This window comes from Camponotus vicinus, unplaced genomic scaffold (genome assembly GCF_025532165.1).
Source record: "Camponotus vicinus isolate PSW18456_S1 unplaced genomic scaffold, iyCamVici1.0 SCAF_14, whole genome shotgun sequence".
In the NCBI taxonomy this organism is placed as follows: domain Eukaryota; kingdom Metazoa; phylum Arthropoda; class Insecta; order Hymenoptera; family Formicidae; genus Camponotus; species Camponotus vicinus.
The window spans coordinates 10,893,266-10,965,354 of record NW_028141950.1 but is presented as its reverse complement, the minus strand read 5'-3'; the positions used below and the strand labels follow the sequence as shown (position 1 = coordinate 10,965,354).

The window sequence follows — 72,089 nt, the reverse complement described above, 5'->3', positions numbered from 1 at the left end:
GGAATTTATTCCCATGATAGAGGTTGTTTCTCAACCTAGAGCTGGTGAGGCAATAGAAAAAATAAGCGGCCTCCTGTCAATCGACGTCCGAGTAGGCGAAAATACAGTTTTCGATTAATAGGCAATTATCTTGAGGGATTTATCCCAATGATAGAAGTTGACCTTTTGATCTTGGATTGAATTTAGCCTTAACTTCAAAATACGAGATACATCCCAGGATTTAGAGACAATACACTGGCTTAGTTTTGAATCATTATCACTACTTGCAATTATAACCTAACCTTACGAGGTTAATACTAAGCCAGCCGTATGATAGGTGGATACCTTGTCAGCGTATCCAAACTCCTGATTTTTCCTCGAATCCTCTTTCGATTTTCAGAGAATCAAAATAAAATAAGAATCTTTTTGAAACCAAGATAACACATTAACATTTCAAACAAATAAATTCTCGATAATCCTAATTTACCATCAGTTGGTAATTTTTCCAATAGTCGTCAATCAAAACTTACCATCGGTCGATAACTTACCATCAGTCGATAACTTACCATCGGTCGATAACTTACCATCAGTCGATAACTTACCATCGGTCGGTAAAACAGAAAGTGACGCTAACCATCGGTCGGTAAAACAGAAATCTAACTTACCATCGGCCGGTAAAACAGAAAGTGCCGCTAACCATCGGTCGGTAAAACAGAAACCTAACTTACCATCGGTCGGTAAAACAGAAATCTACATTACCGACGGTCGGTAATTTTCGGGAGTCAACGTTACCAACAATAAAATTTTTTATACTAATCTTTCTATTTCTGCCGGTCTATACTTCTATCAACTTTGGGGACATCTATCTGACTATACTCGGGATAACAATTATAAATTGAACATTCATATGGAATTCCCTTTTTCTTTTTTTTTATTAACAGGTATCGGGTATTCTTAAATTCAACTTTACGCAAAAGTAAGTGACTTCAAAATCACCAAAGTCTTAAATACTAAATAGACAGGTTTATAATTGGTTAATTAAACGACAGATGGTCCGAGTGAGACAAGGTAACTTCAATACCCGTCGAAATATTCTACGCCGTGTGAGACGAAATAGGCAAACGCGACGTACCTTCTTCCCTATCATCACTCTTGAGAATGAAATCATTGCACCAGTTCCCGAGATCATCGACTTAGAACTTCAGTCACCTATCCCCATAATCACTATTGAGGAAGAAAGCCACGAAATTATCCCAGTCCCACATAATCAATATTCTCCCTCCAATCTAGTAGAAAGAATTACCGAAGATAGAAGCAACTGTTCAACCATCTCGCTAAACTCCGACCAGGCATCCATCCCCGGACCTTCAGTGGATTGGAGTCAGAGTCCAGCGACTGCTTCCATCTCGGGGACATTCCAACATCTTGACACCGTACCCCTATACAACTACTATCCCGAGGAAAACAGCCTATATAGTCCTCCTAGCTATTCCCCCGTGGCATATGAAGATCCAGACCCCTTTGAGCCCTTAGAGATTTCCCTAGCTTCCCCAGAAAGACCCATCTCAACCATAAACATCGAATATTCTTACTTTCTACCAGAATTGTACGGTTACCCGAGGGAGGAATAAAAGGATATTCAAATTTGTAAAATAAAAATATATATATATACTTTGAACAAAATAAAATAAACTTATAAAATTTAGTATGAATGTTTATTCACTCTCCACCTAGAATCCTCTCTAAGCACAATAGACCTTCAATCTCTCGGCGTCCCAGGGTATAGCCGGCCTAGCAGGTTGCCCTAAAACAAATTGAGAGATTAATTGCGTCCAACTGGGAAAGTAAGACTTCCAGACCAGTCCTGAGGAACTGGGGACGTAACACCTGTATTACTGCCCTATATGTAAAATACACGTGGATCATGAATTAGTCCACATAAATTATCACAGCATATCAGAAAATTTTCCTCATATTAGTCCTTCTAAATGCTGTTTATGTAATCGTAAAGTGTCTCTCATAACTCCCATAATTGATTGCAGGCCGTGCTTCCTAAATTACCTGGAAGAAGAACGAAAAAGAGAATTTGCTAGAGCAAGGCAACATGAATAACGCAAGCAATCCCTGTTGCAATCACCCAATCCATGAATTATTGTCCCACTTCCCCAACATGCATGAGGCAAAATGCAGAAAAGTAATTTTTTACAAAAGATATACCGGAAAAACTCGCACTCCTAGCCGCATGTGTTGCGCATGTTATAAACTTCGACAATTAAGAGTGAAGCCTGATTTAATTGTTTGCCACTGGGTAACTTCGGGAGATATAAATCTTGCTAAGTGTAATTACTGTCAATCCACCCTGGAAACTGTTCGTCCCATCCTTCAATGCCAGGAATGCGTATATTCCTATTTTGAAAGAGCAATATTTGAAAAAAATCAGGGAAGGGACATAAGTAATCTAACTGCTTTTGCTTTTTGCAGGACTCACAGACAAGGCATATACGCATAAAATGTGCCCGCTTTCCAAATTTAAGCGACCTGCTCACCCACTACTAGACTACTCCCTCTTCAACAGCCTTAACGTAAAATGCGTGGTTATAATGACACATGATGTCCTAACCGCTAACAGTCCTCATCTTATATGTACGGATTGCTATAATCCTGCAACTTATAACAGGGTCTTGACGCAATATTCACACACATTCCAATATGGCAATGTGCCAACGAATCAGTGTGCTAATTGCGGTAGTAATTGTCATGAAATACGACCCCTTCTTGAATGCACTAAATGTTTTAAAGCCTATAGTCAATTTGTAGACATGATCGTTAAAAAGGGAGAAGAAAGAACTTACAGGCAAACTATAGGCCTGTCTGTAAATTCAATCACACTGAAGATAGATTATGGAGTGGCTGAAATAACGGTTGATCCTAATGATCCAGAAATTTTAGAGGAAAGATTATTAAATTAAACAATAAAAGAAAATGGATCATCTCAATCCTTGTTTCACCAATAAACTTAAATACTTTATCTATTAGGAACTATACATATATATATATCCATAATAAATATGTTAACAAACTGCATTTATAAGAAAAAAAAAACAAAAACAAAAACTTTAAATAAAATATATATATATATATAAAAAAAAAAATATATATAAAAAAATATATATATATTTTTATGTATACGTATAACATATAAACTTTCTTGTATATTCTAAAATATATATATATATATATATATAATTATATATTTATATATAATTATCCTTTAATCGATTTACTATTAATAACCAGTAATAATAATCACTCATATTTACCATATAAATATATATATACATACATATAATAATAACAATAAAAAAAACAAACAAAAAAAAAAAGGGGAAAAGAAAATGCTTCAAAAATATTTCATAGGAAATAATAATCATAAAGAAAAAAAAAACACATAGTATAATGATAATAATATACATACAAATTTAGTCAGATTACCTCTCTATATGTATATATATATATATAGATACATATACCCATGTTATAATCACATTGAGCGACGCTATAAAGATACCTCTTGTGTATTCGAATACTTTCATAAGTAATTATAATTTAAATACACCTAAGATTCAATATATAATTATGAATCAATTCTGCGACAATTATTCGTAATCAAACTTTCACGAACATTGTACCATCAATCATGTAACCACAAAATGTAATATAAACATCTACACGTACATCAAAATTGTAATCATTTCAGACCATCATGACGCCCCTAATCCTAGTAATCTTCTTAAGTAAAACTGCCGCCTTAATCGGATTTGATTGCGAAGGACAACACCTCAACGTAACAGCCGTCTCTCTCCTTGATGTTGGCGAATGCGATCTGAACATACGACAACCCAACACCACAGATGTTCATATTCAGCTACTACAACTATCCGACTACAGTTATACAGAAGTCATACAGTGCAAGGTTGAAATATCCCGAAATATATATCATTGTGGCATGCATTCACATATATCTGCTGTTCACAATGGAAGAGCCGATTATGTGCATGAGACTGGATACACTCAGTGCCTAAGGATGTTCCAAGACGGAACTATTTCTTTGGGAGACAACACCCTTGTCGCTGGCATAAAAGCAAATCAGACGACCTATCGAAGTATCACCTTGGTGGGCCGCGTACAAGTTGACGGATACTGCAAGGGATCCCAGTACAACGATCCATACGGAACATGGGACGACGTAGTCGTCCAAGCTGCTGTGAAAATATCACTAAAATCTTCCTACGTTCCCGTACAATTGAATACTGGAAGAATTAAATTAAAATCTGGAACTGTGTGTAAACTCGTTGACAGCTACTGTTTAGACGCTGACGACGGATACACCTACTGGAAACCTATGCCTACGGATACTTGTAATTTTCAACAATATGATGTCCTCTACGAAGGACCTGCAAACAAAATTTCTGAAGACATCTCCAAGACAGATACCCCAATCATCTATAGTCTTGTGACTCAGGAAATCACTTTCGCCCTTATGAAAACCAAGGAAATACCTCTATGTGGTTATACTCTCCTGTGCACGGAACACCCGAAATTATTCATTCTTGAAGCTAAACCTGGCAATACTTTCGCTAGTCGGAAAACTATTCCTGTCAATAATCTTGACATCTTTACATACATGAACTCCAAGTTCGTGTATATAGAAAAACATGTCAAACAACAGATGACGTCTCTCTATAACAACGTCATTTCGCAAAAATGCGAGTTAGAAAGACAAGTAATTACTAATGCCTTATCTTTTGCTACACTCCAACCAGACGAATTTGCCTATCAGCTCATGAAAGGGCCAGGATACATGGCCGTTACAACAGGAGAAGCAGTACAAATAATTAAATGTATCCCTGTTGAAGTGATGGTAAGAAAAACTGGAGAGTGTTATACCGAACTTCCCATTTCTGTACGAAATCATTCCTTCTTCCTTACACCAAAGTCAAGAATTATCACCAAAATTGGCAACGAACGAGAATGCAGTTTAGAACTTCCTACTTTGTATCGAATCGAAGATACATGGGTGCAACTTACACCTAACATTCAAGTCAGACAACTGCCACCTCAACAGCTAAAACCCATGACTGCTTTAACCTGGAGATATCTCACACCGGGACCTTTGGCCGTAAGCGGAATATATTCTGATACAGATCTGGAGAAACTACGAAATCACATTATGTTCCCAGCCGAAAAGCCAGCTTTACTCAATGCCGTTGCTAGAGGACTAACTGGCCATTCCATGAACACTGAAGGAATCTCAGTGTACAACTTGCTGGATGAAAATTCTTTAAATAAAATTGTCGAAAGTACAGCCTCGCGAATCTGGAAGGGATTCGTGAATTTTGGATCAGCAACCGCAGGACTCGTCGGAATCTTCATGATTATTCGCCTAGTAAAATTAATCATTGACACAGTCATTCATGGATACGCTCTTCACACTGTGTATGGTTGCAGCCTTCATCTACTCGGAGCTTTATGGAGCTCCCTCGCGAATTTACTGCTCCATTTGGCACGGGAATCTTCTAGAAAATCTGGAGACGATAACCGAGACAATCAATCACCTGGCGGAGGAACAACCATGCAAACCTCCAACATCGATCCCACTGTACCTGCGGAAGTAATTACTCAACAACCTCCACCAGCCAAACCTCCAAGGACAATGAAACCTTGCCACGAAGAAATCACCAAAAACGTAAATATACCTATATCATATACAAACCTAAGAGACCGCTTAAACACCCTAGATGAAAATATTTAATCTCCCTAGTACAAAATCCTCCGAAAACAATCGGATTTTGTTCTTATTAGGGGGGAGGTGTTACGTCCCGCAACGAAAAATTTAAGATCTTACTTATAAAAGTATAATCCCTACTTATTCTCTCATCCTATATAATCTTTGCGCGTGTTACGTCCCGCAACAAAAAATTTAAAATCTTACTTATAAAAGTATAATCCCTACTTATTCTCTCATCCTATATAATCTTTGCGCGATACTATATATAATTACTATATATTTGCGTCATAATATTATATATAATCAATATATATATACATCAATTTAATAATAATCAGTTCTCATGTAGTCAAAATACTAGTAACCACCAGTACTAACCGAAAGCTGGACTTATACACATCTATCAATCAAGAAAAAGTAATAGGCTCTTTGAAACAGTCATTTATAATAATCGTAAAAGAATTTCAATATATATATAATTATTATTTATGCAATTTTAATAAGACTGCAAAAGCCCACACAACCACCTTAAAATTGCTTATGAAACTTCATAAATCTAGCAAAAATACTGAGTCTATATATATATATATACATATATATATATATTCATATCGCCATAATTACATATTAACATAATACATTGATTGATGTGGTATATAGCCAGAAAAATATTACAATGAATTAGCAATACTGATCGTATATAATGATATTTATCTTAATAATTAACTTTACTAAGAAAAGAAATTTATTCGAAATTTTATTATCAAGGAAAACTCTCAGCAAATCACTCTAAATAATGTAACCGTCAAAAACATTTGCAACAAGACTTCGTATAAATTGGTATACGAACAAATCCGTCGGTAACTGGTCTTATAGCCTCTTGTGCGTTCCTTTACATTCTTCTGGTAAATTTGGCATGGGAAAATTTCCATAGCCATAAATCCCGAAACCTGAAAATAATATAATTAATTAGTATTTAGACAAATAAAGACATAAATCAATAAACAATGAAAAACACATATATATATATATAAAAGTTTAATTATTATCAAATAATAAATATATTTACTTTGATTATTTAATTATAAAATTAAAACGTAAAAACAGATGACCAGTAACGACTAAATAATAATCCTTTGTAAAATAACAAGCTTCTTTTAAAAGGGAAAATGATTTAAATAATTCTTAACGAATAAAATATAATTTGTTTCGAAGAATAGTATAAAGAATTTCGTATCTTATATAATCTTTACTTGTAATTATATATATAATCACTATAAATCCACTTTATACTATATGTAACCAATATATATAGATATTCACTCAATATTCATATTATTCAGTTATCACATATAACAAAAAAAGATATCCCTATGCGTGTATATGCGCTTACTACAAAGGAAAAGGCATAAATCAAAATATTTTATCAAACGATACTCACCTAAATTCTATTAATAAATGATTTTGAGCCCATGCGTATCTTTTTAATAAACAGTATGTTCGGTTGTCATAAAAGAGATGCAGCGATTATAAATTTTGAAACCTGAAAATCAAATAATTAATTAATATTTTGTAATAAATATCTACAGTAAAAATGCTAACAAATGCTCCGAAAGTGAGCCACATAAAATATTAATACGAAAATTTATAAAGAATCATCAATAACAAAAGGAAAGTTATAAAGTTAACATTCTACGTACATATAAGAATATGAAACAATAAATAAATGTACCAAGTCAAACAAAAAATTAATGCCCATGAATAATAATTGTTACTAAAACAATACGCTCTAAAAATCAGTAATAATAATTAGTAATAAAATAATTAACAATATATATATATTTTTTATATTCATGAGAAACAAAATTAATAAATTTTCCTTGAATAAATATTTTTCTAAACGTTATAATAAATCTTTACTGTACATTAATACCATTGGCCAAATATGTCTGTATAAAACTCTAATTATTATTGAATAACATTTAACTTTGACTATTTAATTACAAAATGTAAATGGCCAATAATCATCAAATAATAATCTTTTATAAAGTAACGAGCTTCTTTCAGAAATTAATGATTTAAACATTTCTTAATAAAATATAATTAATAAAATATAATTAATAAAATATAATATAATTAATAAATAAAATATAATTAATCAAGCAAGAATTTCCTTTAAAAATCCTAGATTATTTTAATTTTTGGTCCTAGTTGAGTTCCCGTAAATATATGTATATGTTCACTATCAGGAAGTGATTTTCCTCAGAGTCTTGATACCTGAAAAATATAATAAATGTATAAGAAAATCTACTATAGAAATTATTAAATAAACCATTCAAAATATAATACATACTTACACACTTTTTATGATCCTATATATATATATTATTTAGCCTCTTCCTAATAACGTAAGACAGCTTGTTATAAATAAGTAGCAAGAATTCCAAGTCCCAGCAACTGAAAATAATAATCAAATAATATTTGGCCGTATGAAAAATTAACTTAACTAAAATGTACTAAAAAATCAATCTATACAAAAATCTATTATCATTATAAAAGTTTGATTGATCAAAATTACTATATTAAACAGGTTTAATATTTTATAAATGTATATAATTATATAAGAGTAAAAGAAATCAAATAGTAAAAGAAGTATAATAAATCAAATATTAATATATTAAATTTCAACAATGAATATATTAAATTAAATAATAATTACTAAACAATAACTAAATAATAAAGAAATGTCAAGAAATTATTATGAATAAAATTTTATACGTAACTCTTTGCTGCATACAGAATAATAAGTCACCCTATAAACATAGCCTCCACTTGGTTGTCCACCGGGTGTCCCAATATTTTCATCACCTAACGAAAACGCTATACGGAAAAATAAAAATATATTTATTAATAAAATTCCTTAGAAATATATTTCAATAACAAACCACAAATATGCCTCCTCAAATATATATTTAACCGACTGCATCTATCGAAATTTATACACGAGACCTCAATAGGTAGTAGTACGTGAAAGTGAGAGAGACCGCACTATCGGGTGACTCGCGCGAGTGAGAGAGACAGCGCTATACGTAATACCATATGTAAAAATTAATAAGAATTAAACCGCGAAACAAGCTCGGACAGACTTGTCACCCTCATTATTAGTATAAATACATATGTAGTTATTAATAAAAATTTAAAAGATAATGCATTAAAATACTAAAGGTACATAATATATATTTTATAAATATATGATATAATTAAAATAAAACCTTTAATTCATTAATTAACTTATCAAAATAATAAACTTACCAAATAAACTTCCGAAATAATTCGCACAGATTCCTCAAAATCCTTTCAATGCTGCATATTCTTATATGGTTTAAGCCTGTCTGTTGTCCGTGAATAATCCATTGGTCCATATCCCTTCCAACATATATATATACTATATATGCAACCTAGACAAATAAGAAAAATTCAAATAATAACACGTTTAAACTCTAAGCATAAGAACATAATAATTAATACATTATAAAAATCTCTTTTCATATACGTATATTCTATATAGTTATTCAAATAAAACTTCACTACATAATAATAAATTATATAAAATCTAATCCACCCATTATTGCCAAATAATACATATATTTTTCATTTTGATTATTTAATTGCAAAATTTTATATACAATTAAAATATAATAAGTAAGCAATGATAACCAAATAATAAACCATTTTCATTATGTAAAAGATCAACATTAATTAATGTATGTATATATTTAATAAATGACCGAAAGTTGTCAAGTCAAGCACATTCAAAATAATATTAAAATATTTCAAAATATCCAAAACTTATCCGCAATTAGAGGTGCATAGAGTTAATAAGTTATGGCCAGATGATCATATGTGAGTATTTTAATCCGCTCCGACAATAGTCTAATAAACGTTCTATATTGTCGATTAAAATACAGCCAAGCTATAAATGATATGCACCCTCGAATATCTTCTGTATAGAATGTCGTTTTACAAAATATCTGAAAAATATAATAACTATATAAGACAAATATATTAAATTATTTAAATTATTAATAATTATAAATAATAAAGATTCTGATTTAATAAAACCAATAATGCAAAATAAAGCTCATAACTCTTCACTGTGTGCAGAATTATAAATCTATATAACTACTAAATAAATTTTGTTATAACAAAAATTTACACATATATAACACACATGAAATATAAAGTTTAAATAATAATAATACAAGGTAATAAATATACATATTAATAATAATAATGAATGTATGGTCTTGTAAAATTCATTATGCATGATTTTATTATTGAGACGAATAATAAGTCTCCTTATAAGAGCACAAGGCTAAATCCAGCGTACCGCGTTATCTCCCCTATTACTTTGTTATCTCCCCTAATGTTTTCGACGTCCGTGCCGAGTCTTAATGCGAAAGGGACTCGCGAATATATAATGTATGAATATTATAAGGAGCGCTTTCTTATTGCAAGAGTAATAAGTTATTACGAAATTATAAATTATAAAAGAATATATATATATATTATATGTTAAATTAATCCATATCATTAACTAACAAAGATCCAACAGTAATGCAATTTTTTAGCAAACTTTCAAGCCTTCAAAAGAGAAATAACAATATGTATAATACTTATTTAATTAATAAAATAATGAAGATAAAATTTTTAACAATTACATTTATTAACTTTTACAAACAATATATATAAGTATATATATATATATATTCTATACAATTAACAAGTAAAGAATATATGAATAAATTATAACGAATGAAATTATTAAATCGATTTATAAAGCGTTATAAATTCACTCACCAAAAGATAAGCGACCCTCCGAGCTTCATCCGGTGCAGCTGCACATGAGCTCACTCAGCGATAAGATAAGGCCTGACGCGACTGCCTGGCGCGACTGCCTGGCACGGCGAACACCTGCATCCGGTGATAAAACAGCTCGCCACATCCTTTGTTCTAAGAGCTGAATAATGAAAGAATAATTAATACACTTTTATATTATAATGTAACACAATTATTATTAACAACTATCTAGACCATGCACCTATATGCACATACATATATATATATATCATATAATTATTATATAGCAAATTGTAATTATAATGGTTTATAACACCAGAATTTGTTTATAACATTGTTAACTAGAACTATATAATTAATATAAAGAAAGTTAAAAATCAATTCTAAACGGAACATGCTAGAACGATCATTCACACTTCTATTAAAAGAGGTTGAAATTCTACATTAAAAAATATACGCATGCAAATTATTAAAATTCTGGTGACTAAAAACCAATTGTAAAAGCCTTACCTTTTGTAAAATGAATTAACGAGCTCGATGCATGGACAATACTGACAGCTCCGTCGTCCCCACTATCCCCACGCAAGAGCGCGGCCACTACGTCATAGCGCGCTCGAAGAAGAAGGACAGCTATAGCGGCGAGCGGCGGTCGAGCCGCCTACGCCCGGGAGCGCCGCATTCTCCTACCACTGCGGATAGCCGGCACGGAGTAGGGACCAGAGGGTACCTCAGGGAGCGCAGCTCAGTCTTCCGCGCATTTGACCCGACGCTCTTGAGACAACATCACCTAGCATTTGACCAGGAGCTCTCGAGAAGAAACCAACTAAAGCGATCACGAGCGTATTATAGAACATTTTTCGAGCCAAAAAAGAACTTAGTCGCAGGATATTTTTCCGGACTAAGAACTTAGTCTAGAGAGCAGTCGAATATTATAGTATACTTAAAGAAAATAAAGTGTCTTTGAACCATCACTTGGGTCTTCTGCCAATCATTTGTCACCGGTTCCTCCGACTCTCCTACAGGGACATCGCCGAGGCAGACCGTCCTCCACGGAGATTCATCGCATATCCTGACAGCAGTACTTTTGGGTAAGTACTCGTTTTAATTATTCAATAATTTCCTTTTCATCTCTCGTGATCTGCAACCATCAACCGAATATTATTAATTATTATTTTTGCATGACATATTGAAGAATTTTATTACACATAATAGTCAACAACTTACCTTCATACAATTCCAACGTCTTCTCCTTCTGATAACACGAGTACGTTGATTGCCTTTGAATGTTCAACGCTCAGTCTGTCTTTGGTTTTATCCACAAGAGTGAATCGTCGCCTTCGACTTGTCAATCGATGTGCATTGGGTAGTCTACTCTACCCCTCTGCCGTTTCCGCGAAGAATTTTCTCCAGGGAAATTTCTTTACGGACTCTGTGCCGCTGTGACGTGACGTCTTGCACATCGAAACTTGTCGTAGAGCACGGGACGCGCTCTTTAAGGACCGACTGACACATAGTATGATAACTCTGGTTTAGTATAATATATTAGAGGAATTATTTTATAATAATAAAACTAAACCAGCAGGCACGGTATCCATTTTATATTTAAATATCCCTACACACCCTTCCTTACCACGTCACTGCATGTAAGGTAACTATCTAATAATTTTCTCTTATAATAAATGAGGAGTCGCGATTTCAGAATCTGTCCTGTCTCTTTCTTTAAACCGGTCACGAAACTTTAGATTTACGCGGTACATCCTTTGTTGACAGGTGACCCCTCGAAATTTCCATCGTAAGTATTAGATGCCGCAAAATAATTTCAAATTATCCTTTCAATAAAACAAATTTAAAATTTAAATTATTTCAATAATAGATGGTTAGCGCCCGACGACCAGATCCAATAACTCGCCGCGAATTTCCCTTACAAAATCCAGGTGTAACCCGGCGGGAAATATTTAGACAGCGGTTATTACGAGATCGCCCCTCCGTCGCTCGTCAATTATTCATAGATAGGGACGAGATTCCTACCGGAATAGCAAGGGCCGCAACCGACCGCGAAGACACACTCTTCGACCTATCCTTCGCACCCTTGCCCCCGGAGCTTAACCCCGAAACCACCGACGGCAATCTCCCTGCGATACCAGCTAGCGCAGAGTCCGAGGAAGAGGAAATTGAATCTGCGGAATCGGACACATCAAGCGACGCGTCCACAATAATTATTGATTTGGAAGACCGAACGGACGGAATTCCCTTGGGACTGCTCCGCGCTTGGGAGCGAAACGGGGAAATAAGGAGGAGCCCAGCGACGTTGGATCGACGGGTCCAAACTTCACCGCCGCCTAGCCTCCCACGAACCCCAGACTCTTTTCCGGGGTATTCGCCGCCAAATTATTCTCCTGTCTTGCCTGGAGAAGTGGATTTAGATTCCACAAATATCACTCCAAGTGAAGAGGACTTTATAGATTACGAAATTAACCAGCTTCTTGATTATTTAGATAGCGAAGAGTTCCTCGATTCTATTGTCGAACCATAAAATCCTAAATAACTTTTAACTATACATATATATAAATATATCCAATACATATATATAATTTAATTTCACTAAAATTACCTTACAAACTAATGTAGAAGAACGAGGAAGGATAAAATAAATAAAAAGAAAAAAATAGAATTTATAATATAATAAATTTGCATATTTATTTGTCAACCTTAAATACCTCCGAAAAGAAGCGTCCTATAGATCCTAATCTCTCGGCGTCCCAGGGTATAGCCGGCTTAGCAGGTTGCCCTGAAAAAGAAATAGAGAGATATAATATTGTTCGTCCCTGCACGGTGCGCCCTGCAGAATCGTTGAATAAACGATCGAATAGGACGTAACACGCGATACTATATATAATCACTATATATATACATCAATTTAATAATAATCAGTTCTCATGTAGTCAAAATACTAGTAACCACCAGTACTAACCGAAAGCTGGACTTATACACATCTATCAATCAAGAAAAAGTAATAGGCTCTTTGAAACAGTCATTTATAATAATCATAAAAGAATTTCAATACATATATAATTATTATTTATGCAATTTTAATAAAGCTGCAAAAGCCTCACACAATCACCTTAAAATCGCTTATGAAATTTCATAAATCAATAACAAAATACTGTATATATATATATATATATATATATATATATTTATATATATATTCGCCATAATCTCATATTAATACAATACATTGATTGATGTGGTATATAGCCAGAAAGATATTACAATGAATTAGCAGTACTGGTACTGGTCGTATATAATGATATTAATCTTAATAACTAACCTTACTAAGAAAAGAAATTTATTCGAAACTTTATTATCAAGAAAAACTCTCAGCAAATCACTCTAAATAATGTAACCGTCAAAAACATTTGCAACAAGACTTCGTATAAATTGGTATACGAACAAATCCGTCGGTAACTGGTCTTATAGCCTCTTGTGCGTTCCTTTACATTCTTCTGGTAAAATTGGCATGGGAAAACTTCCATAGCCATAAATCCCGAAACCTGAAAATAATATAATTAATTAGTATTTAGACAAATAAAGACATAAATCAATAAACAATGAAAAACACATATATATATATATAAAAGTTTAATTATTATCAAATAATAAATATATTTACTTTGATTATTTAATTATAAAATTAAAATGTAAAAACAGATGACCAGTAACGATTAAATAATAATCCTTTATAAAATAACAAGCTTCTTTTAAAAGGAAAATGATTTAAATAATTCTTAACAAATAAAATATAATTTGTTTCAAAGAATAGTATAAAGAATTTCGTATCTTATATAATCTTTACTTGTAATTATATATAATCACTATAAATCCACTTTATATTATATGTAACCAATATATATAGATATTCACTCAATATTCATATTATTCAGTTATCACATATAACCAAAAAAGGATATCCCTATGCGTGTATATGCGCTTACTACAAAGGAAAAGACATAAATCAAAATATTTTATCAAACGATACTCACCTAAATTCTATTAATAAATGATTTTGAGCCCATGCGTATCTTTTTAATAAACAGTATGTTCGGTTGTCATAAAAGAGATGCAGCGATTATAAATTTTGAAACCTAAAAATCAAATAATTAATTAATATTTTGTAATAAATAACCTACAGTAAAAATGCTAACAAATGCTCCGAAAGTGAGCCACATAAAATATTAATACGAAAATTTATAAAGAATCATCAATAACAAAAGGAAAGTTATAAAGTTAACATTCTACGTACATATAAGAATATGAAACAATAAATAAATGTACCAAGTCAAACAAAAAATTAATGCCCATGAATAATAATTGTTACTAAAACAATACGCTCTAAAAATCAGTAATAATAATTAGTAATAAAATAATTAACAATATATATATATATTTTTTATATTCATGAGAAACAAAATTAATAAATTTTCCTTGAATAAATATTTTTCTAAATGTTATAATAAATCTTTACTGTACATTAATACCATTGGCCAAATATGTCTGTATAAAATTCTAATTATTACTGAATAACATTTAACTTTGACTATTTAATTACAAAATGTAAATGGCCAATAATTAAATAATAATCTTTTATAAAGTAACGAGCTTCTTTCAGAAATTAGTGATTTAAACATTTCTTAATAAAATATAATTAATAAAATATATATATAATATAATTAATTAATAAAATATAATTAATCAAGCAAGAATTTCCTTTAAAAATCCTAGATTATTTTAATTTTTGGTCCTAGTTGAGTTCCCGTAAATATATGTATATGTTCACTATCAGGAACTGATTTTCCTCAGAGTCTTGATACCTGAAAAATATAATAAATGTATAAGAAAATCTACTATAGAAATTATTAAATAAACCATTCAAAATATAATACATACTTACACACTTTTTATGATCCTATATATATATATTATTTAGCCTCTTCCTAATAACGTAAGACAGCTTGTTATAAATAAGTAGCAAGAATTCCAAGTCCCAGCAACTGAAAATAATAATCAAATAATATTTGGCCATATGAAAAATTAACTTAACAAAAATGTACTAAAAAATCAATCTATACAAAAATCTATTATCATTATAAAAGTTTGATTGATCAAAATTACTATATTAAAAAGGTTTAATATTTTATAAATGTATATAATTATATAGGAATAAAAGAAATCAAATAGTAAAAGAAGTATAATAAATCAAATATTAATATATTAAATTTCAACAATAAATATATTAAATTAAATAATAACTACTAAACAATAACTAAATAATAAAGAAATGTCAAGAAATTATTATGAATAAAATTTTATACGTAACTCTTTGCTGCATACAGAATAATAAGTCACCCTATAAACATAGCCTCCACTTGGTTGTCCACCGGGTGTCCCAATATTTTCATCACCTAACGAAAACGCCATACGGAAAAATAAAAATATATTTATTAATAAAATTCCTTAGAAATATATTTCAATAACAAACTACAAATATGCCTCCTCAAATATATAATCAACAGACTACATCTATCGAAATTTATACACGAGACCTCAATAGGTAGTAGTACGTGAAAGTGAGAGAGACCGCACTATCGGGTGACTCGCGCGAGTGAGAGAGACAGCGCTATACGTAATACCATATGTAAAAATTAATAAGAATTAAACCGCGAAACAAGCTCGGACAGACTTGTCACCCTCATTATTAGTATAAATACGTATGTAGTTATTAATAAAAATTTAAAAGATAATGCATTAAAATACTAAAGGTACATAATATTATACATGAATACATATATTATATATATATATATATATATAATATATATTTTATAAATATATGATATAATTAAAATAAAACCTTTGATTCATTAATTAACTTATCAAAATAATAAACTTACCAAATAAACTTCCGAAATAATTCGCACAGATTCCTCAAAATCCTTTCAATGCTGCATATTCTTATATGGTTTAAGCCTGTCTGTTGTCCGTGAATAATCCATTGGTCCATATCCCTTCCAACATATATATATACTATATATGCAACCTAGACAAATAAGAAAAATTCAAATAATAACACGTTTAAACTCTAAGCATAAGAACATAATAATTAATACATTATAAAAATCTCTTTTCATATACGTATATTCTATATAGTTATTCAAATAAAACTTCACTACATAATAATAAATTATATAAAATCTAATTTCTTATTGCCAAATAATACATATATTTTTCATGTTGATTATTTAATTGCAAAATTTTATATACAATTAAAATATAATAAGTAAGCAATGATAACCAAATAATAAACCATTTTCATTATGTAAAAGCTCAACATTAATTAATGTATATATATATTTAATAAATGACCGAAAGTTGTCAAGTCAAGCACATTCAAAATAATATTAAAATATTTCAAAATATCCAAAACTTATCCGCAATTAGAGGTGCATAGAGTTAATAAGTTATGGCCAGATGATCATATGTGAGTATTTTAATCCGCTCCGACAATAGTCTAATAAACGTTCTATATTGTCGATTAAAATACAGCCAAGCTATAAATGATATGCACCCTCGAATATCTTCTGTATAGAATGTCGTTTTACAAAATATCTGAAAAATATAATAACTATATAAGACAAATATATTAAATTATTTAAATTATTAATAATTATAAATAATAAAGATTCTGATTTAATAAAACCAATAATGCAAAATAAAGCTTATAACTCTTTACTATGTGCAGAATTATAAATCTATATAACTACTAAATAAATTTCGTTATAACAAAAATTTACACATATATAACACACATGAAATATAAAGTTTAAATAATAATAATACAAGGTAATAAATATACATATTAATAATAATAATGAATGTATGGTCTTATAAAATTCATTATGCATGATTTTATTATTGAGACGAATAATAAGTCTCCTTATAAGAGCACAAGGCTAAGTCCAGCGTACCGCGTTATCTCCCCTATTACTTTGTTATCTCCCCTAATGTTTTCGACGTCCGCGCCGAGTCTTAATGCGAAAGGGACTCGCGAATATATAATGTATGAATATTATAAGGAGCGCTTTCTTATTGCAAGAGTAATAAGTTATTACGAAATTATAAATTATAAAAGAATATATATATATTATATGTTAAATTAATCCATATCATTAACTAACAAAGATCCAACAGTAATGCAATTTTTTAGCAAACTTTCAAGCCTTCAAAAGAGAAATAACAATATGTATAATACATATTTAATTAATAAAATAATGAAGATAAAATTTTTAATAATTACATTTATTAACTTTTACAAACAATATATATAAGTATATATATATATATTCTATACAATTAACAAGTAAGGAATATATAATTTATTCATATAAATTATAACGAATGAAATTATTAAATCGATTTATAAAGCGTTATAAATTCACTCACCAAAAGATAAGCGACCCTCCGAGCTTCATCCGGTGCAGCTGCACATGAGCTCACTCAGCGATAAGATAAGGCCTGGCGCGACTGCCTGGCGCGACTGCCTGGCACGGCGAACACCTGCATCCGGTGATAAAAAAACTCGCCACATCCTTTGTTCCAAGAGCTGAATAATAAAAAGAATAATTAATACACTTTTATATTATAATGTAACACAATTATTATTAACAATTATCTAGACCATGCACCTATATGCACATACATATATATATATATATCATATAATTATTATATAGCAAATTGTAATTATAATGGTTTATAACACCAGAATTTGTTTATAACATTGTTAACTAGAACTATATAATTAATATAAAGAAAGTTAAAAATCAATTCTAAACGGAACATGCTAGAACGATCATTCACACTTCTATTGAAAGAGGTTGAGATTCTATATTAAAAAATATATGCATGCAAATTATTAAAATTCTGGTGACTAAAAACCTATTGTAAAAGCCTTACCTTTTGTAAAATGAATTAACGAGCTCGATGCATGGACAATACTGACAGCTCCGTCGTCCCCACTATCCCCACGCAAGAGCGCGGCCACTACGTCATAGCGCGCTCAAAGAAGAAGGACAGCTATAGCGGCAAGCGGCAGTCGAGCCGCCTACGCCCGGGAGCGCCGCATTCTCCTACCACTGCGGATAGCCGGCACGGAGTAGGGACCAGAGGGTACCTCAGGGAGCGCAGCTCAGTCTTCCGCGCATTTGACCTGGAGCTCTCGAGAAGTGTTACATCCCGCGCCTGATTTCTCCACGAACTTTCATGTAAATCTTCTAAGTTTCTTTCAGCGCATTTGAAAAGCGCGCCAAGGCGCGCTATGACACCGAACTCCGACTAGCGGCCAAGCGCGGCACTGCGTTAGATTTAAGCCTCCGCCAAGCGCCCAGAGATGGCGCTCAGCTAGGGCCCCTCTCTCTCCAAGCTCCCCACTTTCGACCGCCGCAGCAGTCGAGCCGCCGAAATCGAGGGACCTCGGAGCGGGCCCAGACTCAAGCAGTCTAACTCGCGACACCGAACCGACAAGTCCTAAGCTGGACTCTAACTCTAATTCCATATCATAATCTTAACTCAAATTCCAAATTCATTATAAATTCATTCTCGAATCTAAGTGCTAGTTTAAATATATTACATTTTGTGTATTATTTTAGAAATATATATTAGTGTGTGCTAAACTTCGTGATCATTCAAAGAATCCTAATTCAATAAATCCACATCCCACGCGACGCGACGTTAATATACAGATATTCTTAACCAGGCACGTGCTACTAAATTATAACAATTAAATCGAGTTTTCGTATTTGAAGTAACGACAGAGAGGACAAACCGCTCGTCGCCTACAGAAAATACGAAGCATAATTGATTACTTCTGATTCAAAGTGACGACTCAGAGAGGACAAGCCGCTCGACGTCTACAGAAAATCCGAAGCATAATCAATCATTTCTGATTTGAAGTGACGGCTCAGAGAGGACAAGCCGCTCGACGCCTACAGAAAATCCGAATATGACTTTAATTTTCTACAATGCCTAAAACACGCCGTGCCGGTAGGAAAAATCAACTCCGTCGGATGATAGCGAGACATTACTACGCCGCGTCCACCAATTATATCGATATCGTAGAAACAAACCACTACGATAAAGAATACGAACAATTATTCGCGAGTGCAAATAAAACCACGTGCTTAATAAAGTGGCCAGAACGACTCATCCCCATCGACGTTGATAACCAGCCGCATCAACCCGCTTCCGTTCATCCCGGAGACCCGCGTGGAGCGCCGCGATCCCCGCCTACCAGTGCAGCCTGATTAATCAACGCGGCCAGGCCACGTGGAAATTAATCTTCGAAAGGAAATGAAGCGAAGCCATCTTGGAGGTAAGTGACGGTTGAAAATTCCTGTTTGTGCAAGTCACGACTTTTTGCCAGGCCCATCGTGTTTTTGTATAAGGTTTCACTTTTACGATCTTAGCCCGACCCTTCGGCGCCGCGGTACATTCCAGTGGTCAATCGAGTCTCTCTGTATTAAATCCCCGGCCTTATCTCCGCGAATTACCGCGAATACCGGCTCTATTCCGCGAATAATAGCCAAATATTAATAATAATAATAACAACAATTCGAATTCATAGTGATAAATGACCGCGGTCCTCTCCTTAAGCTGTAATTAACGAAATTATGAATTGGGATTTAATCCGACGCTTGGGATTTAACGCAACGACCTACTAACCTATTTTCAATTTTGGGATTTAACGCGATGACCCACTGACCCAGTGACCTAATTTTTATTTTGGGATTTAACGCGATGACCCACTGACCCAGTGACCTAATTTTATTTTGGGATTTAACGCGATGACCCACTGACCCAGTGACCTAATTTTATTTTGGGATTTAACGCGATGACCCACTGACCCAGTGACCTAATTTTATTTTGGGATTTAACGCGATGACCCACTGACCCAGTGACCTAATTTTTATTTTGGGATTTAACGCGATGACCCACTGACCCAGTGACCTAATTTTTATTTTGGGATTTAATGCGATGACCCAGTGACCTACATAAATTGACCCAATTACCCCGTGACCTACTTTCCCGAATCCCTTTAAACCGACGCTGCGTTAAAGGGACTTAGTCCCAACCGAGACCTACTTTCAAGAAAATCCCTGGAAAATCGGATTTCACCCGATAAAATCGCTCCTCCCCGATGCGATCCCGCGTGTTTCGTGATCGGATCACTCAGACCCCCCTTAATACCCCCGATCTCTCCCTGAGCTTTTGCCAGAAAGCTTGCGGTTTCGCGAATAATCAAACTAGAGCCGCTCTGTGCGCATTCTGTTATTATTCCCTGCCCGCTGAAGAACGTCTACGGTATAATTACGTGACGAAACATAGACTTATAATTGGCGAACCCATCGGATTCGGGTGTTACTCCTGTGGAAGTAGATTAAGCAGCATCAGGATTAGCGACGAATGCCCCGAGTGCCCTGAGCGACTTCTAGACTATTGGCTACACCCTGCCAATCATCCAGTAACTCAAGACGGTAATATAGTCATCCCTATCGTGTACCCCGACGAAGAGTCCACTGACTCCGAGCCCGAACAATAATTCCGAGCGCTTCAGATCGCACGTATCCCCGGGAAGAGCCGCATAGGTTCGCTTGACCCGAAAAAGCGATCGAGCCCCGCGACGTCCGAATTCTCTTTTAGAGCCGCGACATCCCGGGACGTAACAAATTTGGTGACAGCGGTGGGATACGAGAAGAACTCGGAATAAAACCCTTTTTCTGATATGCCGGACACCCGTAGCGGGAAATCCACGAGTAAACCGCTGACAGAGGCGGAAATCGAAGCAATCCAAACTAAATTAGATACCAAGGCCGAGAGATTAAAGGAAGAGGCGGCGCTATTAAAAGAACAACGCGAAGAATACGAGAGGAACATACAAGACCTTATTCGACACCGCGAACAAATGGAAAAAGAAATGGAAACGCGTAAACTAGACGCCTCTGGCAATGATGCGTCACGAAGCGCGGGCGACGACGTACGCCTCGAGATCGAACGACTGCGTCGAGAAGTCGAGCTCCTCCGTAGAGAAAATTACTCAACCCCACGACATTCCGGACAAGGAACTTACGCACGCGATTCCCAAGACTATCAATACGACCTTTCCCCCAGCCCGACTCAACTCCCCAAGGTCTCCTTCCGCGAAGCCACCGATTCAGTCCCCAGCTTCGATGGCTACAATATCCCTCTATCCCAGTTCAACAAGGCTTGCCGACGAGCCAGAGAAATCATTCCCCCCTCAGCGGAACGGAACCTTACAAAGCTATTGATTAATAAATTACGCGGGCGAGCCTATAGCGCCGTGGAAGACGAACCCTGCGACAATATTACTCAATTGATAGACCTCCTGACCGCAGCCTTCGGATCTAAGAAAACTATAGACCAACATCGCGGTGAGCTAAGCATGATCTTCCTAAGACCGCAAGAACATATACTAGATTACATCAGTCGAGTAAAAGAACTCCGCGCCGCGATCCTAGACGCCGAACGTCGCGAAACTGGAATCATCGCACCCGCGACCGAAGCCGAAATCGATCTATTAACAGGACGGTCCTTCTGCAAAGGATTACCGCTAGAATATCGTTTACAAATGAAAGAAAGACTTTATCAGAAGCCATTCGAAGCATTCTCCGTCGCCAAAACAATCGCGAAAGAACAAGAATTAGATAAAACTCGATTCGGCACGCGCGAGCGACAAGACAGAGACTATGAGGGTAGAAACTATACCAGACGACAACTCCCACCCCTCATACCTCCACGGGAACGCTACAACGACCCCAGATCAAATCGCGAGAACCCAGCAGTAACCACCCACACGGATCGCCCACCGTACGGACAACCACGACTTGATCGCTCACAAGGATCATACCCACGCACAGAATACTCGCGCAATGCACCCCAATATCCGAATCGCACCCGGAACGACTACCCGCGTACTAACTCCTACCCCGATAATAATAATCGCCCCACCAACGCGTCCCGCGACCCTTCACCAAAAACGTCAGACCACCCGGACGCAAGCCGAGAAATAAAGCAGTGCAGGTACTGTAAAAACCTCGGGCATGAAATTAGCGAGTGCCGAAAACGCGCATATAATAACGCTCGACAGCAAAACCAGGGAAACCCGGAAGGCCCTGCGAGACAGACGGGCGACGCTCGCCAAGGGCCCCCGATGCGCGAAATACGCCCGGTAAACCCAATAGACGCGATTCCCGCCGGGAATTCCGAATAGCGACACTAAACCCGCAGAACTTCCCACACGCACCTACCGTTGCGTTAGCCGTCGACGGACTCTCACAGAAAACCTCCTTTATGGTGGACACTGGCGCCTCTCCTAATCTTATTAAACGACGGAACGTTCATCCCGAGACTAGCATCCGCGAAACCGATAAGTTGTATCTCTGCGGTATAACGGAAGGCAGGATCAAAACGCTCGGGTCCATACAAGTTTACTACTCGGGTCACCCTCTAGAGCTACACGTAGTAAACGACAATTTTCCGATACCGCAAGAAGGTATCCTAGGCAACGATTTCCTCCGCGACGCGTCGAATATACATCTGCAGGAAAGATACGTCGCATGGCAAGGAATCCGAATACCCTTCACCGATCACGACACCGTCGTGATACCTGCTAGATCACGCGCAACCTTCTATATCAAAGTACCAAATCTAGATATCACGGTAGGCTACGTCCCGCGACTTAGCGTCGGCAAGGACATCTACCTAGGGGAAGCGGTGGTTGAGAACCGGAATGGCAGAGCATACCTACACGCGATAAACTCCGGTGATACCGACAGGGAACTGATCGTACCGACAGTAGAACTGCGGGAAATAGAAACCACATTAAGCGACCCACCCACTGAATCCGAAGCCAAACAGGCAGCAACCGGCCAAGCACTGGCAATCTCCACTGAATCGACCCCAGACAACTACGAACGCCTACAAGCCATCCGAGACGCACTCCGACTAGAACACTTAAACCCTGAGGAACACAGCCACGTGTCACGACTTATACAGAGACATAATGATTTATTTAGATTACCGGCGGACAAATTAGAACACACGACTATTATATCCCATAAAATCCCCACGACCGACGAACAACCAATTAACACTAAACAATACCGCTTCCCGCCGATCCACAAAGAGGAAATAGATAAACAAATTGGAGAACTTCTAAACAACGACGTCATTAAACCCTCAGATTCCCCCTATAACTCCCCCTTATGGATCGTCCCTAAGAAACCCGATTCCAAGGGCAACAAGAGATGGCGCATGGTAATAGACTATCGCGCTCTAAACGAAAAAACCATAGGCGACGCGTATCCCCTCCCGAACATTACGGAAATATTAGACCAACTGGGAAGTGCGAAGTACTTTAGTGTGTTTGACCTTGCATCAGGATTCCACCAAATACCAATGCACGAAGCACACGCGAAAAAGACCGCATTCTCCACCCCCCACGGACATTACGAATTCAACCGTATGCCCTTCGGTCTAAAAAACGCGCCCGCGACATTCCAACGCCTGATGGATCAGGTATTATCGGGACTACAAGGCATAGAGCTCTTCGTGTATCTCGATGATATCGTACTATACGCGAGCTCCCTGCGTGAACACGAACTCAAGTTCGATAAATTAGCGGAAAGATTGAAGAGAGCTAACCTAAGATTACAGCCCGATAAGTGCGAATTCCTAAGAAAAGAAGTCGGCTATCTAGGGCACATTATCAGCGATAAGGGAGTGAAACCGGACCCCGAGAAGGTCCGCGCGGTTAAAGAATTCCCCAGGCCGAGACATGCAAAAAACATTAAACAATTCCTAGGCCTCGCGGGATACTACCGTCGTTTCATCCCGAATTTTTCCAAACTCGCGCACCCCCTCACGGAATTATTAAAAAAGGACAAGGAATTTAATTGGAGTCCAGAACAAGAGCAATCATTCATAACCCTCCGTGACTCCCTTTGCACACAACCCATCCTACAATATCCCGACTTCACCAAAGCATTCGTGCTCACGACAGACGCCTCGGGATACGCCATAGGCGGAATCCTGAGCCAAGGTGTCGTCGGAAAAGATCTACCCATCGCGTATGCATCGCGTTTACTCAACAACGCAGAGCAAAATTATTCCACAATAGAAAAAGAACTCCTCGCCATCGTGTACTGTGTCAATCACTTCCGACCCTATCTGTATGGACGGAAGTTCGTGTTAGTAACGGACCACAAACCGCTCGTGTGGTTACATTCGGTAAAAGACCCCACTTCGCGACTCGTACGCTGGCGTTTAAAACTAGCGGAATACGAATACGAGGTAATGTACAAAGCGGGAAAAACCAATGTAAACGCGGACGCACTCTCGCGAAATCCGACTCCCACACCTGCCGCGAAAACCCAACAAATCCTAATCCTCGAAAACGATCCTATATCATCCGACTCAGGTGAATCTTTATTTTCCGCAGTGCCAAAACCAGGCACTAGAGAGACCGGCACGCCAATCAATGCGGAGGGAACGCCCTCGACCTTACCCTGCAACCAGCTAAACGAAGCTGAGGAGTACGCGAACAGCGAAAGCGAGGCTAACGCCGAAAGCGACGCGGAATCCGAAAGTAGCACAGAGTCCGATGACGACGAGCGACCGTTTGAAAATCCAAATGAACCCGCTATCATACGAAACCCAGTGGGACCTAACGTAATAACGATACCTGATAACTTCACGACACGACGCGACAACTTAGTTATTTTTACCACGCAACAAGGCATTCCGATCGACCAAGGGGCTCGCATGCTTGCAGACACTAAGTCGCTCCCTCTAATTAAAAATGCGACGCTAGGCAGAGCCCGAGTCGACCGGAATGGCTCGCGACGCATTATATCACTAATCATTAAAGATAGAGTATCAGGAATCACGGAAAAAGAAATCGTGAAGGAAACGATGCATTCCTTGCTAGACGTCGTCACCGAACTCGGCCTACAATCTATCTCTATCGCCAGAGGTAACGTTGACAATGTACCTTGGGAAACGGTGTATATGCAACTCACCCGAACCCTAAGCGAAACTAGTATTAGAATCTTTATTTGTAAGAATGAAATTACGATACCCCCAGAAGAGAGTAGGCAACAGATCCTGTCGGAAAATCACTGTTCCGCCGTCGGCGGACACAAGGGCGTCACGAAAACATATAGACGAGTAAAGAAAAAGTATTTTTGGTCGGGAATGAAAGCCGACGTCCAATCATTCATAAAAAACTGCCGTGCTTGTCAACTAAAAAAGTTAGTAAGAACAAAAACTCGGCAACCCATGGTGCTTACGGACACCCCTGACTCCGCCTTCGACAAAATCTCCATGGATATCATGGGCCCACTACCAACGACACAGTCGAAAAACTGTTACATACTTACTATACAGGACCTCCTAACTAAGTACTCGCTCGCGATACCGCTCCAACACGCCGGAGCCATAGAAGTAGCCGACGCGCTCACCAACGAGTTTATATGCACATTCGGTGCTCCCAAAGCAATCCTAACCGACCAAGGATCGCATTTCTTAAATAGCCTTATGCGAAACATAGCACGTAAGTTTAGAATTAAGCATTACAGAACCACAGCGTATAGACCACAAGCCAACGGCTCGGTCGAAAGATCGCACCAAGTCTTGTGGGAATACCTGAAGCAGTTCGTGGATAAAAATAACGAATGGGATAAGTGCCTAAAGTTAGCGTCCCTCTCTTACAACACTAGCGTCCACGAAGGCACTCAGTACACACCGCATGAACTCGTGTTCGGTAAAACCGCGCGGACCCCTGCGAGCGATCCCGTTACTGCGGATACGACCAACGAGAGTTACGCGGAATATCTTACAACACTTTTCAACAGCATCAAAGACGCACAAACTATCGCACGCGAAAACCTAATGCGCGCCAAGGAAAAATCCAAAAGATACTATGATCGTAGAATAAGGACGAGTAATTTTAAGATAGGCGATAACGTATACCTCCTTAAGGAACCCTCGAAAGGGAAGCTAGGGGACCAGTACGTAGGCCCCTACAAAATATTAGAGGTTCTCAAGAGCCACAATGTAAGACTAGCAATAAGCGCTACCAGGACCCGTGTAGTACACGCAGACAAGCTCAAACACTCACCGCATCGCGCCCCCACTACGGAGGCCTCCCCCACTCCAGAGCCGCTATATCAAAGGAAGTCGGACGGAGGACCGACCACAACTCAATCAAGCGCAGCACCATGAACATCGTCACCGTCACCATGGAAATCTTAGCGCATGCCATTGCCCTAATCCTGTTGTTACCTGCCGCATCATACTGTCTAATCGGATACGACTGCGGGGGACAAGGATTAAATATAACGTCATTATCGCTCCTAGACATCGGTAAATGCGCCGTCGACAACATAGAACCTAAGAGGGAAGCCACCTACGTACAGCTGTTACAAATGTCAACCCATGACCACACACACGTGATGCAGTGCAAAGTCGAAGTCGACCGCACGATATACTATTGTGGAATGCACTCGCACGTCTCGATAGTCCGAGGAGGACGCCGCCAATACACAATAGAACTCACCGAATCCATCTGCAAAAAGCTGCAAGACACGGGAACCATCGACATAGGAACAGGTCAACGAAGCATCCTCCAGTCATTCAAGAGGAACAGCACGGACGTGCGAAGCGTCACCCTCGCCGGCACCACCAGCATGGACGGAAGTTGCACCGGAACTCAATACGGAGATGCCTATGGAACATGGGAAAGTGCTGTCGTCCAGGCCGTCGTAAAAGTAACTCTTCGGAACTTCGACGCGGTCATCGATAGAAATACTAACGAGTTGATCCTACCATCCGGGGTGCACTGCAAAGCACTCACGGGAGAATGCATGGACCACGACGGCTCGGAGACCTACTGGACTATCACGCCAAGGGACAGCTGCCACTTCGACCAATACGACGTGCTATACGAGGGCCCAGCCGATAAACTCACGGCACAGACAAACACCGAGACGCCAACCGTTTACACAGTGACAACGAAGGAAACGACCTTCGCCCTCACCAAAACCACTGAGATGACACTGTGTGGCTACAAACTCATGCTGACGGAACACCCAAAATTATTCGTACTAGAAACAGAAAAGGGAAGAACATTCAAAATCCGCACAAGAATATCCGTCAGTAACTTAGACATTTTTTCGTATGTAAATTCTAAATTTATATACGTAGAAAAACATATTAAAACACAACTGACGCGACTCTACCGCGACATAATGGAACAAAAATGCGCGCTCGAAAAAGAAATATTACAAAACGCGCTCTCGCTCGCCAGTTTCGCCCCTGACGAAATGGCGCATCGAATAATGAAGGCACCTGGATACACCGCAGTCATGGCGGGAGAAGCCCTACACCTGGTCAAATGTCTAGCTGTAGAATGCCGAGTACGACCAACGGACGTCTGCTATAACGAAATCCCGGTAACGTACAAAAATCAATCATTATTCATGCTACCGAGGACAAGGATACTCACCAAAAAAGGAACGCCGAGGGACTGTGTTACGTCCCGCAACAAAAAAATTTAAAATCTTACTTATAAAAGTATAATCCCTACTTATTCTCTCATCCTATATAATCTTTGCGCGATACTATATATAATTACTATATATTTGCGTCATAATATTATATATAATCAATATATATATACATCAATTTAATAATAATCAGTTCTCATGTAGTCAAAATACTAGTAACCACCAGTACTAACCGAAAGCTGGACTTATACACATCTATCAATCAAGAAAAAGTAATAGGCTCTTTGAAACAGTCATTTATAATAATCGTAAAAGAATTTCAATACATATATAATTATTATTTATGCAATTTTAATAAAGCTGCAAAAGCCTCATACAATCACCTTAAAATCGCTTATGAAATTTCATAAATCAATAGCAAAATACTATATATATATATATATATATTTATATATATATTCGCCATAATCTCATATTAATACAATACATTGATTGATGTGGTATATAGCCAGAAAAATATTACAATGAATTAGCAGTACTGGTACTGGTCGTATATAATGATATTAATCTTAATAACTAACCTTACTAAGAAAAGAAATTTATTCGAAACTTTATTATCAAGAAAAACTCTTAGCAAAACACTTGCAACAAGACTTCGTATAAATTGGTATACGAACAAATCCGTCGGTAACTGGTCTTATAGCCTCTTGTGCGTTCCTTTACATTCTTCTGGTAAATTTGGCATGGGAAAATTTCCATAGCCATGAATCCCGAAACCTGAAAATATTATAACTAATTAGTATTTAGACAAATAAAGACATAAATCAATAAACAATGAAAAACACATATATATATATATAAAAGTTTAATTATTATCAAATAATAAATATATTTACTTTGATTATTTAATTATAAAATTAAAACGTAAAAACAGATGACCAGTAACGACTAAATAACAATCCTTTGTAAAATAACAAGCTTCTTTTAAAAAGAAAATGATTTAAATAATTCTTAACGAATAAAATATAATTTGTTTCAAAGAATAGTATAAAGGATTTCGTATCTTATATAATCTTTACTTGTAATTATATATAATCACTATAAATCCACTTTATATTATATGTAACCAATATATATAGATATTCACTCAATATTCATATTATTCCGTTATCACATATAACCAAAAAAGGATATCCCTATGCGTGTATATGCGCTTACTACAAAGGAAAAGGCATAAATCAAAATATTTTATCAAACGATACTCACCTAAATTCTATTAATAAATGATTTTGAGCCCATGCGTATCTTTTTAATAAACAGTATGTTCGGTTGTCATAAAAGAGATGCAGCGATTATAAATTTTGAAACCTGAAAATCAAATAATTAATTAATATTTTGTAATAAATATCTACAGTAAAAATGCTAACAAATGCTCCGAAAGTGAGCCACATAAAATATTAATACGAAAATTTATAAAGAATCATCAATAACAAAAGGAAAGTTATAAAGTTAACATTCTACGTACATATAAGAATATGAAACAATAAATAAATGTACCAAGTCAAACAAAAAATTAACGCCCATGAATAATAATTGTTACTAAAACAATACGCTCTAAAAATCAGTAATAATAATTAGTAATAAAATAATTAACAATATATATATATTTTTTATATTCATGAGAAACAAAATTAATAAATTTTCCTTGAATAAATATTTTTCTAAACGTTATAATAAATCTTTACTGTACATTAATACCATTGGCCAAATATGTCTGTATAAAATTCTAATTATTACTGAATAACATTTAACTTTGACTATTTAATTACAAAATGTAAATGACCAATAACTAAATAATAATCTTTTATAAAGTAACGAGCTTCTTTTAGAAATTAATGATCTAAACATTTCTTAATAAAATATAATTAATAAAATATATATATAAAATATAATTAATGAATAAAATATAATTAATCAAGCAAGAATTTCCTTTAAAAATCCTAGATTATTTTAATTTTTGGTCCTCGTTGAGTTCCCGTAAATATATATATATGTTCACTATCAGGAAGTAATTTTCCTCAGAGTCTTGATACCTGAAAAATATAATAAATATATAAGAAAATCTACTATAGAAATTATTAAATAAACCATCCAAAATATAATACATACTTACACACTTTTTATGATCCTATATATATAATATTTATCCTCTTCCTAATAACGTAAGACAGCTTGTTATAAATAAGTAGCAAGAATTCCAAGACCCAGCAACTGAAAATAATAATCAAATAATATTTGGCCATATGAAAAATTAACTTAACAAAAATGTACTAAAAAATCAATCTATACAAAAATCTATTATCATTATAAAAGTTTGATTGATCAAAATTACTATATTAAAAAGGTTTAATATTTTATAAATGTATATAATTATATAGGAATAAAAGAAATCAAATAGTAAAAGAAGTATAATAAATCAAATATTAATATATTAAATTTCAACAATAAATATATTAAATTAAATAATAACTACTAAACAATAACTAAATAATAAAGAAATGTCAAGAAATTATTATGAATAAAATTTTATACGTAACTCTTTGCTGCATGCAGAATAATAAGTCACCCTATAAACATAGCCTCCACTTGGTTGTCCACCGGGTGTCCCAATATTTTCATCACCTAACGAAAACGCTATACGGAAAAATAAAAATATATTTATTAATAAAATTCCTTAGAAATATATTTCAATAACAAACTACAAATATGCCTCCTCAAATATATAATCAACAGACTACATCTATCGAAATTTATACACGAGACCTCAATAGGTAGTAGTACGTGAAAGTGAGAGAGACCGCACTATCGGGTGACTCGCGCGAGTGAGAGAGACAGCGCTATACGCCATACCATATGTAAAAATTAATAAGAATTAAACCGCGAAACAAGCTCGGACAGACTTGTCACCCTCATTATTAGTATAAATACATATGTAGTTATTAATAAAAATTTAAAAGATAATGCATTAAAATACTAAATATTAAATACATATAAAATACATAATATTATACATGAATACATATATTATATATATGTATATATAATATATATTTTATAAATATATGATATAATTAAAATAAAACCTTTAATTCATTAATTAACTTATCAAAATAATAAACTTACCAAATAAACTTCCGAAATAATTCGCACAGATTCCTCAAAATCCTTTCAATGCTGCATATTCTTATATGGTTTAAGCCTGTCTGTTGTCCGTGAATAATCCATTGGTCCATATCCCTTCCAACATATATATATATATTATATATGCAACCTAGACAAATAAGAAAAATTCAAATAATAACACGTTTAAACTCTAAGCATAAGAACATAATAATTAATACATTATAAAAATCTCTTTTCATATACGTATATTCTATATAGTTATTCAAATAAAACTTCACTACATAATAATAAATTATATAAAATCTAATTTCTTATTGCCAAATAATACATATATTTTTCATTTTGATTATTTAATTGCAAAATTTTATATACAATTAAAATATAATAAGTAAGCAATGATAACCAAATAATAAACCATTTTCATTATGTAAAAGCTCAACATTAATTAATGTATGTATATATTTAATAAATGACCGAAAGTTGTCAAGTCAAGCACATTCAAAATAATATTAAAATATTTCAAAATATCCAAAACTTATCCGCAATTAGAGGTGCATAGAGTTAATAAGTTATGGCCAGATGATCATATGTGAGTATTTTAATCCGCTCCGACAATAGTCTAATAAACGTTCTATATTGTCGATTAAAATACAGCCAAGCTATAAATGATATGCACCCTCGAATATCTTCTGTATAGAATGTCGTTTTACAAAATATCTGAAAAATATAATAACTATATAAGACAAACATATTAAATTATTTAAATTATTAATAATTATAAATAATAAAGATTCTGATTTAATAAAACCAATAATGCAAAATAAAGCTCATAACTCTTTACTGTGTGCAGAATTATAAATCTATATAACTACTAAATAAATTTTGTTATAACAAAACTTGACACATATATAACACACATGAAATATAAAGTTCAAATAATAATAATACAAAGTAATAAATATACATATTAATAATAATAATGAATGTATGGTCTTATAAAATTCATTATGCATGATTTTATTATTGAGACGAATAATAAGTCTCCTTATAAGAGCACAAGGCTAAGTCCAGCGTACCGCGTTATCTCCCCTATTACTTTGTTATCTCCCCTAATGTTTTCGACGTCCGCGCCGAGTCTTAATGCGAAAGGGACTCGCGAATATACAATGTATGAATATTATAAGGAGCGCTTTCTTATTGCAAGAGTAATAAGTTATTACGAAATTATAAATTATAAAAGAATATATATATATTATATGTTAAATTAATCCATATCATTAACTAACAAAGATCCAACAGTAATGCAATTTTTTAGCAAACTTTCAAGCCTTCAAAAGAGAAATAACAATATGTATAATACATATTTAATTAATAAAATAATGAAGATAAAATTTTTAATAATTACATTTATTAACTTTTACAAACAATATATATAAGTATATATATATATATTCTATACAATTAACAAGTAAGGAATATATAATTTATTCATATAAATTATAACGAATGAAATTATTAAATCGATTTATAAAGCGTTATAAATTCACTCACCAAAAGATAAGCGACCCTCCGAGCTTCATCCGGTGCAGCTGCACATGAGCTCACTCAGCGATAAGATAAGGCCTGGCGCGACTGCCTGGCGCGACTGCCTGGCACGGCGAACACCTGCATCCGGTGATAAAAAAGCTCGCCACATCCTTTGTTCCAAGAGCTGAATAATAAAAAGAATAATTAATACACTTTTATATTATAATGTAACACAATTATTATTAACAATTATCTAGACCATGCACCTATATGCACATACATATATATATATATCATATAATTATTATATAGCAAATTGTAATTATAATGGTTTATAACACCAGAATTTGTTTATAACATTGTTAACTAGAACTATATAATTAATATAAAGAAAGTTAAAAATCAATTCTAAACGGAACATGCTAGAACGATCATTCACACTTCTATTGAAAGAGGTTGAGATTCTATATTAAAAAATATATGCATGCAAATTATTAAAATTCTGGTGACTAAAAACCTATTGTAAAAGCCTTACCTTTTGTAAAATGAATTAACGAGCTCGATGCATGGACAATACTGACAGCTCCGTCGTCCCCACTATCCCCACGCAAGAGCGCGGCCACTACGTCATAGCGCGCTCGAAGAAGAAGGACAGCTATAGCGGCAAGCGGCAGTCGAGCCGCCTACGCCCGGGAGCGCCGCATTCTCCTACCACTGCGGATAGCCGGCACGGAGTAGGGACCAGAGGGTACCTCAGGGAGCGCAGCTCAGTCTTCCGCGCATTTGACCCGACGCTCTTGAGACAACATCACCTAGCATTTGACCCGACGCTCTTGAGACAACATCACCTAGCATTTGACCAGGAGCTCTCTGAAGAACAAGAACAGTAGCAGTCACGAACCATTTAAAATCGAAATAAAGACTTAGTCTCAAAACATTATTCGACTTAAAAACTTAGTCGCGAGAGCTGTAAGACAGTAGTATACTTAAACAATAAAAGTGTTTTATTTGAACATCATCGCGGTCTTCTGCCATTTATTTACTACCGGCTCCTTCGACTCTCCTGCCAAGGCATCACTGAGGTCGACAGTCCACAGCGGAGGTTCGACGAGCACTTCCAACCGCAGTACTTTTGGGTAAGTACTCGTTTTAATTATTCAATATTTTCCTTTTTCATCTCTCGTGATCTGCAACCATCAACCGAATATTATTATTATTTTTGCATGACATATTGAAGAATTTTATTACACATAATAGTCAACAACTTACCTTCATACAATTCCAACGTCTTCTCCTTCTGATAACACGAGTACGTTGATTGCCTTTGAATGTTCAACGCTCAGTCTGTCTTTGGTTTTATCCACAAGAGTGAATCGTCGCCTTCGACTTGTCAATCGATGTGCATTGGGTAGTCTACTCTACCCCTCTGCCGTTTCCGCGAAGAATTTTCTCCAGGGAAATTTCTTTACGGACTCTGTGCCGCTGTGACGTGACGTCTTGCACATCGAAACTTGTCGTAGAGCACGGGACGCGCTCTTTAAGGACCGACTGACACATAGTATGATAACTCTGGTTTAGTATAATATATTAGAGGAATTATTTTATAATAATAAAACTAAACCAGCAGGCACGGTATCCATCTTATATTTAAATATCCCTACACACCCTTCCTTACCACGTCACTGCATGTGAGGTAACTATCTAATAATTTTCTCTTATAATAAATGAGGAGTCGCGATTTCAGAATCTGTCCTGTCTCTTTCTTTAAACCGGTCACGAAACTTTAGATTTACGCGGTACATCCTTTGTTGACAGGTGACCCCTCGAAATTTCCATCGTAAGTATTAGATGCCGCGAAATAATTTCAAATTATCCTTTCAATAGAACAAATTTAAAATTTAAATTATTTCAATAATAGATGGTTAGCGCCCGACGACCAGATCCAATAACTCGCCGCGAATTTCCCTTACAAAATCCAGGTGTAACCCGGCGGGAAATATTTAGACAGCGGTTATTACGAGATCGCCCCTCCGTCGCTCGTCAATTATTTATAGATAGGGACGAGATTCCTACCGGAATAGCAAGGGCCGCAACCGACCGCGAAGACACACTCTTCGACCTCTCCTTCGCACCCTTGCCCCCGGAGCTTAACCCCGAAACCACCGACGGCAATCTCCCTGCGATACCAGCTAGCGCAGAGTCCGAGGAAGAGGAAATTGAATCTGCGGAATCGGACACATCAAGCGACGCGTCCACAATAATTATTGATTTGGAAGACCGAACGGACGGAATTCCCTTGGGACTGCTCCGCGCTTGGGAGCGAAACGGGGAAATAAGGAGGAGCCCAGCGACGTTGGATCGACGGGTCCAAACTTCACCGCCGCCTAGCCTCCCACGAACCCCAGACTCTTTTCCGGGGTATTCGCCGCCAAATTATTCTCCTGTCTTGCCTGGAGAAGTGGATTTAGATTCCACAAATATCACTCCAAGTGAAGAGGACTTTATAGATTACGAAATTAACCAGCTTCTTGATTATTTAGATAGCGAAGAGTTCCTCGATTCTATTGTCGAACCATAAAATCCTAAATAACTTTTAACTATACATATATATAAATATATCCAATACATATATATAATTTAATTTCACTAAAATTACCTTACAAACTAATGTAGAAGAACGAGGAAGGATAAAATAAATAAAAAGAAAAAAATAGAATTTATAATATAATAAATTTGCATATTTATTTGTCAACCTTAAATACCTCCGAAAAGAAGCGTCCTATAGATCCTAATCTCTCGGCGTCCCAGGGTATAGCCGGCTTAGCAGGTTGCCCTGAAAAAGAAATAGAGAGATATAATATTGTTCGTCCCTGCACGGTGCGCCCTGCAGAATCGTTGAATAAACGATCGAATAGGACGTAACACAAACATTAAAATTTTTGGTGGCAGCGGTGGGATTTGCCAAAAAGGATCTAAGCTTCTGAGAGGAAATTAAGTGTTTGACGAATAAATTTTTATAAAGTATCTAAATCAATTATGCAGACTCGATCAAGCTCGACGAGCTCTGTAGCCACAGGGGCTACAAGGAAACAATATACAGCAGAGGAAACCGAAATCCTCATGCAAAAGGTAAACGAAAAGGAGAAACAGTTAAAAGAACAGGCTGAGGCCTTGCAAGTCAAAAACGAACATCTGATAAAAATGCAAGAAGAAATGAATCGAAAGGAAATGGCCGCAAGCCAAGAACAACCAGCTGTAGAACAATTAATGGCTTCTATGCAAACGATTACCAATTATATTGAGAGGATTAATTCAAGGCTCATGAATCTAGAGACCTCGCAAAGAGAAGAAAGATATGTTCCACATGAAGAACGAACATTTTCTCAACCGACATCCCAACATTTTGATATCGCGGACCAACCATCTCCGATACGCCTTAAGGATGCTATCGACACAATACCTAAATTTGACGGCCATAAAATGTCCGTTTTCCACTTCAGTAAAATTTGCGAACGTGCTCTCGATTTAATACCCGCATATCATGAATATCATTTAGTGCAGCTTATTATTAATAAACTGCAGGGACATGCATATTCTGCCATAGAAGGGGTAGAATGTCACACCGTTTTCGAGCTAACGAAACGATTAAAATTAATTTTTGGACCAAATAAATCCGTCGACCAATACCGTGGAGAACTAGCTAACATATACATGAAACAAAATGAAAATATTTTTGATTATATAAGCAGAGTGCAAGAACTACGTACCGCAATAATAGATGGAGAATCTGATTTATCCGGAAACATAGGAGAACGAAGAAAGGACGCCATCGAAGCAACCACTATGAACAGCTTTATCAACGGACTTCCATCTGACCTATTAGTACGCGTAAAACTCGAACATCCGAGGACCTTCGAGGAAAGCATTAGCACAGCCATACAATTATCCAAAACTATTGAAGCTGAAAACATTCGGAAGCGCACTCTCTTCCGCCCAAATTTTCAACCCCGTGCTGACCTCCCCAATAACGTCAGCAATGCAGCTCGCCAAAATCCTATGAGCAACAACACTAACAACCGTTATCAACTCAACAACGGACATGCGACCTCACAACCACCCTTCCCCGCATCTCCAGTTAAATTAATTGCTGGACAGCCTCAACAAGGTTATCAGACCAAAATCTGTCGCTATTGTAAAACTCCTGGACATCTTATAGAAGAATGTCGGAAGTTAGCTTATAGAAGAGCTCAAGAAGGGAACCAACAATCCGGTACTTCGGGAAACGCGCAAGGCGTTCCGATGAGAACCGACGTCCGCCGGAACGACCCGCAACCAGGACGTCCGACTTACCACATTCAAAAGAAAGTCAACATAATAACACCACAGGAAACTCCCGCACAAACTTCCGAATCTGCCAAATAAATGACAGACAACAATCTACGGAATTGCCCACAGTAACGTTATCCTCTCCAGATCTAATAGCAGATTGCAAATTTATGATTGATTCTGGATCTGGACTAAACCTTATTAAACAAAAATGTTTAAATCCAAACGTTACTCTCGACAAAACTAATCCTTTATGTCTGCAAGGAATAGCTTCTGAAACTATCGTTACACTAGGAGCTGTTTCCCTATCTGTACTTGGAAAACTATCTGAATTTTATGTCATATCTGATTCGATAGGATTCTTACAAGATGGAATATTAGGCAACAAGTTCCTGAAGGAACGAGCTGTTATAGTCAACTATAGAGACAACTTTATACAGTATGAAGATATGAGAATTCCATTCTCAAACTCAAGTACAATATGTCTTAAAGAACGAACTGTCACTCCATGTTCTTTTCATATTACCAATCCAGAAAAACAAATCGGATATGTACCTCGTCATACCCTTGCCGAGGGCATATACTTCGGGGAAGCTATCGTCACCAATAATAATGGAAAAGTCCATATGCCTATATTCAATACTTCCGAGGAAGAATTGACCCTTAATATTCCATTCATAGAACTGCAGGATTATGATACTCACGAAATAACAAAGAATCCCACTGGAACCCAAGGGCTTCCCAGAGGATTAATCAGAACTTCTAACTCCAACAATCTCGCTGGACTAGACGAACCCCGAGTGGAATTCGTCAAAGCCATAGATAATCCCATTTACTTTAACCAGGCATTATCAACACCAACAGATAGAACTGTTGATGTCATAAACCTTCTACGCCTCGAACATCTGAATTCCGAGGAATCAGAAAATGTTCGACTACTAGTTTTCAAACACTCCGACAGATTTCATCTTCCCGGTGAACATCTCCAAGCGACAAACGCCGCTCAGCATTCTATTCCTACTATTAATGAAATGCCTGTCCACACGAAACAATATAGATTTCCTCCTGTACATAAGGAAGAAATTAATAAACAAGTAAATGAATTATTATCTTCTGATTTAATAAGACCTTCTACTTCCCCTTATAACTCTCCTTTATGGATAGTTCCGAAAAAGCCAGACTCCCTAGGGAATAAAAGGTGGCGAATGGTTATCGATTATCGAAATCTCAATGAAAAAACAATAGGCGATGCCTATCCTCTTCCAAATATAACGGATATATTAGATCAACTTGGATCTGCAAAATATTTTTCAGTACTGGACTTAGCCTCCGGTTTCCACCAAATACCCATGGCATCAAAAGATGCCCATAAAACTGCTTTCTCTACACCTTACGGACATTACCAATTCAAACGAATGCCATTTGGATTAAAAAATGCTCCTGCAACATTTCAAAGATTGATGGATAACGTTCTATCCGGACTTCAGGGAAATGAATTATTCGTCTACATGGATGATATTGTCGTATATGCACGATCATTGCAAGAACACGAAAGCAAGTTCGAAAAATTAATGCAGAGATTAAGAGCTGCAAATTTAAAATTACAACCAGATAAATGCGAATTCTTACGACGTGAAGTTATGTATCTAGGACATATAATTGGATCTGACGGAGTCAAGCCTGACCCCGCTAAGATAAAGGCAATAATGAATTTTCCTACTCCGAAGAATCCGAAAAACATCAAACAATTCCTAGGACTAGCCGGATATTATAGAAGATTTATTCCAAATTTTTCCAAAGTCGCAAAACCATTAACTGATCTTTTAAAAAAGGATAAGAAATTCGATTGGCAGGACAAACAAACGGAAGCATTCGATATTCTAAGGAATTCACTATGCTCTGAGCCTATTTTACAATATCCCGACTTTACTAATCCATTCATTCTAACCACCGATGCATCTGGATATGCGGTCGGAGGAGTGCTCAGTCAAGGAATAATAGGGAAAGATCTACCCGTTGCCTACACATCTCGAATTCTAAATTCCGCTGAACAAAATTATTCTACAATAGAGAAAGAATGTTTAGCTATCATTTATTGCGTAAATCATTTTAGACCCTATTTATACGGAAGGATATTCACTATAGTAACTGACCATAAACCATTAGTGTGGCTACACTCCATCAAGGACCCTTCCTCAAGATTATGGAAGTGGAGAATGAAACTCTCTGAATATCGGTATGAAATACAATATAAAAAGGGAACTCTAAATTATAACGCTGATGCCTTATCCAGAAATCCACCCGTCGACGTGGCTATTCCGTTATTCCTCATTGATGAAGGAGAATATTCATCCGACGAATCCATATTTTCGTATAGACCTCAAAGGCCAAAGGGAAAATCTAGTACACCTGAAGGTCAGAATGCAGGACCTAATCAGGAAGACATGGGAAACTATCAAAAAACCGCCGAGACTTCGGCCCCCGTAGAGCGTCAACCAGCAGAAGATTATCAAAATTATTCTGTCGAACAAGAAAATAACAATTATGGAGTCACAATCGAAGAAGTTACTGACTCTGAAGACAGCGATGATACGGATTATACTGAAATAATAGAATCCGACATTGTACCGTATCAGTCAAACCCACAACAACTGAATCCACCAGCTCTTCCACCATGGAGTCGAGCCTTAGTGCGAGAAGTTAGAGAGGATTTACTCCAACAGAAAGATAATCACACAATATTTATTTACCAGAACGGGACAGCTTATGACAATGGCGCAAAATCATATCAAGAAGCCAATTTACTCCCCAAATATGAAGGATTGGCATTCGAAAGGGCCAGGGTATGTACTGTAAAAGGAAACACGTTAATTGCCCTCCCCATCAAATACGACTATCATACCCTTATAGAAGCCCAGAATCTTAAAAACTGTCTACACTCTTTAGTGGATGTCATTACTGAACTTGGACTCTCTTCCATGAGTCTTAGTAAGACCGAACGCTTCGACGATCTTCCATGGTCATACATCCTTAATCAACTCAAAAGATATCTACAGGAATTACCCATTAATATAACGATATGCTTAAATTTAATTCAAACGCCTGAAATCGAAAAACGTCAATCTCTAATTTTGGAAAATCATGCCTCAGCTCATGGAGGACATAAAGGTGTAACGAAGACCTATAACCGCCTTAGATCTCGTTACTGCTGGAAAACAATGAAAAAGGATATTCAGGAATTCATTAGAACCTGTCGGGAGTGTCAAATAAAGAAACTAACTAGAATAAAAACCAAGCAACCCATGGTTATAACGGATACCCCAGGGGCTGCTTTTGATAAAGTATCCCTGGATATTATGGGACCTCTTCCCCTAACAGTGAGCAACAATCAGTACATACTGACCATGCAGGATTTACTAACAAAATATTCTACTGCCGTGCCATTAAAGGAGGCCACATCGTTAACAATTGCAGACGCCTTCACTAAAGAATTTATCTGTATATACGGTACCCCTCGCGCAATATTAACCGATCAAGGGACAAATTTTTTATCCGCCTTAATGCGACAGTTAACAAGGAAATTTCGCATTCAACATTTTAGGACCACTGCCTATCATCCACAGTCTAATGGATCACTTGAACGATCACATCATGTCCTAACAGAATATCTAAAAACTCAGGTTGATAAGGAGACAAATTGGGATGAATACATTAAACTTGCGATGTTCTCGTACAACACCAGTGTACATGAAGGCACGAGATACTCACCCTATGAGCTAGTATTTGGCCGGATAGCACGACTACCCTCTGCACACCCCATCATCGAAGAAAATATCGAACCCACATACCATGACTATATTGTTAATCTCTTTAACAAGATAAACGATTTACAAATGCAAGCTAAGCAAAACCTCACACTAGCTAAAGAACGGAGTAAGCGATACTATGATCGCAATTTGAATTTACAACAATTTGAGAAAGGAAACCATGTCTTTTTATTAAAAGAGCCACGAAAAGGAAAACTTGCTGACCAGTATACCGGTCCTCACGAAATAATCGAACTTTTACCACCAAGTAATGTTAAAATTAGAACAGGAAACCAAACCCGAATAGTACACACCAACAAGATCAAACTAGCACATCCCCAGCCGGGATGAGGTAATAATCAGAGTCCTTTGTTACAGATGCTTTGGCACAGAAGGCCCACACAGCCGAGATTGGACGCAACCATTTCAAATCGAATAGAGGAATCCTTCTTCTTCGGCCATTGTGTCCATATAACAGGAGCTCTTTGTCTCTTAGACGAAACGAACTTGTGTAAGGAGTGTTACGATAGACTCCGTACCAATATTATTAAGCAACAATACCGGCCCTTGCGGAGACACTTCTTTGTGAATAGTCACATCGTGCGTAATGACCACTGCTCAGCTTGTGGCACAACGGTCATCGAGACCAATTCTCTTGACAAGTGCATCTCCTGTACACTAACAGCGCACGAATTCTTAGAACTTCTACACAACACCTCAACTTCTATCAATAGTTATAGTTACCCCTTAGTCTTAAACGTATACGACAGGACTCCTACGTTATAAGGGGATGCCATTTACCGGCACAGCCTGCTGTGTAGAATTCAGAGGATATCGGTATGATCCCTTGAACGTCTATCTATGTGAACTTTGCTATCACTACGTATTGTCTATTAGAGTACGATTGCCTCTAGTATCTCTACACTTTCTCTCTCCGGGACCACGCCATATCGATCCTCATTGTGCACATTGCTTCCGAACACTTGTCACACAAAGACCTTTAGATCAGTGTCTCATCTGCACTCGAGGTATTGTTGAACTTATGTCCATATCCTATTTACTTACACTGAACAATGCTTCATAATGTCCCAGCTTTCTCTTAATGCTGTATGCATCAAACTGCATGGTTATCTCAATCTAAATAATCACAACCATTATTGCTGTGCATGTTATTGTATGCTACATACTCCCTGTAACCAAAGGTTTTTCTTTCCAATAGACTCCCATATTATTTCTATCGCTCCACACCCTTATAGAACGATCTGTTCGTACTGTCAACGACCCATCACCATAATACGACCCCTACACACCTGCTCCACCTGTACTAGGAATATCGCTCAAATATTCCGAGAGACTCACCCCACCTTTCTCTCAATAAATGAAGAGAATCCCCCAACCTCCCAACCTTGAAGAATTGAAGAGTTAATATGCTATCGGATACATCTTCCGACACCCTGAACTGTACTGTGCACGAAGAATTCGATGGATATTACTCTCTGGAAAATGGCCTGTATTACTGCCCTATATGTAAAATACACGTGGATCATGAATTAGTCCACATAAATTATCACAGCATATCAGAAAATTTTCCTCATATTAGTCCTTCTAAATGCTGTTTATGTAATCGTAAAGTGTCTCTCATAACTCCCATAATTGATTGCAGGCCGTGCTTCCTAAATTACCTGGAAGAAGAACGAAAAAGAGAATTTGCTAGAGCAAGGCAACATGAATAACGCAAGCAATCCCTGTTGCAATCACCCAATCCATGAATTATTGTCCCACTTCCCCAACATGCATGAGGCAAAATGCAGAAAAGTAATTTTTTACAAAAGATATACCGGAAAAACTCGCACTCCTAGCCGCATGTGTTGCGCATGTTATAAACTTCGACAATTAAGAGTGAAGCCTGATTTAATTGTTTGCCACTGGGTAACTTCGGGAGATATAAATCTTGCTAAGTGTAATTACTGTCAATCCACCCTGGAAACTGTTCGTCCCATCCTTCAATGCCAGGAATGCGTATATTCCTATTTTGAAGGAGCAATATTTGAAAAAAATCAGGGAAGGGACATAAGTAACCTAACTGCTTTTGCTTTTTGCAGGACTCACAGACAAGGCATATACGCATAAAATGTGCCCGCTTTCCAAATTTAAGCGACCTGCTCACCCACTACTAGACTACTCCCTCTTCAACAGCCTTAATATAAATTGCGTGGTTATAATGACACATGATGTCCTAACCGCTAACAGTCCTCATCTTATATGTACGGATTGCTACAATCCTGCAACTTATAACAGGGTCTTGACGCAATACTCACACACATTCCAATATGGCAATGTGCCAACGAATCAGTGTGCTAATTGCGGGAGTAATTGTCATGAAATACGACCCCTTCTTGAATGCACTATATGTTTTAAAGCCTATAGTCAATTTGTAGACATGATCGTTAAAAAGGGAGAAGAAAGAACCTACAGGCAAACTATAGGCCTGTCTGTAAATTCAATCACACTGAAGATAGATTATGGAGTGGCTGAAATAACGGTTGATCCTAATGATCCAGAAATTCTAGAGGAAAGATTATTAAATTAAACAATAAAAGAAAATGGATCATCTCAATCCTTGTTTCACCAATAAACTTAAATATTTTATCTATTACGAACTATACGTATATATATATATATATATATCCATAATAATTATGTTAACAAACTGCATTTATAAGAAAAAAAAAACAAAACAAAAACAAAAACAAAAATAAAAACTTTAAATAAAATATATATATATTGTTACGTCCCGCAACAAAATTTTTATTTTTATTTAAGCACGCAAAATTTGCCTCTATAATATTTAGACTGTAGTTCCACCTACGAATATATAAATCTTAATCCCACCGCGTAATCATATTATTGTTAATATAATTAATATTGTTAATTAAAATTCCATCACGCCATCTATTGTCACCAATATTTCTTATTATAAAATCTCACCGCGCAATGTAATATCACCAATACTTATAGTACATCAATACCATTACGCCGCATGATATAATATTGTCAATATCTCCGAAAATAATCTTTCTTTGTTAAGAAGCTAGCTATACATAACATAACCTCACTTAGGAATGATAGAAATAATTTTAAGTATTTGCCCACATATAGTATCATCCGCATAAAAATTACCTACTTTACCGACAATAGGCAAAATCACCCACATAAAAGTTACCGACAGTCGATAAAATAAATTCCTACTTTACCGACGGAGTAAAAGTTACCGACAGAAAAATTACCGACGGTCGATAAGGAAGTTTTCTACCTTACCGACAGAGTAAAAGTTACCGACAGAAAAATTACCGACGGTCGATAAGGAAGTTTTCTACCTTACCGACCGAGCAAAAGTTACCGACAGAAAAATTACCGACCCATGATAACACAGTTACCGACGTTACCGACTGAGGATAAAGTCATTTCCTACCTTACCGACAGTGAATACTGTCCGTACCCACATTACCGACAGAGGGCAGCGCCATCTCTGGTGTAGCGATGATACTAACTTTACCGACATATAAGAGAATACCTCTTTCATTAATATGTAATCCTGATACACAAGAAATTTTACAAATCAAAAACCAAAAGACTTTATATACATATATATATATTTTTGAACATGTCTCGGCACCGACTACATGTATATCTAATTATTTCGGGGCCTAAATTATATCAAAAATCATTGATTCCAGATTAACTCGAAAAATACTATAAATAAAAATCTTATGACAATTTTCCCTTAAGGAGCATAAAAAGTCAGACCGACACATGTATACATAATTATGAAAACTCCAATACTACTAATTTTATAAACGAAGTTTTAAATATAATTTTCCGTATGCGATATTATGAGTCATCATCACATTCCAAACTAAGACTATGGAATATTCCGCTCGAATATTATTGCACAACATTACGCAACATGATGAAATAATTAATTATCATTAAGTAACAAATGAATTTATTGTTATTAAGCGTATGCAATAACCTCCATTTATATATTAATCCACAAAAAATCCGTTCAAGAGAACATTGCGCAACATAACGAAATAATTAACTTATTGTTAAACATTAATATTAAGTACATGCAATAATTTTTATTCAAGAACATAATAGATATAAATATTAAAAATAAAAGCAAAGAATAAAAATTGTTGCACCATTTATTGAAATAATTTATAGTCTTTATATACTTATATTCCACCGCATAAATACTTATGTTAAAATAATTGTAATTATAATAATTATGATGTCAGAATTTATTAACAATATTTAAAGGCATTTTCCATAATAATACATAGAGACAAAAATGAACTTTCGAACGGAGCATGCTAGAAACTCCGTTGACATTTCTACAGCTAGAGCTTAAAAAACTACATTAGAAAATATATGCATATAAACTGCAAAGAAATTCTGATGGTCTAATAATTATTATAAAACTTATGTGTCAAAATACAATGCAACCAGTATAGCCGATTCTATACTGACCGCTCCGTCACCCCCACTCCAATTCTGAAGAGTCCCACCATCTACAAATTAAACTACGCCCACACTACGCCCAATTCCTGCGGCAACGCCCAGCAGCGCGCGCATCTTCCCCACGCTTGTGCCAGCGGCGCGCGCAACCAGCCCGGAGAAGGGAACCAATGAGCGACCGCGCCGCCCACGCCGAGGCGCGCGCATCTTCCGAGGCGCGCGCATCCGTCACGTCAGCGGGAGCCAATCCCAAATCATTGCGCAACAATCACGTCAGAGAAAACCAATCACCCGTTGACAACGCGGCACATCCCTCGAGGCGGACGCATCTTTCGAGGCGCGCGCAGCCAGAAGCAGAGGAGGGAACCAATCACTGCTCGACTCCCTCCACGGAGAAGCGCATCTCCTACTATTGGGACCGTGTGCAAAACTGGGACTGACGACTATATAAACCCGTGCAGAGCGGTCCTCCTCGCATTTTGCCCAACGTTTTCAACAGTTAATAACTGGCATTTGGCCCAACGATATTCAACGATCAACTACAGTGTTAACTTGGCATTTTGCCCAACGATCTTCACAGTTAATACTTATATCTCCGAGATTTTGTACGTGTATTCAGTTAATAAATTCAGTGACTATTGAACATTGAGTTTCTCAATCGAACTCCTGGACTGCAACCTCCATCCCGAACTGTCACCGAGGTAGACGGTATCCAGCGGAAGGAAGCAGCATCCACTCATCAGCCTAGTGAAGGGAAGCAGCCTTCACACACTAGGACATTTCAGACACTGGTAAATATCCGGCCACTTGTCATTAATCTAACCTTTAATTTCTACTAACAACTAAACTCAGTGAATCAGTGCGCGACAATACGGGAACCTTACCTTTGATTACCCGTATTCCTTAATCCAGTTATTCAACTTAGTAAATATTTCCAATTGGAAAATTTATCTGGGACTTATCTCTTTGATAAGACGACGCGATAGACAGTGAGCGAGTGCGAAACTGCAGCGGCAGGTCGAACCCAAGTCTGGCTCGGTGGAAAAATAATTATCTTGAGGAATTTATTCCCATGATAGAGGTTGTTTCTCAACCTAGAGCTGGTGAGGCAATAGAAAAAATAAGCGGCCTCCTGTCAATCGACGTTTGAGTAGGCGAAAATACAGTTTTCGATTAATAGGCAATTATCTTGAGGGATTTATCCCAATGATAGAAGTTGACCTTTTGATCTTGGATTGAATTTAGCCTTAACTTCAAAATACGAGATACATCCCAGGATTTAGAGACAATACACTGGCTTAGTTTATAACAATTTCAATCATTATCACTACTTGCAATTATAACCTAACCTTACGAGGTTAATACTAAGCCAGCCGTATGATAGGTGGATACCTTGTCAGCGTATCCAAACTCCTGATTTTTCCTCGAATCCTCTTTCGATTTTCAGAGAATCAAAATAAAATAAGAATCTTTTTGAAACCAAGATAACACATTAACATTTCAAACAAATAAATTCTCGATAATCCTAATTTACCATCAGTTGGTAATTTTTCCAATAGTCATCAATCATAACTTACCATCGGTCGATAACTTACCATCAGTCGATAACTTACCATCGGTCGATAACTTACCATCGGTCGGTAAAAACAGAAAGTGACGTTAACCATCGGTCGGTAAAACAGAAATCTAACTTACCATCGGTCGGTAAAACAGAAAGTGACGCTAACCATCGGTCGGTAAAACAGAAATCTAACTTACCATCGGTCGGTAAAACAGAAACCTAACTTACCATCGGTCGGTAAAACAGAAATCTACATTACCGACGGTCGGTAATTTTCGAGAGTCAAAGTTTACCATAGATCGATAATTTATAGTACTAATACAATTTATTCTTCTCAGACTATACTTTATCAGCAATTTCAACCGCTTCTTTGAATTTCAACGATCCCCTCACTTGAAGGATTTTCGAATAACCTCAATTTAATTAATTAATAAATACCATCATTTATCCAGCTTGTAAATAAGAAAGGAAATAAATAAAGAAAGAAAATAAATAAAGATTTTGCTTACAAATACACATATTTATTCTCACTCCCTCCTGAATCCTCTCTATAAGCACAATAGACCTTCAATCTCTCGGCGTCCCAGGGTATAGCCGGCCTAGCAGGTTGCCCTAAAACAAATTGAGAGATTAATTGCGTCCAACTGGGAAAGTAAGACTTCCAGACCGGTCCTGAGGAACTGGGGACGTAACAATATATAAAAAAAAAATATATATATATAAAAAAAAAATATATATTTTTATGTATACGTATAACATAAAATTTCTTATATATATATATATTCTAAAATATATATATATATATATATATATATAATTATATATTCATATATAATTATCCTTTAATCGATTTACTATTAATAACTAGTAATAATAATCACTCATATTTACCATATAAATATATATATACATACATATAATAATAACAATAAAAAAAAACAAACAAAAAAAAAAGGGGAAAAGAAAATGCTTCAAAAATATTTCATAGGAAATAATAATCATAAAGAACAATAAAAAAAAAAAAACACATAGTGTAATGATAATAATATACATACAAATTTAGTCAGATTACCTCTCTATATGTATATATATATATAGATACATATACCCATGTTATATTATAATCACATTGAGCGACGCTATAAAGATACCTCTTGTGTATTCGAATACTTTCATAAGTAATTATAATTTAAATACACCTAAGATTCAATGTATAATTATGAATCAATTCTGCGACAATTATTCGTAATCAAACTTTCACGAACATTGTACCATCAATCATGTAACCACAAAATGTAATATAGACATCTACACGTACATCAAAATTGTAATCATTTCAGACCATCATGACGCCCCTAATCCTAGTAATCTTCTTAAGTAAAACTGCCGCTTTAATCGGATTTGATTGCGGAGGACAACACCTCAACGTAACAGCCGTTTCTCTCCTTGATGTTGGCGAATGCGATCTGAACATACGACAACCCAACACCACAGATGTTCATGTTCAGCTACTACAACTATCCGACTACAGTTATACAGAAGTCATACAGTGCAAGGTTGAAATATCCCGAAACATATATCATTGTGGCATGCATTCACATATATCTGCTGTTCACAATGGAAGAGCCGATTATGTGCATGAGACTGGATACACTCAGTGCCTAAGGATGTTTCAAGACGGAACCATTTCCTTGGGAGACAACACCCTTGTCGCTGGCATAAAAGCAAATCAGACGACCTATCGAAGTATCACCTTGGTGGGCCGCGTACAAGTTGACGGATACTGCAAGGGATCCCAGTACAACGATCCATACGGAACATGGGACGACGTAGTCGTCCAAGCTGCTGTGAAAATATCACTAAAATCTTCCTACGTTCCCGTACAATTGAATACTGGAAGAATTAAATTAAAATCTGGAACTGTGTGTAAACTCGTTGACAGCTACTGTTTAGACGCTGACGACGGATACACCTACTGGAAACCTATGCCTACGGATACTTGTAATTTTCAACAATATGATGTCCTCTACGAAGGACCTGCAAACAAAATTTCTGAAGACATCTCCAAGACAGATACCCCAATCATCTATAGTCTTGTGACTCAGGAAATCACTTTCGCCCTTATGAAAACCAAGGAAATACCTCTATGTGGTTATACTCTCCTGTGCACGGAACACCCGAAATTATTCATTCTTGAAGCTAAACCTGGCAATACATTTGCTAGTCGGAAAACTATTCCTGTCAATAATCTTGACATCTTTACATACATGAACTCCAAGTTCGTGTATATAGAAAAACATGTCAAACAACAGATGACGTCTCTCTATAACAATGTAATTTCGCAAAAATGCGAGTTAGAAAGACAGGTAATTACTAATGCCTTATCTTTTGCTACACTCCAACCAGACGAATTTGCCTATCAGCTCATGAAAGGGCCAGGATACATGGCCGTTACAACAGGAGAAGCAGTACAAATAAATGTATCCCTGTTGAAGTGATGGTAAGAAAAACTGGAGAGTGTTATACCGAACTTCCCATTTCTGTACGAAATCATTCCTTCTTCCTTACACCAAAGTCAAGAATTATCACCAAAATTGGCAACGAACGAGAATGCAGTTTAGAACTTCCTACGTTGTATCGAATCGAAGATACATGGGTGCAACTTACACCTAACATTCAAGTCAGACAACTGCCACCTCAACAGCTAAAACCCATGACTGCCTTAACCTGGAGATATCTCACACCGGGACCTTTGGCCGTAAGCGGAATATATTCTGATACAGATCTGGAGAAACTACGAAATCACATTATGTTCCCAGCCGAAAAGCCAGCTTTACTCAATGCCGTTGCTAGAGGACTAACTGGCCATTCCATGAACACTGAAGGAATCTCAGTGTACAACTTGCTGGATGAAAATTCTTTAAATAAAATTGTCGAAAGCACAGCCTCGCGAATCTGGAAGGGATTCATAAATTTTGGATCAGCAACCGCAGGACTCGTCGGAATCTTCATGATTATTCGCCTAGTAAAATTAGTCATTGACACAGTCATTCATGGATACGCTCTTCACACTGTGTATGGTTGCAGCCTTCATCTACTCGGAGCTTTATGGAGCTCCCTCGCAAATTTACTGCTCCATCTGGCACGGGAATCTTCTAGGAAATCTGGAGACGATAACCGAGACAATCAATCACCTGGCGGAGGAACAACCATGCAAACCTCCAACATCGATCCCACTGCACCTGCGGAAGTAATTACTCAACAACCTCCACCAGCCAAACCTCCAAGGACAATGAAACCTTGCCACGAAGAAATCACCAAAAACGTAAATATACCTATATCATATACAAACCTAAGAGACCGCTTAAACACCCTAGATGAAAATATTTAATCTCCCTAGTACAAAATCCTCCGAAAACAATCGGATTTTGTTCTTATTAGGGGGGAGGTGTTACGTCCCGCAACAAAAAAATTTAAAATCTTACTTATAAAAGTATAATCCCTACTTATTCTCTCATCCTATATAATCTTTGCGCGATACTATATATAATTACTATATATTTGCGTCATAATATTATATATAATCAATATATATATACATCAATTTAATAATAATCAGTTCTCATGTAGTCAAAATACTAGTAACCACCAGTACTAACCGAAAGCTGGACTTATACACATCTATCAATCAAGAAAAAGTAATAGGCTCTTTGAAACAGTCATTTATAATAATCGTAAAAGAATTTCAATACATATATAATTATTATTTATGCAATTTTAATAAAGCTGCAAAAGCCTCATACAATCACCTTAAAATCGCTTATGAAATTTCATAAATCAATAGCAAAATACTATATATATATATATATATATTTATATATATATTCGCCATAATCTCATATTAATACAATACATTGATTGATGTGGTATATAGCCAGAAAAATATTACAATGAATTAGCAGTACTGGTACTGGTCGTATATAATGATATTAATCTTAATAACTAACCTTACTAAGAAAAGAAATTTATTCGAAACTTTATTATCAAGAAAAACTCTTAGCAAAACACTTGCAACAAGACTTCGTATAAATTGGTATACGAACAAATCCGTCGGTAACTGGTCTTATAGCCTCTTGTGCGTTCCTTTACATTCTTCTGGTAAATTTGGCATGGGAAAATTTCCATAGCCATGAATCCCGAAACCTGAAAATATTATAACTAATTAGTATTTAGACAAATAAAGACATAAATCAATAAACAATGAAAAACACATATATATATATATAAAAGTTTAATTATTATCAAATAATAAATATATTTACTTTGATTATTTAATTATAAAATTAAAACGTAAAAACAGATGACCAGTAACGACTAAATAACAATCCTTTGTAAAATAACAAGCTTCTTTTAAAAAGAAAATGATTTAAATAATTCTTAACGAATAAAATATAATTTGTTTCAAAGAATAGTATAAAGGATTTCGTATCTTATATAATCTTTACTTGTAATTATATATAATCACTATAAATCCACTTTATATTATATGTAACCAATATATATAGATATTCACTCAATATTCATATTATTCCGTTATCACATATAACCAAAAAAGGATATCCCTATGCGTGTATATGCGCTTACTACAAAGGAAAAGGCATAAATCAAAATATTTTATCAAACGATACTCACCTAAATTCTATTAATAAATGATTTTGAGCCCATGCGTATCTTTTTAATAAACAGTATGTTCGGTTGTCATAAAAGAGATGCAGCGATTATAAATTTTGAAACCTGAAAATCAAATAATTAATTAATATTTTGTAATAAATATCTACAGTAAAAATGCTAACAAATGCTCCGAAAGTGAGCCACATAAAATATTAATACGAAAATTTATAAAGAATCATCAATAACAAAAGGAAAGTTATAAAGTTAACATTCTACGTACATATAAGAATATGAAACAATAAATAAATGTACCAAGTCAAACAAAAAATTAATGCCCATGAATAATAATTGTTACTAAAACAATACGCTCTAAAAATCAGTAATAATAATTAGTAATAAAATAATTAACAATATATATATATTTTTTATATTCATGAGAAACAAAATTAATAAATTTTCCTTGAATAAATATTTTTCTAAACGTTATAATAAATCTTTACTGTACATTAATACCATTGGCCAAATATGTCTGTATAAAATTCTAATTATTACTGAATAACATTTAACTTTGACTATTTAATTACAAAATGTAAATGACCAATAACTAAATAATAATCTTTTATAAAGTAACGAGCTTCTTTTAGAAATTAATGATCTAAACATTTCTTAATAAAATATAATTAATAAAATATATATATAAAATATAATTAATGAATAAAATATAATTAATCAAGCAAGAATTTCCTTTAAAAATCCTAGATTATTTTAATTTTTGGTCCTCGTTGAGTTCCCGTAAATATATATATATGTTCACTATCAGGAAGTAATTTTCCTCAGAGTCTTGATACCTGAAAAATATAATAAATATATAAGAAAATCTACTATAGAAATTATTAAATAAACCATCCAAAATATAATACATACTTACACACTTTTTATGATCCTATATATATAATATTTATCCTCTTCCTAATAACGTAAGACAGCTTGTTATAAATAAGTAGCAAGAATTCCAAGACCCAGCAACTGAAAATAATAATCAAATAATATTTGGCCATATGAAAAATTAACTTAACAAAAATGTACTAAAAAATCAATCTATACAAAAATCTATTATCATTATAAAAGTTTGATTGATCAAAATTACTATATTAAAAAGGTTTAATATTTTATAAATGTATATAATTATATAGGAATAAAAGAAATCAAATAGTAAAAGAAGTATAATAAATCAAATATTAATATATTAAATTTCAACAATAAATATATTAAATTAAATAATAACTACTAAACAATAACTAAATAATAAAGAAATGTCAAGAAATTATTATGAATAAAATTTTATACGTAACTCTTTGCTGCATGCAGAATAATAAGTCACCCTATAAACATAGCCTCCACTTGGTTGTCCACCGGGTGTCCCAATATTTTCATCACCTAACGAAAACGCTATACGGAAAAATAAAAATATATTTATTAATAAAATTCCTTAGAAATATATTTCAATAACAAACTACAAATATGCCTCCTCAAATATATAATCAACAGACTACATCTATCGAAATTTATACACGAGACCTCAATAGGTAGTAGTACGTGAAAGTGAGAGAGACCGCACTATCGGGTGACTCGCGCGAGTGAGAGAGACAGCGCTATACGCCATACCATATGTAAAAATTAATAAGAATTAAACCGCGAAACAAGCTCGGACAGACTTGTCACCCTCATTATTAGTATAAATACATATGTAGTTATTAATAAAAATTTAAAAGATAATGCATTAAAATACTAAATATTAAATACATATAAAATACATAATATTATACATGAATACATATATTATATATATGTATATATAATATATATTTTATAAATATATGATATAATTAAAATAAAACCTTTAATTCATTAATTAACTTATCAAAATAATAAACTTACCAAATAAACTTCCGAAATAATTCGCACAGATTCCTCAAAATCCTTTCAATGCTGCATATTCTTATATGGTTTAAGCCTGTCTGTTGTCCGTGAATAATCCATTGGTCCATATCCCTTCCAACATATATATATATATATTATATATGCAACCTAGACAAATAAGAAAAATTCAAATAATAACACGTTTAAACTCTAAGCATAAGAACATAATAATTAATACATTATAAAAATCTCTTTTCATATACGTATATTCTATATAGTTATTCAAATAAAACTTCACTACATAATAATAAATTATATAAAATCTAATTTCTTATTGCCAAATAATACATATATTTTTCATTTTGATTATTTAATTGCAAAATTTTATATACAATTAAAATATAATAAGTAAGCAATGATAACCAAATAATAAACCATTTTCATTATGTAAAAGCTCAACATTAATTAATGTATGTATATATTTAATAAATGACCGAAAGTTGTCAAGTCAAGCACATTCAAAATAATATTAAAATATTTCAAAATATCCAAAACTTATCCGCAATTAGAGGTGCATAGAGTTAATAAGTTATGGCCAGATGATCATATGTGAGTATTTTAATCCGCTCCGACAATAGTCTAATAAACGTTCTATATTGTCGATTAAAATACAGCCAAGCTATAAATGATATGCACCCTCGAATATCTTCTGTATAGAATGTCGTTTTACAAAATATCTGAAAAATATAATAACTATATAAGACAAACATATTAAATTATTTAAATTATTAATAATTATAAATAATAAAGATTCTGATTTAATAAAACCAATAATGCAAAATAAAGCTCATAACTCTTTACTGTGTGCAGAATTATAAATCTATATAACTACTAAATAAATTTTGTTATAACTGTTACGTCCCGCAACAAAATTTTTATTTTTATTTAAACACGCAAAAATTGCCTCTATAATATTTAAACTGTAATTCCACCGACGAACATATAAATCTTAATCCCACCGAGTAACATATTATTGTTAATATAAATTAATATTGTTAATTAAAATTCCATCACGCCATCTATTGTCACCAATATTTCTTATTATAAAATCTCACCGCGCAATGTAATATCACCAATACTTATAGTACATCAATATCATTACGCCGCGCGATCTAATATTGTCAATATCTCCGAAAATAATCTTTCTTTGTTAAGAAGCTAGCTATACATAACATAACCTCACTTAGGAATGATAGAAATAATTTTAAGTATTTGCCCACATATAGTATCATCCGCATAAAAATTACCTACTTTACCGGCAATAGGCAAAATCACCCACACAAAAGTTACCGACAGTCGATAAAATAAATTCCTACTTTACCGACAGAGTAAAAGTTACCGACAGAAAAATTACCGACGGAAGGTAAAATAAATTCCTACTTTACCGACAGAGTAAAAGTTACCGACAGAAAAATTACCGACGGTCGATAAGGAAGTTTTCTACCTTACCGACAGAGTAAAAGTTACCGACAGAAAAATTACCGACGGTCGATAAGGAAGTTCTCTACCTTACCGACAGAGCAAAAGTTACCGACAGAAAAATTACCGACGGTTGATAAGGAAGTTTTCTACCTTACCGACCGAGCAAAATTTACCGACAGAAAAATTACCGACCCATGATAACACAGTTACCGACGTTACCGACTGAGGATAAAGTCATTTCCTACCTTACCGACAGTGAATACTGTCCGTACCCACATTACCGACAGAGGGCAGCGCCATCTCTGGTGTAGCGATGATACTAACTTTACCGACATATAAGAGAATACCTCTTTCATTAATATGTAATCCTGATACACAAGAAATTTTACAAATCAAAAACCAAAAGACTTTATATACATATATATATATTTTTGAACATGTCTCGGCACCGACTACATGTATATCTAATTATTTCGGGGCCTAAATTATATCAAAAATCATTGATTCCAGATTAACTCGAAAAATACTATAAATAAAAATCTTATGACAATTTTCCCTTAAGGAGCATAAAAAGTCAGACCGACACATGTATACATAATTATGAAAACTCCAATACTACTAATTTTATAAACGAAGTTTTAAAATATAATTTTCCGTATGCGATATTATGAGTCATCATCACATTCCAAACTAAGACTATGGAATATTCCGCTCGAATATTATTGCACAACATTACGCAACATGATGAAATAATTAATTATCATTAAGTAACAAATGAATTTATTGTTATTAAGCGTATGCAATAACCTCCATTTATATATTAATCCACAAAAAATCCGTTCAAGAGAACATTGCGCAACATAACGAAATAATTAACTTATTGTTAAACATTAATATTAAGTACATGCAATAATTTTTATTCAAGAACATAATAGATATAAATATTAAAAATAAAAGCAAAGAATAAAAATTGTTGCACCATTTATTGAAATAATTTATAGTCTTTATATACTTATATTCCACCGCATAAATACTTATGTTAAAATAATTGTAATTATAATAATTATGATGTCAGAATTTATTAACAATATTTAAAGGCATTTTCCATAATAATACATAGAGACAAAAATGAACTTTCGAACGGAGCATGCTAGAAACTCCGTTGACATTTCTACAGCTAGAGTTTAAAAAACTACATTAGAAAATATATGCATATAAACTGCAAAGAAATTCTGATGGTCTAATAATTATTATAAAACTTATGTGTCGAAATACAATGCAACCAGTATAGCCGATTCTATACTGACCGCTCCGTCACCCCCACTCCAATTCTGAAGAGTCCCACCATCTACAAATTAAACTACGCCCAAACTACGCCCAATTCCTGCGGCAACGCCCAGCAGCGCGCGCATCTTCCCCACGCTCGTGCCAGCGGCGCGCGCAACCAGCCCGGAGAAGGGAACCAATGAGCGACCGCACCGCCCACGCCGAGGCGCGCGCATCTTCCGAGGCGCGCGCATCCGTCACGTCAGCGGGAGCCAATCCCAAATCATTGCGCAACAATCACGTCAGAGAAAACCAATCACCCGTTGACAACGCGGCACATCCCTCGAGGCGGACGCATCTTTCGAGGCGCGCGCAGCCAGAAGCAGAGGAGGGAACCAATCACTGCTCGACTCCCTCCACGGAGAAGCGCATCTCCTACTATTGGGACCGTGTGCAAAACTGGGACTGACGACTATATAAACCCGTGCAGAGCGGTCCTCCTCGCATTTTGCCCAACGTTTTCAACAGTTAATAACTGGCATTTGGCCCAACGATATTCAACGATCAACTACAGTGTTAACTTGGCATTTTGCCCAACGATCTTCACAGTTAATACTTATATCTCCGAGATTTTGTACGTGTATTCAGTTAATAAATTCAGTGACTATTGAACATTGAGTTTCTCAATCGAACTCCTGGACTGCAACCTCCATCCCGAACTGTCACCGAGGTAGACGGTATCCAGCGGAAGGAAGCAGCATCCACTCATCAGCCTAGTGAAGGGAAGCAGCCTTCACACACTAGGACATTTCAGACACTGGTAAATATCCGGCCACTTGTCATTAATCTAACCTTTAATTTCTACTAACAACTAAACTCAGTGAATCAGTGCGCGACAATACGGGAACCTTACCTTTGATTACCCGTATTCCTTAATCCAGTTATTCAACTTAGTAAATATTTCCAATTGGAAAATTTATCTGGGACTTATCTCTTTGATAAGACGACGCGATAGACAGTGAGCGAGTGCGAAACTGCAGCGGCAGGTCGAACCCAAGTCTGGCTCGGTGGAAAAATAATTATCTTGAGGAATTTATTCCCATGATAGAGGTTGTTTCTCAACCTAGAGCTGGTGAGGCAATAGAAAAAATAAGCGGCCTCCTGTCAATCGACGTTTGAGTAGGCGAAAATACAGTTTTCGATTAATAGGCAATTATCTTGAGGGATTTATCCCAATGATAGAAGTTGACCTTTTGATCTTGGATTGAATTTAGCCTTAACTTCAAAATACGAGATACATCCCAGGATTTAGAGACAATACACTGGCTTAGTTTATAACAATTTCAATCATTATCACTACTTGCAATTATAACCTAACCTTACGAGGTTAATACTAAGCCAGCCGTATGATAGGTGGATACCTTGTCAGCGTATCCAAACTCCTGATTTTTCCTCGAATCCTCTTTCGATTTTCAGAGAATCAAAATAAAATAAGAATCTTTTTGAAACCAAGATAACACATTAACATTTCAAACAAATAAATTCTCGATAATCCTAATTTACCATCAGTTGGTAATTTTTCCAATAGTCATCAATCATAACTTACCATCGGTCGATAACTTACCATCAGTCGATAACTTACCATCGGTCGATAACTTACCATCGGTCGGTAAAAACAGAAAGTGACGTTAACCATCGGTCGGTAAAACAGAAATCTAACTTACCATCGGTCGGTAAAACAGAAAGTGACGCTAACCATCGGTCGGTAAAACAGAAATCTAACTTACCATCGGTCGGTAAAACAGAAACCTAACTTACCATCGGTCGGTAAAACAGAAATCTACATTACCGACGGTCGGTAATTTTCGAGAGTCAAAGTTTACCATAGATCGATAATTTATAGTACTAATACAATTTATTCTTCTCAGACTATACTTTATCAGCAATTTCAACCGCTTCTTTGAATTTCAACGATCCCCTCACTTGAAGGATTTTCGAATAACCTCAATTTAATTAATTAATAAATACCATCATTTATCCAGCTTGTAAATAAGAAAGGAAATAAATAAAGAAAGAAAATAAATAAAGATTTTGCTTACAAATACACATATTTATTCTCACTCCCTCCTGAATCCTCTCTATAAGCACAATAGACCTTCAATCTCTCGGCGTCCCAGGGTATAGCCGGCCTAGCAGGTTGCCCTAAAACAAATTGAGAGATTAATTGCGTCCAACTGGGAAAGTAAGACTTCCAGACCGGTCCTGAGGAACTGGGGACGTAACATAACAAAACTTGACACATATATAACACACATGAAATATAAAGTTCAAATAATAATAATACAAAGTAATAAATATACATATTAATAATAATAATGAATGTATGGTCTTATAAAATTCATTATGCATGATTTTATTATTGAGACGAATAATAAGTCTCCTTATAAGAGCACAAGGCTAAGTCCAGCGTACCGCGTTATCTCCCCTATTACTTTGTTATCTCCCCTAATGTTTTCGACGTCCGCGCCGAGTCTTAATGCGAAAGGGACTCGCGAATATATAATGTATGAATATTATAAGGAGCGCTTTCTTATTGCAAGAGTAATAAGTTATTACGAAATTATAAATTATAAAAGAATATATATATATTATATGTTAAATTAATCCATATCATTAACTAACAAAGATCCAACAGTAATGCAATTTTTTAGCAAACTTTCAAGCCTTCAAAAGAGAAATAACAATATGTATAATACATATTTAATTAATAAAATAATGAAGATAAAATTTTTAATAATTACATTTATTAACTTTTACAAACAATATATATAAGTATATATATATATATTCTATACAATTAACAAGTAAGGAATATATAATTTATTCATATAAATTATAACGAATGAAATTATTAAATCGATTTATAAAGCGTTATAAATTCACTCACCAAAAGATAAGCGACCCTCCGAGCTTCATCCGGTGCAGCTGCACATGAGCTCACTCAGCGATAAGATAAGGCCTGGCGCGACTGCCTGGCGCGACTGCCTGGCACGGCGAACACCTGCATCCGGTGATAAAAAAGCTCGCCACATCCTTTGTTCCAAGAGCTGAATAATAAAAAGAATAATTAATACACTTTTATATTATAATGTAACACAATTATTATTAACAATTATCTAGACCATGCACCTATATGCACATACATATATATATATATCATATAATTATTATATAGCAAATTGTAATTATAATGGTTTATAACACCAGAATTTGTTTATAACATTGTTAACTAGAACTATATAATTAATATAAAGAAAGTTAAAAATCAATTCTAAACGGAACATGCTAGAACGATCATTCACACTTCTATTGAAAGAGGTTGAGATTCTATATTAAAAAATATATGCATGCAAATTATTAAAATTCTGGTGACTAAAAACCTATTGTAAAAGCCTTACCTTTTGTAAAATGAATTAACGAGCTCGATGCATGGACAATACTGACAGCTCCGTCGTCCCCACTATCCCCACGCAAGAGCGCGGCCACTACGTCATAGCGCGCTCGAAGAAGAAGGACAGCTATAGCGGCAAGCGGCAGTCGAGCCGCCTACGCCCGGGAGCGCCGCATTCTCCTACCACTGCGGATAGCCGGCACGGAGTAGGGACCAGAGGGTACCTCAGGGAGCGCAGCTCAGTCTTCCGCGCATTTGACCCGACGCTCTTGAGACAACATCACCTAGCATTTGACCCGACGCTCTTGAGACAACATCACCTAGCATTTGACCAGGAGCTCTCTGAAGAACAAGAACAGTAGCAGTCACGAACCATTTAAAATCGAAATAAAGACTTAGTCTCAAAACATTATTCGACTTAAAAACTTAGTCGCGAGAGCTGTAAGACAGTAGTATACTTAAACAATAAAAGTGTTTTATTTGAACATCATCGCGGTCTTCTGCCATTTATTTACTACCGGCTCCTTCGACTCTCCTGCCAAGGCATCACTGAGGTCGACAGTCCACAGCGGAGGTTCGACGAGCACTTCCAACCGCAGTACTTTTGGGTAAGTACTCGTTTTAATTATTCAATATTTTCCTTTTTCATCTCTCGTGATCTGCAACCATCAACCGAATATTATTATTATTTTTGCATGACATATTGAAGAATTTTATTACACATAATAGTCAACAACTTACCTTCATACAATTCCAACGTCTTCTCCTTCTGATAACACGAGTACGTTGATTGCCTTTGAATGTTCAACGCTCAGTCTGTCTTTGGTTTTATCCACAAGAGTGAATCGTCGCCTTCGACTTGTCAATCGATGTGCATTGGGTAGTCTACTCTACCCCTCTGCCGTTTCCGCGAAGAATTTTCTCCAGGGAAATTTCTTTACGGACTCTGTGCCGCTGTGACGTGACGTCTTGCACATCGAAACTTGTCGTAGAGCACGGGACGCGCTCTTTAAGGACCGACTGACACATAGTATGATAACTCTGGTTTAGTATAATATATTAGAGGAATTATTTTATAATAATAAAACTAAACCAGCAGGCACGGTATCCATCTTATATTTAAATATCCCTACACACCCTTCCTTACCACGTCACTGCATGTGAGGTAACTATCTAATAATTTTCTCTTATAATAAATGAGGAGTCGCGATTTCAGAATCTGTCCTGTCTCTTTCTTTAAACCGGTCACGAAACTTTAGATTTACGCGGTACATCCTTTGTTGACAGGTGACCCCTCGAAATTTCCATCGTAAGTATTAGATGCCGCGAAATAATTTCAAATTATCCTTTCAATAGAACAAATTTAAAATTTAAATTATTTCAATAATAGATGGTTAGCGCCCGACGACCAGATCCAATAACTCGCCGCGAATTTCCCTTACAAAATCCAGGTGTAACCCGGCGGGAAATATTTAGACAGCGGTTATTACGAGATCGCCCCTCCGTCGCTCGTCAATTATTTATAGATAGGGACGAGATTCCTACCGGAATAGCAAGGGCCGCAACCGACCGCGAAGACACACTCTTCGACCTCTCCTTCGCACCCTTGCCCCCGGAGCTTAACCCCGAAACCACCGACGGCAATCTCCCTGCGATACCAGCTAGCGCAGAGTCCGAGGAAGAGGAAATTGAATCTGCGGAATCGGACACATCAAGCGACGCGTCCACAATAATTATTGATTTGGAAGACCGAACGGACGGAATTCCCTTGGGACTGCTCCGCGCTTGGGAGCGAAACGGGGAAATAAGGAGGAGCCCAGCGACGTTGGATCGACGGGTCCAAACTTCACCGCCGCCTAGCCTCCCACGAACCCCAGACTCTTTTCCGGGGTATTCGCCGCCAAATTATTCTCCTGTCTTGCCTGGAGAAGTGGATTTAGATTCCACAAATATCACTCCAAGTGAAGAGGACTTTATAGATTACGAAATTAACCAGCTTCTTGATTATTTAGATAGCGAAGAGTTCCTCGATTCTATTGTCGAACCATAAAATCCTAAATAACTTTTAACTATACATATATATAAATATATCCAATACATATATATAATTTAATTTCACTAAAATTACCTTACAAACTAATGTAGAAGAACGAGGAAGGATAAAATAAATAAAAAGAAAAAAATAGAATTTATAATATAATAAATTTGCATATTTATTTGTCAACCTTAAATACCTCCGAAAAGAAGCGTCCTATAGATCCTAATCTCTCGGCGTCCCAGGGTATAGCCGGCTTAGCAGGTTGCCCTGAAAAAGAAATAGAGAGATATAATATTGTTCGTCCCTGCACGGTGCGCCCTGCAGAATCGTTGAATAAACGATCGAATAGGACGTAACAGACTGCAACGAATTCCTGCCAGTTATGTACAACATACACGGCAGCTGGTACCGCCTGATGCCACGACCACAAGAGGCGGCGGCACCTTCGATCATCCAACCGCTCACGAAACCCACCTGGAAATACGTGAGCCCCTCCTCTCTCGCCACCAGCGGCATCTATACCAGCGAAGATTTAGACAGACTCCGCGACCACATAATGTTCCCTATGGAAAAACCTTCGATGCTGAATACAATAGCAAGAGGGGCCATGGGACGAGAAATACCAGCAGGAAGTATATCCATGCTAAACCTGCTAGACGAAAAATCCTTGGACCAGATCGCGGAGAACGCAGGGCAAAAATTGTGGACAGGATTTATCACATTCGGATCGGCCAGCGCAGGTGTCATCGGAATTTTCATAATAATCCGATTAATAAAGCTAATCGTGGACACCATCATCCACGGATACGCATTGCATTCGATATACGGATGGAGCCTGCATCTACTGGGAGCGGTATGGACTTCAATGACGAACCTGCTCCTGTACACAGGATCACCAAGACGACGAATGGACGACGAGAATCAGCGATCCTCCAAACCCCTTTCGACGCCAGAAAATCAGCCCACTAAAGCCCTCCCAATAACCGAAGACATTCGACCAACCCCCATAGAGCCCCCAATAAGTGAAGTGCGTGACTACCGAGAACTTCGAAAACTTTTGAACGAAAACGTGTAGTGCACACAAAATAGTTCTAAGCATATTATACATAGAATATAAGAGCGTGCGAAATAATTTACATTACTTTAGACTATACATGGAAAATGTTGGAACATCGTCCAACATTTTCATCTAAGGGGGGAGGTGTTACATCCCGCGCCTGATTTCTCCACGAACTTTCATGTAAATCTTCTAAGTTTCTTTCAGCGCATTTGAAAAGCGCGCCAAGGCGCGCTATGACACCGAACTCCGACTAGCGGCCAAGCGCGGCACTGCGTTAGATTTAAGCCTCCGCCAAGCGCCCAGAGATGGCGCTCAGCTAGGGCCCCTCTCTCTCCAAGCTCCCCACTTTCGACCGCCGCAGCAGTCGAGCCGCCGAAATCGAGGGACCTCGGAGCGGGCCCAGACTCAAGCAGTCTAACTCGCGACACCGAACCGACAAGTCCTAAGCTGGACTCTAACTCTAATTCCATATCATAATCTTAACTCAAATTCCAAATTCATTATAAATTCATTCTCGAATCTAAGTGCTAGTTTAAATATATTACATTTTGTGTATTATTTTAGAAATATATATTAGTGTGTGCTAAACTTCGTGATCATTCAAAGAATCCTAATTCAATAAATCCACATCCCACGCGACGCGACGTTAATATACAGATATTCTTAACCAGGCACGTGCTACTAAATTATAACAATTAAATCGAGTTTTCGTATTTGAAGTAACGACAGAGAGGACAAACCGCTCGTCGCCTACAGAAAATACGAAGCATAATTGATTACTTCTGATTCAAAGTGACGACTCAGAGAGGACAAGCCGCTCGACGTCTACAGAAAATCCGAAGCATAATCAATCATTTCTGATTTGAAGTGACGGCTCAGAGAGGACAAGCCGCTCGACGCCTACAGAAAATCCGAATATGACTTTAATTTTCTACAATGCCTAAAACACGCCGTGCCGGTAGGAAAAATCAACTCCGTCGGATGATAGCGAGACATTACTACGCCGCGTCCACCAATTATATCGATATCGTAGAAACAAACCACTACGATAAAGAATACGAACAATTATTCGCGAGTGCAAATAAAACCACGTGCTTAATAAAGTGGCCAGAACGACTCATCCCCATCGACGTTGATAACCAGCCGCATCAACCCGCTTCCGTTCATCCCGGAGACCCGCGTGGAGCGCCGCGATCCCCGCCTACCAGTGCAGCCTGATTAATCAACGCGGCCAGGCCACGTGGAAATTAATCTTCGAAAGGAAATGAAGCGAAGCCATCTTGGAGGTAAGTGACGGTTGAAAATTCCTGTTTGTGCAAGTCACGACTTTTTGCCAGGCCCATCGTGTTTTTGTATAAGGTTTCACTTTTACGATCTTAGCCCGACCCTTCGGCGCCGCGGTACATTCCAGTGGTCAATCGAGTCTCTCTGTATTAAATCCCCGGCCTTATCTCCGCGAATTACCGCGAATACCGGCTCTATTCCGCGAATAATAGCCAAATATTAATAATAATAATAACAACAATTCGAATTCATAGTGATAAATGACCGCGGTCCTCTCCTTAAGCTGTAATTAACGAAATTATGAATTGGGATTTAATCCGACGCTTGGGATTTAACGCAACGACCTACTAACCTATTTTCAATTTTGGGATTTAACGCGATGACCCACTGACCCAGTGACCTAATTTTTATTTTGGGATTTAACGCGATGACCCACTGACCCAGTGACCTAATTTTATTTTGGGATTTAACGCGATGACCCACTGACCCAGTGACCTAATTTTATTTTGGGATTTAACGCGATGACCCACTGACCCAGTGACCTAATTTTATTTTGGGATTTAACGCGATGACCCACTGACCCAGTGACCTAATTTTTATTTTGGGATTTAACGCGATGACCCACTGACCCAGTGACCTAATTTTTATTTTGGGATTTAATGCGATGACCCAGTGACCTACATAAATTGACCCAATTACCCCGTGACCTACTTTCCCGAATCCCTTTAAACCGACGCTGCGTTAAAGGGACTTAGTCCCAACCGAGACCTACTTTCAAGAAAATCCCTGGAAAATCGGATTTCACCCGATAAAATCGCTCCTCCCCGATGCGATCCCGCGTGTTTCGTGATCGGATCACTCAGACCCCCCTTAATACCCCCGATCTCTCCCTGAGCTTTTGCCAGAAAGCTTGCGGTTTCGCGAATAATCAAACTAGAGCCGCTCTGTGCGCATTCTGTTATTATTCCCTGCCCGCTGAAGAACGTCTACGGTATAATTACGTGACGAAACATAGACTTATAATTGGCGAACCCATCGGATTCGGGTGTTACTCCTGTGGAAGTAGATTAAGCAGCATCAGGATTAGCGACGAATGCCCCGAGTGCCCTGAGCGACTTCTAGACTATTGGCTACACCCTGCCAATCATCCAGTAACTCAAGACGGTAATATAGTCATCCCTATCGTGTACCCCGACGAAGAGTCCACTGACTCCGAGCCCGAACAATAATTCCGAGCGCTTCAGATCGCACGTATCCCCGGGAAGAGCCGCATAGGTTCGCTTGACCCGAAAAAGCGATCGAGCCCCGCGACGTCCGAATTCTCTTTTAGAGCCGCGACATCCCGGGACGTAACAGAAGAAAACAACTAAAGCGATCACGAGCGTATTATAGAACATTTTCGAGTCGAAAAAGAACTTAGTCGCAGGATATTTTTCCGGACTAAGAACTTAGTCTAGAGAGCAGTCGAATATTATAGTATACTTTAAGAAAATAAAGTGTCTTTGAACCATCACTTGGGTCTTCTGCCAATCATTTGTCACCAGTTCCTCCGACTCTCCTACAGGGACATCGCCGAGGCAGACCGTCCTCCACGGAGATTCATCGCATATCCTGACAGCAGTACTTTTGGGTAAGTACTCGTTTTAATTATTCAATATTTTCTTTTTCATCTCTCGTGATCTGCAACTAGAAACCGAATATTATTATTATTTTTCCACGACATATTGAAGAATTTTATTACGCATAACAGAGTCAATAATTTATTTCCATACATTTCCAACGTCTCTTCCTTCTGATAACACGAGTACGTTGATTACCTTTGAACGTTAAACGCTCAGTCTGTCTTTGGTTTTATCCGCAAGAGTGAATCGTCGCCTTCGACTTGTCAATCGATGTGCATTGGGTAGTCTACTCTACCCCTCTGCCGTTTCCGCGAAGAATTTTCTCCAGGGAAATTTCTTTACGGACTCTGTGCCGCTGTGACGTGACGTCTTGCACATCGAAACTCGTCGTAGAGCATGGGACGCGCTCTTTAAGGACCGACTGACACATAGTATGATAACTCTGGTTTAGTATAATATATTAGAGGAATTATTTTATAATAATAAAACTAAACCAGCAGGCACGGTATCCATCTTATATTTAAATATCCCTACACACCCTTCCTTACCACGTCACTGCATGTGAGGTAACTATCTAATAATTTTCTCTTATAATAAATGAGGAGTCGCGATTTCAGAATCTGTCCTGTCTCTTTCTTTAAACCGGTCACGAAACTTTAGATTTACGCGGTACATCCTTTGTTGACAGGTGACCCCTCGAAATTTCCATCGTAAGTATTAGATGCCGCGAAATAATTTCAAATTATCCTTTCAATAGAACAAATTTAAAATTTAAATTATTTCAATAATAGATGGTTAGCGCCCGACGACCAGATCCAATAACTCGCCGCGAATTTCCCTTACAAAATCCAGGTGTAACCCGGCGGGAAATATTTAGACAGCGGTTATTACGAGATCGCCCCTCCGTCGCTCGTCAATTATTTATAGATAGGGACGAGATTCCTACCGGAATAGCAAGGGCCGCAACCGACCGCGAAGACACACTCTTCGACCTCTCCTTCGCACCCTTGCCCCCGGAGCTTAACCCCGAAACCACCGACGGCAATCTCCCTGCGATACCAGCTAGCGCAGAGTCCGAGGAAGAGGAAATTGAATCTGCGGAATCGGACACATCAAGCGACGCGTCCACAATAATTATTGATTTGGAAGACCGAACGGACGGAATTCCCTTGGGACTGCTCCGCGCTTGGGAGCGAAACGGGGAAATAAGGAGGAGCCCAGCGACGTTGGATCGACGGGTCCAAACTTCACCGCCGCCTAGCCTCCCACGAACCCCAGACTCTTTTCCGGGGTATTCGCCGCCAAATTATTCGCCTGTCTTGCTTGGAGAAATAGATTTAGATTCCCCAAATATCACTCCAAGTGAAGAGGACTCTATAGATTATGAAATTAACCAACTTCTTGATTATTTAGATAGTGAGGAGTTCCTCGATTCTATTGTCGAACCATAAAATTAATTTCACTAAAATTACCTTACAAACTAATGTAGAAGAACGAGGAAGGATAAAATAAATAAAAGGAAAAAATAGAATTTATAATATAATAAATCTGCATATTTATTTGTCAACCTTAAAATACCTCCGAAAAGAAGCGTCCTATAGATCCTAATCTCTCGGCGTCCCAGGGTATAGCCGGCTTAGCAGGTTGCCCTGAAAAAGAAATAGAGAGATATAACATTGTTCGTCCCTGCACGGTGCGCCCTGCAGAATCGTTGAATAAACGATCGAATAGGACGTAACAGTATCCTGGCCCTTTCATGAGCTGATAGGCAAATTCGTCTGGTTGGAGTGTAGCAAAAGATAAGGCATTAGTGATTACCTGTCTTTCTAATTCGCATTTTTGCGAAATGACGTTGTTATAGAGAGACGTCATCTGTTGTTTGACATGTTTTTCTATATACACGAACTTGGAGTTCATGTATGTAAAGATGTCAAGATTATTGACAGGAATAGTTTTCCGACTAGCGAAAGTATTGCCAGGTTTAGCTTCAAGAATGAATAATTTTGGGTGTTCCGTGCACAGGAGAGTATAACCACATAGAGGTATTTCCTTGGTTTTCATAAGGGCGAAAGTGATTTCCTGAGTCACAAGACTATAGATGATTGGTGTATCTGTCTTGGAGATGTCTTCAGAAATTTTGTTTGCAGGTCCTTCGTAGAGGACATCATATTGTTGAAAATTACAAGTATCCGTAGGCATAGGTTTCCAGTAGGTGTATCCGTCGTCAGCGTCTAAACAGTAGCTGTCAACGAGTTTACATACTGTTCCAGATTTTAATTTAATTCTTCCAGTATTCAATTGTACGGGAACGTAGGAAGATTTTAGTGATATTTTCACAGCAGCTTGGACGACTACGTCGTCCCATGTTCCATATGGATCGTTGTACTGGGATCCCTTGCAGTATCCGTCAACTTGTACGCGGCCCACCAAGGTGATACTTCGATAGGTCGTCTGATTTGCTTTTATGCCCGCGACAAGGGTGTTGTCTCCCAAAGAAATAGTTCCGTCTTGGAACATCCTTAGGCACTGAGTGTATCCAGTCTCATGCACATAATCGGCTCTTCCATTGTGAACAGCAGATATATGTGAATGCATGCCACAATGATATATATTTCGGGATATTTCAACCTTGCACTGTATGACTTCTGTATAACTGTAGTCGGATAGTTGTAGTAGCTGAATATGAACATCTGTGGTGTTGGGTTGTCGTATGTTCAGATCGCATTCGCCAACATCAAGGAGAGAGACGGCTGTTACGTTGAGGTGTTGTCCTCCGCAATCAAATCCGATTAAGGCGGCAGTTTTACTTAAGAAGATTACTAGGATTAGGGGCGTCATGATGGTCTGAAATGATTACAATTTTGATGTACGTGTAGATGTCTATATTACATTTTGTGTTACATGATTGATGGTACAATGTTCGTGAAAGTTTGATTACGAATAATTGTCGCAGAATTGATTCATAATTATACATTGAATCTTAGGTGTATTTAAATTATAATTACTTATGAAAGTATTTGAATACACAAGAGGTATCTTTGTAGCGTCGCTCAATGTGATTATAATATAACATGGGTATATGTGTATATATGTATATACATATAGAGAGGTAATCTGACTAAATTTGTATGTATATTATTATCATTATACTATGTGTGTTTTTTTTTTTTATTGTTCTTTATGATTATTATTTCCTATGAAATATTTTTGAAGCATTTTCTTTTCCCCTTTTTTTTTGTTTTGTTTTTTTTTCTTATAAATGCAGTTTGTTAACATATTTATTATGGATATATATATATATATATGTATAGTTCCTAATAGATAAAGTATTTAAGTTTATTGGTGAAACAAGGATTGAGATGATCCATTTTCTTTTATTGTTTAATTTAATAATCTTTCTTCTAAAATTTCTGGATCATTAGGATCAACCGTTATTTCAGCCACTCCATAATCTATCTTCAGTGTGATTGAATTTACAGACAGGCCTATAGTTTGCCTGTAAGTTCTTTCTTCTCCCTTTTTAACGATCATGTCTACAAATTGACTATAGGCTTTAAAACATTTAGTGCATTCAAGAAGGGGTCGTATTTCATGACAATTACTACCGCAATTAGCACACTGATTCGTTGGCACATTGCCATATTGGAATGTGTGTGAGTATTGCGTCAAGACCCTGTTATAAGTTGCAGGATTATAGCAATCCGTACATATAAGATGAGGACTGTTAGCGGTTAGGACATCATGTGTCATTATAACCACGCATTTTACGTTAAGGCTGTTGAAGAGGGAGTAGTCTAGTAGTGGGTGAGCAGGTCGCTTAAATTTGGAAAGCGGGCACATTTTATGCGTATATGCCTTGTCTGTGAGTCTTGCAAAAAGCAAAAGCAGTTAGGTTACTTATGTCCCTTCCCTGATTTTTTTCAAATATTGCTCTTTCAAAATAGGAATATACGCATTCCTGGCATTGAAGGATGGGACGAACAGTTTCCAGGGTGGATTGACAGTAATTACACTTAGCAAGATTTACATCTCCCGAAGTTACCCAGTGGCAAACAATTAAATCAGGCTTGACTCTTAATTGTCGAAGTTTATAACATGCGCAACACATGCGGCTAGGAGTGCGAGTTTTTCCGGTATATCTTTTGTAAAAAATTACTTTTCTGCATTTTGCCTCATGCATGTTGGGGAAGTGGGACAATAATTCATGGATTGGGTGATTGCAACAGGGATTGCTTGCGTTATTCATGTTGCCTTGCTCTAGCAAATTCTCTTTTTCGTTCTTCTTCCAGATAATTTAGGAAGCACGGCCTGCAATCAATTATGGGAGTTATGAGAGACACTTTACGATTACATAAACAGCATTTAGAAGGACTAATATGAGGAAAATTTTCTGATATGCTGTGATAATTTATGTGGACTAATTCATGATCCGCGTGTATTTTACATATAGGGCAGTAATACAGGCCATTTTCCAGAGAGTAATATCCATCGAATTCTTCGTGCACAGTACAGTTCAGGGTGTCGGAAGATGTATCCGATAGCATATTAACTCTTCAATTCTTCAAGGTTGGGAGGTTGGGGGATTCTCTTCATTTATTGAGAGAAAGGTGGGGTGAGTCTCTCGGAATATTTGAGCGATATTCCTAGTACAGGTGGAGCAGGTGTGTAGGGGTCGTATTATGGTGATGGGTCGTTAACAGTACGAACAGATCGTTCTATAAGGGTGTGGAGCAATAGAAATAATATGGGAGTCTATTGGAAAGAAAAACCTTTGGTTACAGGGAGTATGTAGCATACAATAACATGCACAGCAATAATGGTTGTGATTATTTAGATTGAGATAACCATGCAGTTTGATGCATACAGCATTAAGAGAAAGCTGGGACATTATGAAGCATTGTTCAGTGTAAGCAAATAGGATATGGACATAAGTTCAACAATACCTCGAGTGCAGATGAGACACTGATCTAAAGGTCTTTGTGTGACAAGTGTTCGGAAGCAATGTGCACAATGAGGATCGATATGGCGTGGTCCCGGAGAGAGAAAGTGTAGAGATACTAGAGGCAATCGTACTCTAATAGACAATACGTAGTGATAGCAAAGTTCACATAGATAGACGTTCAAGGGATCATACCGATATCCTCTGAATTCTACACAGCAGGCTGTGCCGGTAAATGGCATCCCCTTATAACGTAGGAGTCCTGTCGTATACGTTTAAGACTAAGGGGTAACTATAACTATTGATAGAAGTCGAGGTGTTGTGTAGAAGTTCTAAGAATTCGTGCGCTGTTAGTGTACAGGAGATGCACTTGTCAAGAGAATTGGTCTCGATGACTGTTGTGCCACAAGCTGAACAGTGGTCATTACGCACGATATGACTATTCACAAAGAAGTGTCTCCGCAAGGGCCGGTATTGTTGCTTAATAATATTGGTACGGAGTCTATCGTAACACTCCTTACACAAGTTCGTTTCGTCTAAGAGACAAAGAGCTCCTGTTATATGGACACAATGGCCGAAGAAGAAGGATTCCTCTATTCGATTTGAAATGGTTGCGTCCAATCTCGGCTGTGTGGGCCTTCTGTGCCAAAGCATCTGTAACAAAGGACTCTGATTATTACCTCATCCCGGCTGGGGATGTGCTAGTTTGATCTTGTTGGTGTGTACTATTCGGGTTCGGTTTCCTGTTCTAATTTTAACATTACTTGGGGGTAAAAGTTCGATTATTTCGTGAGGACCGGTATACTGGTCAGCAAGTTTTCCTTTTCGTGGTTCTTTTAATAAAAAGACAAAGTTTCCTTTCTCAAATTGTTGTAAATTCAAATTGCGATCATAGTATCGCTTACTCCGTTCTTTAGCTAGTGTGAGGTTTTGCTTAGCTTGCGTTTGTAAATCGTTTATCTTGTTAAAGAGATTAACAATATAGTCATGGTATGTGGGTTCGATATTTTCTTCGATGATGGGGTGTGCAGAGGGTAGTCGTGCTATTCGGCCAAATACTAGCTCATAGGGTGAGTATCTCGTGCCCTCATGTACACTGGTGTTGTACGAGAACATCGCAAGTTTAATGTATTCATCCCAATTTGTCTCCTTATCAACCTGAGTTT

At 36.5% G+C, this 72,089-nt stretch overlaps 1 protein-coding gene across 1 annotated transcript; it reads left to right on the top strand.

Annotated features, from left to right (window-relative positions):
- The first annotated feature begins 28,008 nt into the window (after positions 1 to 28,008).
- LOC145964839 (uncharacterized) lies at positions 28,009 to 63,093 on the top strand. Its single transcript, XM_083088001.1, has 2 exons — positions 28,009 to 28,288; positions 62,378 to 63,093. Exons 1-2 carry the CDS (start codon positions 28,009 to 28,011, stop codon positions 63,091 to 63,093), a joined length of 996 nt encoding a protein of 331 aa, XP_082944127.1.
- Positions 63,094 to 72,089: the final 8,996 nt, after the last annotated feature.

Excerpts from the sequence above, each read along its gene's own strand:
- LOC145964839 (XM_083088001.1), top strand. The coding sequence starts at position 28,009 with ATGGAACAAAAATGCGCGCTCGAAAAAGAAATATTACAAAACGCGCTC. Across the intron at positions 28,289-62,377 it reads AAAAGGAACGCCGAGGGACT|ACTGCAACGAATTCCTGCCA; the intron begins GTGTTACGTCCC and ends AGGACGTAACAG.